The following is a 72,089-nucleotide window of genomic DNA, read 5'->3' on the forward strand; positions in this document are numbered from 1 at the left end:
GATAGGCCGCACAAATTTATGTGGCACAAAGCCGTTTGTTGGGCTAACTGTTGCCTTCATGTTTAGTGGACCAATGGTTAGTAGTGGCATGTACCCAATGCCTGCGGCGCACACCCGTTTGTGATGCCCACAAGCGTTACCACGGATCACGGACTTCAAAGGCTCGACCAAGAACAGATTTGCTGTTAAAAAGTTGCTGCCAAATACAGGTATTCTCCAGCTCTTCATTTCAAGCTCATGAAGGGTTTCTTTAGCCTCCATAAATTAAACCCTTAATAGGTATCCCTATGTAACCAAATCAAGTCAGCTTCTTTACAAAGCCTAGCTCCTTGTAACAGCGAATCTGCTTAGGCCGGACGTAAAAACTAGAGAGACGTAACCAGTAATTGAGGAAAGCTTTAATAAATCGTCGAGATTAATCCAGTTCCAAACACCGTGGCCGCAGATTTCAGGTTCGCTGAAGCATCTTTACGCAGTGCTTCAGCGGTGCGTAGAACGACAGAATACTAGGGAACGGGAAAGGCAACGGCGGTTGCGAGAAGACCCCGAATCAATGGAAGCCCTGCGCGAATATCGTGGGTACAGCACAACATCAGAAGGAAAAGAAAACGACACACAGAAAAGAGCGCTGTCTTTCAACTAGACTTTATTGAAGGTGCTCCGGCCGCTTTTATACATGGTGCAGGTTCCGTGCGCATGCGCGATAACACGTGTGATACTATGTATGACTACGCTAACTAAGAAAAGAATATTCTATATCGGATAAGTGAAGAGAAGGTGTACTAATGCACTGATCCGAGGCCTTCCTGATAAAAAACGCTTCTATAATTTCTCTTTCATGCTTCATTTTTGCTTTTTTCAGAAACCTTGTCTTATGGAATACAGGACTGCACTTGCATTCCTTGCAATGTATGGCCATATGGCTACCATACCCATTCTTGACGTTGTACGCATGCTGCCTAGCTCGATCATTAAAACATTGCCCTGTTTGACCTATATATAATTGTCCACAGGTTAACGGTATCTCATAGACAACATTTGATTGGCATTCTGTGAAGCTGTGCTCATGACGTATACTACATGGCCGATCATTCTTCTTGCAATTCAGGACACACACTTTTGAAAGCTTGCACGGGGCGGAAAACAACAAATTAATATCATATCTGGTTGCTATTTTCTTTAAGCTGTGAGACACCTTATGTACATAGGGTATGACATGCAATGATCTTTGATCCATAAGACAAGGGTTCTGAAAAAAGCAAAAACGAAGCATGAAAGAGAAATTATAGAAGCGTTTTTTATCAGGAAGGCCTCGGATCAGTGCATTAGTACACCTTCTCTTCACTTATCCGATATAGAATATTCTTTTCTTAGTTAGCGTAATCATACATACTATCACACGTGTTATAGAGCATGCGCACGGTACCTGCACCATGTATAAAAGCGGCCGGAGCACCTTCAATAAAGTCTAGTTGAAAGTCAGCGCTCTTTCCTGTGTGTCGTTTTCTTTTCCTTCTGATGTTGCGCTGTACCCACGATATTCAGCATGAACGAACTCGCCCAAATCAAGCTCTTGTCCCTGCGCGAACGACGACGTGTCTCTAGAATTATGATAAGTTCGACCGCTCCGTTTCAGCGCGACTTTCTGCCTCTGGAGTTTGGACATCCGTGTGGTGTCGGTGACTGCCTGTGGTTTAACTCGAACATCTCTGCGCTGAGAAGCAACCTAGAAACAACCTCGCATCACTTAGCTAAAGCCCAGCAACAACCTAGAAGCAACCAGATTAGACTTCAATATCGTCCAGCTTCGCTTATTGAAGCATTGCGCGACTTAGTGCATGCTTCGCCATTTTTTATTCATGTACTCTTCATGTTCAGTAAAAAAACTTGGAGGTCGCTTGAACTTCTCCTTCAAGAGTACACTCTAAGAAAAAAGACAGTCAAAAGAGGGTCATGGCACCGTGACTCTCTTCGGGTGTCCATCTGACCCCTTTTGGAAGGTACAGGCAGAGAAAAAGAGTTCGCATTTGGGAAGGAGTCACTGGACCCTCCTGAAGCGCGTTTCGATTGGCTTTGGTATACGGACGAGCCGCCGTATACACCATACATATCGCACGCTTGCACTTTGGCGCCGTTGTGGCGCCTTGCTCGCTAACGCAGACGGGGTTGGCGCCGGGGTGGCGCGCCGCTCTCCTCTCTCAGTCGTCTCAGTGTCTCAGTCATCTCAGTCTCTCAGTCTCTCACACTGACCTCGGTGGTGTTGACGCCGGCTCCGTGCACGAAGTGACGCTTGGAGGGCGGAATATTCATGGAGCTGCGGACACCGACAACGGGCGCCAGTGAACGGTGAGTGTACTGCTTTCGTAGGTACTAATTATACAGCTTTAGCTGGGCGTCTGCAGCAGCTCTGCGGAATCTGCCAGCCATTTCCAACAGTAGCCTGTATCCGCGGGGCTGTTGCGGATGCCCAACTAAAGCTGTCAGTTAACGAGTTGCCACCGTTATGCGCGTTGCTGTACAAGCTCCCATAAAGTGAGCGATGCAAACAATAATCGAGGGTCATTTCTTGCTAATCGCACGTCGTGTCTGCACTACTGAAGGTGCAAGATGTCGTTTTGAGATGCACTTTAGTCTATTTCATAATAACATTTTCATCGACCTTGAGTGTGCAGCATGCTTCCACGCGTGGGAACGTGAAAAAAAAAGAAAGCCTGTGTACAGAACGCTCAGACGCACTATATGTAGTGGATTTTGTTGGCTTAAAGACGGTAGTCTGAGGTGCAGATATAGTACGGTGGCTTCCAGAATGTACGCGGTAGTCATTCAAGTTGGACACGCCTCGCCGGTAAAGTGAAAAAGCTCTAGACTTTCGACGGCGCGCGTTGTTGCGGCCGCCGGTGTGCACTCTTTTCACTCGTTTCTGTTCGCTGTTTTCGTGGTTTGCATACACTGCGATGACGTTGGGCGCTATAACAGAATCGAGTGAGTGCACGTGATTATGGGAGTTATGTGCGCTAATTCTAGCATATGACATGTCTGATCTCGACGTAGACGGCGTACGCACGCGCTGGGTGTCGTTCGGGCCCTAGTACTCGCATCTGTTTATCTGAGTATTTAAGGATGGGTTACGTTTGTAAAACATACGGTCAATAACCGCTCACGGCATGCCCCTGGCTGCCGGAGGATGTGCTTTGTTGTTTTGTTGTTAGCCTTTATTATGTCTGTGTGAACCACATATTGTGTAGGATTTGCAAACCTTTACAGCAATTTCATTTTCTCATCATAATATCACGTTCTGCTTTTCAGATACCGTTTTTCATGGTGCTCACGCTGGACAGGAGCGACAACCTAGGAAGCCACAAGTCTGATTCCTCAAGCCGTCACCACTTTTTGATTTATTCTTAATCACAAGGAATAAATATGGAAACATGATGCCTATTTCTGCTGTTTATTCAGCACCATATGACACTGTGCCCATCACAGTCACACATTTTAGTTGGCTATACTCATAGAAGCATGTAAATGAGGAATACCCAAGCTTCTTAATTGGGAATCACAGACTATCTTTTCGCGCTTTCTATATAACTTTGCTGGAAAATATGTGTTGTTTTGACGAGTTTTATTAAAATAATGCTAAAACTGAACTATTCTTTTTTTACAGTCGCTGGGCAGAAGGGCAAGTATTATTGGACTTGCTTAAAATGAATACTCCACTATTTTCAACAGTAGTCGCGCAAAAGTAGAGCAAGGATAAAATGAGTAGCTTAAAATACTTGTGGAGTCGCTTGATGCTTCGGTGTGGGTCCCTTGACCCCTCTAGGAGCGTTACCGGCAAGAGTCGTCTGACTCCCTACAAGTGGTAACGTGATCCTCCCGATGAGAGTCTTTGCAATCTTCCTAGAGGGGACTCTCCTAGAGCGAGGCGACCCTGACCCACCAAGAGAGTCACCGTGACTATTTAAAGAGAGTCCTATACGTGGCAAGTCAGAACTCTCCGAAAAGAGTCACGCATACTCTTTTTTTTCTTAGAGTGTAGAGCGCGATAGCGTAATCGGGCCGCGTGCTCATCGCATTCTCAATTGCTATGCTGGCTTCGATTCTCGGTCGGTGCCTCAAACGCGCAGGAAATGGACGACTGTGCGCGTAGCACTGGCCATTTCAAACAATTCTAGATTGCTTACTGCAAGTTCATTTGTTAAGTGCCCGCTTTGCCATAATTCTTCCATTTGTTAATCCGCGAAGGGTCCACTACGCGTCCGTAAGGCAGCACCCGAATCTACGAATCTGCTCATTTTTTTATGCTTTTGTACCTGATGATGATTAAATATCTCTGAGCGCTTTGTAATGACTTGGCTTTGAAAGCACCAAGTCGTTGCGCAATTGACATGTTTGACGCCCGGCGCGAATGTACGCTTCTGCCACGCAATATTACATGCATTAAGGAGACTCCTTCCACTAGAGGATATTCATATACTTTTTTTTTCGAAGGAGCTCCAAGCATTAGCGTAGCTCTATGGTTCTCGCTCAAACCGAATATTTTTTAATATTTATTTTATTTGCATCTCTCTCGATTTTTCGGTCACGGACAAGGTGGTAATTTTTCGCACACAGTGAACGACAGCGACACCGGAATTCGCGTTAAAACACACTTCGTTGCTTTCCTCACTTGAATGATACCTACTAAAGAAACTTATGCGCTCCTTTCTATTGTTATCGTGAGTATTCCTCGATGGGCAAATTCTACGAAGTAGAGAAAGACAAAGAAGAGGAGCGGGCCTCAGATGAAATCATCATCAACATGCACGGCTCGCGCACTACCCTCGAAACAGCAGCGTTCTAGAAGAAAGGGTGCGCAGGCCATCCAGAACGTCTCTTCCAAGGTGTCGTTCGCGGATGTTTCCATGGAGGATGCGCACATGGGGCCTAAGGAACGTGTTTATCGGCTCCCGTACTTCGATCGTGGAAGCTCTATTACCTTCCACCGTCGACAGCCTGCCGACTGCAAAGTGGGACGGCTACATCAGCTTCAGCACGCGCACGGAGCAAGAGTTGGAACACAGCGTGGGCGCCTTGTGTCATCTGAGGTTCGTTCCTGCATCGAATGCCACGAAACGGACCGCCTTTGCAGCGCTGCACAGGCACTTGGCTACCTGGCCTTTGTCGCTGTCCATCACGGTCACAGCCACTTCGCCCGGCACGATGCAGCGCGCAAGACGCCGATCGGATTCCAAGGGGAGACCTGCTGACCATTGCCGAAGCACTGAGGTTAGTTAGTGCAGTGCTAAATAGGCGCAGCCTACCCGGCACATGGCAGAGTGCGTGTACAGGTTGTTTAACACATAAGGGAAAACTCGGAGCACGTTGCAATGCTCTTCAAGTTTTCTCCTAAGTGTGAAACAGCCTGTACGTGAGAGTGCAGTAGATAGTCACACTTGTGATTAGTGTCTCTGCCTTTACACCTGCGCTCTACATCGCTTTTCGGTCTTTATAGTTTAATATTACCCGCTCTAATGACATGCTACGCAAGAGTCTTCAGGAGCTATATAACTGCAGTGACTTTGAATGTACCAAATCCTGTAGTATAAGCTGCCACTCCTTCCTGAATTTCCATTGTCATTCTTAATATCTTTAGCTAGCAAATTACCTACGAATTAAAGTCACGAAAGGCTCCCAAAGTTTAGAAACTGTTGTGACTGTGCCTTCATAATGGCTGTGATAAGATGCATCTTGAAGCTGAAGCTTTGCCCGCCGGGCGGTGTTGGGGTTGCGGTGCTCGGCTGCTGGCCTCAAAGTCCAGGGTAAGATTCCGGCCGCGGCACACGCATTCCGATGGAGGAGAAATGCTAGTGGGCTGTGTACAGTGCGATGGACGTGCACGTTAAAAACGCCAGATCGTCGAAATTTAGGCATATCCCCACTACAACGTGCCTCATAATGATACCGTTGATGTACGTAATATGCAATATATTATTATTATTATTCTTAAAGGTGAATATGTATTTGCCTGTTCTCTCCACTTTGCCCTTTGTGCCTGTCATTGTCTTCCACGGCCACCTTTAGACCACTCTGCCGGTGCATCTGAACGCGAGTAACGTGCATGCTGCTAGTCGGCGCAGCTTGTTCTGAAGGAAGGGTGAGTGGGGAGACGATGCCAATGTCCAGCAGTAGACGACCACAGAATGAAACGAAACACGCTCATTAGCGTATTATCGCAATACAGAATTCCTGGGCATACACCAAGTAGCAAACCCTGCTTCTGTGACGTAAGGCGGTTTCGGTTTCTTCGCACTCCCGGTGGTCAGCCTACAAAAAGTATTAAGTCACGCTGCCACCCAAAATTAAAACTCTCCATTATGCGCCCAACAAATCCTTAACGCGTGGGGGAGGCCCAGATGATAAAGAAACGATGAGTGGATCTGGCGGACCTTGGTTGGGCTACAGCGACCTAAATTATATTAGTATTTCTGGCTCACTATTGTGATTTGACATGCACTGCGAAAACGAGCTTTGAGTCGAATGGTGAGGCCCTATGTGCGTGTTACAGGAAATTAGGGTTTCCGTCGCGTCTATGTGGGCGCCGCATACACATACAAGGGTATTATTTGCGCATACATTTGTGCGATAATCTGCGTAAGCTTCGATAAACACTAATCGCTACAGGTCAGATGATTTTGTTTTATCAGGGGTTTAACGTCCCAAAACGTCGTGGGGCTTATCTTCCAAAAAAGTCAGTGGTATGCGTTGCCACTTCTTAATGTGAAATATTTCTTGACGAATAAGAACCTGCTACGGGGCTCTAGTGGTTATGGTGGTCGACTGCTGTCTCGAAGGTCGTGGGATCGAATCCCGGCTGCACTTTCGTCGGAGGCGAAAATGCTTGGGGCCCATGTACTTAGACTTAAGTGCACGTTAAAGAACCTCAGGTGGTCGAAATTTCCGGAGCCCTCCGCTACGGCGTCCCTCATAATCATATAGTGGTTTTGGGACGTTAAATCTAAAAAATTATTATTATTCTTGACGAATAAGGGCACCTCGACCGTATCTCTCGGTTCATCTAGCCCACTAGGTTTTGGTGTTCTCGTGGTCATTTCGTTAATGGTGCAGTCATCGAAAATTCCAGGGCATGCTATGTGTGAATGAAGAAAATGAATGACCAGACATAACACAAATTCCAGAGATTATGTGGGTGAGACGTAAATGACCAAATGGCGTCGCGATTCCGTGGTTATCGCTCCGTCTCGTTGCTCTATATCCAAATGCGCATCGCATGACGCAAATATATCCGAACATAAGCGGCAGGTCTTTACATGAAACCCGCCACGGATTTCTAGTGGTTATGGGGCTGGACTGCTGACCCGAAAGTCGCGCGATCGAATCCCGGCCGCGGCGACAGATTTGTGATGGAAGCCTTTGCGGCAGGTCAAAGAACCTCAAGTGGACTACATTTCCGGAGCCCTCCACTACGGCGTCCCTCATAATATCGTGGTTACGGAACGTTAAACCCAGAGAATTACTCTTATTATCAGGTCCTGATATGAACGGCATAGCAAATACGTGATATGAATGGAACAAATAACATGATGTATCGCTGATAACCAGTCGTGTTCGTTTTCGTTTTGTTAGCGTAGTGTCACCGGAATATTCATGTATGCAAGCGTGAGAATCATGCGGTAATGAGTAACGTGTTACGTGAATGAGATTCCATTACATGAACGATGATGATATGAATGGTGTGGCATTAGAGACATGCGATAATATGTGCCCCAACTTGGCTGCATAAAACCAACGCTCCCTGGCCAACTGTGGTCGATTGTTGGACAATATCGCAATCTGGAGCGCTTAGCGCCGAGTGTGAAGAAGGCAAAAATGCAAGAACGGTCTCTTTTCTTTTCAGTAAAGACACACAAGGTTGGCATGCCACTTAAAGCAATTGAGAAATTTGGAGCGTTTGAAAATTGTGGATCCGCTAAGAATTTCTGACTCGGAATCTGTCATCATATCAATAACAGAACAACCATGTTTCTACCGCTATGCGCTAAGGGTAGACGTAAAAGATTTGTATTATTCAGAACCCCAACGTGAAGTGTTAAAGTGCATCAAGCTTTGCATAACAGATGACAACGACGAGTTGCTGCTTCAGAGCCAGTGCGGCATCTCCGTTGAGTCGTTTCTAGAGCTTGTGCAGGCGTACCTGAATTCAACCGTTGTGTCTTGGGAGGGAAATACTTCTTGTTCGAAAATCTGGCATCTGCATTGAGTAATGTGTGGCTCCTGTAATCAGCGATATGTTTCTCGCTTTTGTAGACAGGCAGTTGCATAAGGCTTTGGATGGGTTAGCGTCACGTGTTGTTCGATATGTTAATGATTTCTTGGTTCTACTGGATACTAACCTTTGCATGTTGTTAATGTGATGAAGCTTTTCAAGGAAGATGGAATGGGTCGAAATTTTACTTTGGAGCTGATCAAAAACGATGAGCTGCAGTTTCTTGATCTAAGTCTAGCCTTCGTCAAGGATCATGTTTGTTGGCAATACCAAAAAAGGTTCATCGAGCCAATCCTAAACTATAATTCAAGCCACTCAAATATTGTAAAGAGAGGCATCGCGTCTACTGTGCTGGCCTCCGGTCTACACGAGCCATGCAAGCATTTTATGGCGCGTGCTTTTGGTACACAAATTGCTCGTCTTGTAAATGCTGGCTCTCCGAGTCACCTGATTTGCTCCGTTCTGGAAAAACTGATGACTAAAGTTGATAATACGGATGCGCGAATAGTGAAATTTAGAACCGAATCGAATACAAATCAAATAGTGATTATACCGAATTGAATACGAATACGTATCGAATAGTATTCGAATAGTTTTCGAATATTAAGGTAACCATTTCGAAGACAGGCCTAGCATTCTAAAACCTTTTATTTCAAACAAATAATCACAAACTTTAACAAAAGGAGATCACTGTTATATTGAACCGACAAAATATACCACATGCATGTAAACTGAGGTAAGCCCGTACACAGTAGCGACCGACCCGAGTCTTCGAGACATTTTTTTACTGTAGGAAGTGTACAGCAGTTACTTCAGTATTTTAGGTGGTACTTTCCCACCAGCTTTTAAATTACACCACCACCCAAAATTTTAATATTATTTCATGAATGAACATCATGAATCTCATGATAATGATAATGAATTGAGGACACATTCGCTTCGGCAACACTGGAGTTCAAAGGAAAAAGTCCTTCATGCGGTGACGAGTAAAGCTTCTATAGTCCCGAAAAGACTGAACTGCATGCATCTTCGTTATTGACTAACTAAAACAGGAAAAATCATCCTTTGCTCTTCTAACGTGTTGTTCCTTTGGAATTTTCCAGTCAGTGCTGATTATTCGAAAAGTATTCGAAAAATATTCGGTAGTTCGAATATGCTGATTCGATTCGAGTACCGAATCGAGTGGGCGCTATTCGCTTCATTCGAAGTTTTCGAATATTCGCACACCCTAGTTAAGAACCGAAGTCGCCGTGATCCCGGAAAATAGCAGAAAAAAAAGGGCATGCAGTCATTCCATACCTACACCGAACTGCGCATGGTTTGAAAAACGTCGTTCACGGTATGGCGTAAACGGGTTCTTTTCAGTGCATAATAAAGTGGGCAAGGTGTACCCTTTGGTTGATAGAGCGTTCTGTCGGAAGCCAGGAAATGGCATCAAGTGTGCATCCAGTCATTTGTGCAAACATGTGCCTTGCACTACTGGTGTGGTTTACGCCTTTCTTTCATGCGGCAGCGAATACATAGGCCAGGCGGGACGTTGCCTAATCGTACGCTTGCGTGCGCATGAGTTGGCTGTTTCGGGTCCTGATGTCACGTCTCATTTGGCAGCCCATTGGAGATCATGTGGTTGCCTGCCCTATTTCAAGAAAACCATTATAAAATACATACATGCTGAGCAGCGCACCCGTGAAATAGCCGAAGTCTTTTTTTATAAGATTCAGCGAACGCTGTATCTATCAACCATCAATTACTCTTCTAGATGAATAGTACGATTATCTGTCAGAGAAGGCATGATTTATGTTGTTTTGCAACACATGTGCCGAGTTTCGAAGACTCGTTGTTGGCTATATATGCTCACTGTTTTTCAAATTAAATTTATTTTTGACTTCAGCGCTGAGTCCTTTTCTTCTTTCTGTCCGAATTCTAACCCTGTTGCGCTGTTATTTTGCTTAGCTATATCATGCCGACTGGTCCCTGCTAACGTTGGCTATTGCCGTGTAAGGGAAATGGTGGCTCACTGCTTTATACTGCTGGCTGGTACGCTCCTAATTTTTTATATTTGTGCCTAAGGCTATGCAGTACTGGATAGCATGTGCTAACTGCTAGTTATTGTTTGTGCTAAGTGCTAGATGTTTGTTTCTGTTGGCTACTATCAGGCAGGGCTGCTTATCGGCTCGTACAACATTGCAATATATATATATATATATATATATATATATATATATATATGCCCTGCTGCGCGTGTGCTTCCTTAGCTGAGCGTAACTACTAGCCCCAGGATGGCGCCAAACGAACTCCGATGATTAAAAACGCGTTGTCGTGCGCTTCATTACGTTTGTACACGATAAAAGGGATGTCCATGCCTTAACGCAACCGCCGAAGTTACGTATGGCCGTAACCTACCCATCAGGCCTCACAGTATATATCCGCGTGCCAGGTGAGATCTGATCTCACAAACTACTCGTTGTACACGAAAACGTCGATGCGCCGCGTAACACGTGGCTAAAATTAAGCAGGCAGCTGCTTGTTGACTGCTTCGGAGGACATCGGTTGCCACAGGGCGTGGGATCTGGCGAGGGTTGTTTGAATGATGCGAGCCCAGAGTGGCACTCTTGTTTCTCTTGCTAGCATATCGTCTTGAGCTGTTACTTCTGGGTTTCTTAATATGCATAAAAGCTCTTTCTAAAAACAGAAATCGATAGTTCTGGTCCAAGATATATATTAGACAGATATGAGATGAAAGGATCGGTTGTCTCAAAGGGACCGACAACTGCCCAGAACATGAAATGAGATTACTCCACTGATGGAAAGATTGCCCGCCGCATTGACTCAAACCAACCCTGTATTTTTCGGGAGAGATGGATTTATATCTTTACTTCTTAATTGAAAATCGCGAAAAATGACCTGTGGCGTTTCTGGCGGCAAAAACATGAACGATCCAATGAACCCGGCCACGTGAACGTTGATTGCTGTACGCGGTCGACGTTTTTTTTGTTAGTATTGAAATCTTGTTCGTTTCTTTATATTAATAAGTATTACTCCATAAAAATGTACATATAGGCCTGCTTTAGTAGTATGAGCTAAAGTGGCGCTAACTTCGCGTGACGTAATGATTCCATGCTCGTCAGCGCGTACTGACCAACATTCAGTGTGCTCATGCAACCGTGCACGCAGTTTCCAGGTCGCTATGATTTTGGAGCTACATAGCTTTGCTGCCTACACTTCGTCTCAAAAATGACGCTCGCTGCTACTCGGCGTGGCCGCGCATATGCGCAGTGACGTTTTCGATGACTTGGCTTGGCTCGTGCATCGAGAGAGTAACGACGCCGGGACAAGCCACCCGTGACAGAGGCGCAGGCAACCTTGGACGCATGCCCACAAAACGCGGTGCAGATACAGGGAAGGTGTATAACGCCACATCATCTCATTGTAACAGCTTCTTATCTTCAAAAAGAGTTGAAAAGCTATAAATAAAGGTGGTTAAGCATAGTTACAGGAACTCCTGCGAAAGCCGAACAACAAATTGTGAGAAGGGCTGGCGGCATCGCTATCAATTCTCAGCGTTGCTGGAGGAAAGGTGCGTCTGTGTTTAGAGCCTTTCAGGTCTAAAGTACTGCTTGTAAAATAACTACGTGCTTTTCGGATTAACTACCGCAGCTACAAACACTGCGAAGGGAGAGCTTTCTGTCGCGCCGCAAAAAAAAATGGTAGAGAAAAATCAGTTGTCGGTCCCTTTAAGGGCAAGTTAACTGTCAGAATAATTGAAGAAAATAATTCAGTCAGTTCAGTAAAACATCAGCAGCCCGGATCCTTGCGGCACCTGGCGGTACAGATCTTTTTTCTACGTAGTCACGAAACACGCTTCGGAAAACTGGCGAGGAATCGATGTACATTTGTAGCACAAGTCACCAGTGGTATTTGACAGATAAGATATCTTTACTTAACATAAGGACAAATTAACTGTCAGGATAAAGAATGAAAATGAATACATTGAGTTCACTGAAAGATGCCAGCCCAGGAATAGAGCAGGAGCCACGATCGCCGACGTGCGAGGGCCACTACCAGAGACGTAGCTAGTTTTAGAATTTTGGGCACCTCCAGTTTTATAACCTCGACTACTTTGAGTATAAACTTTTTGGTAACACTCTCCCGATCTGCTCCTACGAACCGCAAGTGGTTTAAGCGTGCCATCAGCGCAACTGCATTTTGTTACACGGCGGAATGCCGTGTGCTTTGTCTCAATCAGGACAATAGCAGCCGGAAAGGCGTCCTCACCGCGACCACGCCTACGCCACTTCGTCGAAACGGGAGTGAAAGTTCGACTGCAGCTGCACCCAAGGGCAGGGCCACGTGTGCTTCCGCCGCGGAGAGAAGCTCGGAGGAAGTCTGCACCACTTCCGAGGAACTCGACGCGACACCCTACAAGGTACCGACACTTGCGCAGATAGTCATTTTGTTGCACGATGGTGCGCAATGTGAGAGAGACAGCGTAAATCAAAATGGGTGAAAACCGCGTGGGCTCGTGCGAAACAACAGCTAACGAGACGCAGATAGCAGGAAAAACAGCTGAACAGGTTGGTAAGGTTCAACTGAAAACACTAGGCTCGGAGTGAACTCGTGAGTGGTTTTTGGCTATTTCGATTTACTCTTGCGAGGCACCTCTCAAGATAATCGAAGCCTGCCACGGGAATGTGTGCGCAATGCATCAACCGAAGCCTTCTTTGTCAATATAAGAAAACCAATCCCATTATTTGGTCAGCGCGTGCACGATTCCCACTCGACAATACAATGAGTTGCTCTCGTTGCTCTTTTGCTTACTTGATTACGTATGCCTTCGATATTTTTTAAGAAAACGAGCAGGTAGTGAAGCCAGTGTAGGGGACGTTAATTGTACTTTTTGTAGTAATTGTGATGAAGATGTATAGGAAGTCAAGTGGACAAAGAGACAACTTCCCGACGGCAGACAGCGAACCCGCAACCTTCGGATTACGCGCCCGATGCTCTTACCAATAGAGCTACGGCGGCGGTCGTCCTCTCGTCGACATAACCGGGTCGTCCCTTTGTCCACAGTATGCGAGGGCTTATTGGTCAGCAGTCCGCTCCTTAAAGGTTCGTGTGCTGCGTGACGCCCATCTGGCAAAAAGAAAGAGTTTTCCGCACTCGCCGTTATGGATACGAGCAGCCCTTTCTTCACATCAATTTCAAAATTACTACAATAAACTTAGAACAGTACAATTAACGGATCCTATACCTTCGTTAGCTTCGTTTTCTGCTGGTTTATTGAGGTTTTGTCGAACAAAGAAACGAGCCCTGAAAATTCCCTTTCTTCGTTCATTTCATATTTTTAAAATGTTATTGTTTTTGCGTGAAATATTCGTACCTATTCCGTAAGAAAACAGACTCGGAAACACGCACACACATTCAAGAACTTATCCGGTTCAGAATCATCACGCCTTTTGTATGACTGTCGTGGTCTCATTTTTCCTTTGCATCTGAATTTCCTGCGGCTCTACAGCCACTTCCTACTGACTAAATCGACCACACATCCCTTAGTGGCAAGCCATAGCTTTAGGAATATATCTAGTGGCAATTAAGGAAAACTTGCATGGTAATCCTATAATTACCCAAAATAATTACAAAAGAAGCCATTTGATGGAATACATCGCATTATTTTGCTTTTTTTAAAAACGTCAATATTCATGGAGCAATACTTTTGCCATAGCGCTCTTTATAGTGCTATGTAAAATGATAAATTATTGATTTTAAGCATTAGCTTTCACAGTTTCTTGATTGCACTTACGAGATGAAAAATTTTTAACAGAGGTAGTCGTTGGAACCAGCCTTTCCACAAGCGCTCTCGTCCAAACGTCGGCTCCAGCGACAACCCCTACTCAAGGATTTCTGATCGCTTCAAGCCCGCATCTTTTTCTGAACTTCTGTCATGCATTGATTGCATTTAGAAATTTACACTCTACTTTATTAAGTAATCAAATATAGCAGTTCAGTTTAATAAAATATATATTTCTTGATGATGTGCATCGGTGTAGCATGACTGTACGTATACGGCAATACATCCCAACTTTATTAAGCCCAGTGGGATATATTACATAGCTCATTTAGAAAGGGCAGATATTTCTTTGCGAACTGCTTTACGATTTGAAGCTTCGTGTCGTCCTCGCTATTTGTGCGAGTACAAGCCGCTTTTAGGAAGAATTTGACGTGACGAATCGTTCGTACCTAGACGAACAGATGATGTTGTCATCATACTTATTTTAATGACTGAGGAAGTAGTCAGGAAAAGAGCGATTTAGTCTCTTATTGACCTTACATCCGCAATCAGTGCAACAGCGGATCACGGGGCGGATGTTTGCTGACAAGCTTTCTTTCGGCGAAAACGTTATTTGGCCCTTTTTGCAACCGCGCTGCCATAGGTAAATCATGGCACAAAAACGGCACATCAATTAAATCATCTTGCAGATTGTGCAAGTGGTTGTTTCGAAACCAAGCGCTAGCTTTTCCTACGTTCAGAATCCGAACGTTGACGGGAAAATGAAGCAATATCGCCTAAATGACTGGATACGCGAAAAACAGACTGGCGGCGGAACGTGCACTGGGAGCTCCAGCGAGGCATCGTTCTGGCCGAGGCGAGTAAGTCATATAGTCACACAGCTGACGCCACCCGAATGTGATGAAGAACGTGCAAGACACATCGCACTGAACAATATATGCACCACCGATCCACAAGGCTCTGTAGATCATCATTTAGGACCTCAGCAATATTTCGCCGCGATACCATGTTGAACGATAAGACTCGGTTCAACAGGAAGTAATGCTCTCGCGTTTCGATATGAGAAGTTTCTTAGGTGCCCTGTTGGTTTATGCACTAGCTAACAAAACATGGGCTTTAAATAGATTCAAGCATACGTGTGCCAATAAAGGGACTCCAGCATCTCTATTTAGCATTCAATTTCTGTGCTAATAATGCAGAAGGCCGCCGGAGCTCTTATATCTTACTTCCGACATGTGCATTGCAGTCTGAACGTTAGAAAGACATATGGCTCTATTTTCTTAAAAAGCCAAGTTCACTTCAACTGAGAATAACGCACGTCTTTGCTACAGGCAATATGGTCGCGCCTGCTCCAACAATGTTTTGCCAGGGTTCTCATCTCGCCAAAATACCGTAAATGTATGTTGCGGCTGAAATTTTGCTCCTGAATACCGACGATAGTGGGCTGCGGCCCATTATCGTCGGTATTCAGGAGAAAAATTTGCATTTGGCTCTTATGGATTAGAACATTTCATTTGGGATTGAATTAGCTCATACAAGAAGTCTAAATCGCAGTGAATAAACGATATTGGAATATTTTGCGACAACATTAACGCCATCCTTGTGCTTCCGTCGATGCCGTCCTTTGTTGCATGGGCGTTATGGTGATGACAGGACTTGTAGAGCGAGTGGTCCTTTCAGAGGACAGGCACACCATTCTGGACTATCGGTAGCGTTTGCTTGTTCTTGGCATCTATTGAAGGCCTTCAAAACAGCTGTAGCTCTTCTTCTTCTTAACTCTTTTTATGTCGGGCCGTTTGGGATCCTTTCGTCAAGGAATAGGTCGGATCTCAATATCTTTATTGCAGTTGTGTTCTATTTCAAATATACCGTCTTGGAGCGAAAAAAGAACATGATAGTGCGGCGCAAGACTCGAAAAGAAACACTAAGAGGCAAAAAGAAGTAGGAAAGTCGGCATCTTACTCTTTATACTCGAAGTTTGCCCTACAACATCATGCCCTTCCGTATGTACTGTTGTAACCGGCAATACAAGGGACCGCCCTGCAAGGGACGTTCATCAGCGTACCTGCCATACGCTGTCCCCGTTCCACAGGAACGCGGGAAATCACCTGGTGCGCTACGAGGAACGCGCATCGGCAGGCCTGTTATACGCAGTCGGCGTCTACCGCGTGCTCGGACCGAGATAAAAGGAGCGCGTCGGGTGTGCGCTGGGGACTCACTGGCCTTCGCTCGCCCTCTTGCCTCTCTCTGGGCCCTTGTGATGTAAAGCATCGCAGCAGTTCTTCGCCGGAACCTCGGTGGCAGCCTCAACCCCTCCTCGGTCATATCAGTACCAACTCGCCCAAGGAAAAAGTAATTGAGAAACGAAAGCACGATAGGAAACCAATTAGGACACAAATGAAACAGATTGGATGCGGCCATGCTGGTTGTTTTGGTCACGATCATTGACGAAGCGCTGGTTTTAAAAAAATGGCTCAGTTTGATCCAAACAGATGCAGGATTTGGCTCATTTTACATTTAAAACAGCTTTTTTTTAGTTCGCGTTACAATAAGGAATTGCCCCATTTTGATTACAATTGCTTTAACTGTAAAATATACTTAGGCGCGCTTCACGCTCCCGTGAAATTTAGCCACAATTCGGTTTCAGGATTTCGCTCTTTTAGAAAAAAAGAAAAATGCCACATGTCCAGAAACTACAACATAATGGATCCGGAAGAGTTGTAAATTTATCGTGAACAAACGCGTGTCGTCTCCTGCAAGTTATTAAGAAGTGTTCTTATTAATGAAATAAGGAAATCAACCACACATCATAGCATGATACTGCTGATAAAGCTTTGAAGATTTCCTCTGCTTATGTGAATCCTTTGTATTTGTTGTTAGACCCATCAGAAAAAAAACGAATGCCTGTTTCACAGAAAGTGTTTTACTGGACAAGCAGCGTTCTTTCTTACTTAAGTCCTTTTTACACGCAGCCTCCTAATAAGTAGCATTGCTTGTGGCAATTTCAGACAAGAGGAAGCCATTGGGAGACGCTGTCCTGCCACCCACCGCCCAAGATGTGCAGAGGAGAATCAGGACAAAGGTATTTGCCTCCTAGCTTGTTTAGTCTTGTGTCTTGTGAATATATTAACTCGAAGATCGTGAATAGAGCAGTTCATTCGTGCACATTTAACAGGACAATGTTTAATTGAGGAAGGTGATTTCACATTTCCGGTAGATAAGAATGGCAAGATGCGTGGTAATATTTACTCCAGTAACATTTATTGCCGGGACACGCGTTCTCATTTTTGTGTAGGTGGTCCGCACATTTACACTGCGAAGCTGTACAACCGCTTAGTTGCACTGCTTATGGCAGTCCGGCAAAGTACCATTTCCGGAATATCTTTGTTTACTGCTCTCTATCACTTTCACCAAATGTGTATACGGACGGCTTTAGTTTTGCCTATGTACCACACTCGAGGTCAGGTAGGTATGAATAGTTAAGCATTACGCCGTAAATTGCACCCAGCTGTCAGCAATTTCCGGCAAATTCCTGAACTATATGAAGAAAGCGTGCCATACTGTACAAAGACGCATTTCCCACTACAACTTTATTGCTCAGGAAAAAGCAGCAAAAAACTTGCTTTCAAGAATAGCTTTGTCTCTCATATCTGAGGTCAAACGGAATTCGTGATCACGCTTATCTCGTACGTTTTCCGTTCGTTATATTTATTGTAAGTGTCACACATTTCGGCTGTCACAGCTGTGTCGACTATTCTGGTCCAATTTTTCCGAGCATGCCCATTGCCGTGATCTCCTTTGAAAAAAACGAAGCTGCCATCTTGAACGACCACCGATGTACGAAGATTCATCCATAGCCGATGGCGTTGCTTGATGGAAGGATACCGTGCTTTCAGCGTAGTCTGCATGCGGGAGATTCGTTCTTTTAGTGATTTTTTGAAGTTTGCCCCGTAATACGGTTTACCGAAGTTGCTTGAGCAAAGCAGCTGTTAATATTACTGAAAAATATTGGACAGGTTTTATTTGTTGTTTGATGTAGAAGAGCTAGGGCAGCGGCTTCAACTGCATTTCGGCTCCTACTCGAATTTGTACCATAGCAGCCTAGTTTAACCACAAGAAATTTATTTATTTATATGAAAAGATAGCGTCGCTCGCCGATGAGTGTTAACTAAGCGCAATACGCTAATCACTTTATGATATTTGTAATTATCAGCCGTACTTCGGCTTTCGGCCTCATTACTTTGTTCAACAATTTGACGTGCATTCCGGCCATATACATCAGGTACAAAATCATCAATCTTGCGCGAATGGTTTTCTTCTCCCGGCCATTGCTACATCGGCGAATGACTCGTATAACGGCGTGCTTCACGTAGCATAAATCAAATATTGTTAAAAGTGGCAACACAATGAAGCCGAGAACATGTGGTTTGCTGTCAAGGGTCGATATGTAGTGTATATGTATATCGAAACTAATTAGTTAATTAACTAAGTTTCACTTCATAGCTAATTTCATTTCGTTACATTCTAGAGAGCATTCCAAAATGGCCGATAAAATTTGTCGGATCGGTTCTTTGTGGAATAAAACCAAGTGACGGCGCTCGTAGACTACCGTACTGCAGCGCTCTCAAACGTGTTTTTAGCGAGCAACCGGCGCGCGGACCCTTGCGAAATTAGCGAGCGCGGCTCTAGGCATCGGCTTCCCAGTGCGTCAACATTTCTGACGGCTGCACACGGCAGGGAAACTCCGTCGTGCCTGATAAGCGATAGGTTGACGGTCCGCGCACCAATGGATTCGCTCGAAGCACGGTTTAGAGCGCTGCAGTACGGTAGCGTATGAGCGCAGTCGCCTGATTTTACTTCATACTTTACAGGCGTTGTTTAAACCCTGGAAGAAATCACCCCGAAGAATATTTCGTTCCAGTTACGTGAAACAACCTTACAATCTACCATGTACCTGATCAGAAAGTTACTTGTAGCTTATAGTCACAACTCTGTTTACACGACCCCCAAACCACCGCCGACATTCTTATGAACATTTCAGTGCAGCGAACGGAGAGTAGAGAAGGAAATAGTGAAAAGAGCGATGACCGCATTTCGATCATCAAACACGTGTAATTCCGCTATTACGGCACCTTTTCAAAAAATTCACATGGCTACATGTTCGTCACACAGTCGTTCGTGCACAACTGCAACAAAATAATTATATTTCAACCTGTGGGCGGTATACGACCACTTTAAAATATATGTACACAGGTGGCGAAGGCAGGCAGAATGACGGCTGCCTAGCAATCCCAACAATGGCGTCTTCCTGCTCCTCGTGACTGCAGCCACGCTCTGGCGGCTGTCGCCTGTCGCTATTGAATGAGGTCGTATATATTATTGCTTTACCCAGTGAAATCGACACTACGAAACTGATCTTTGCCGTGGCCCATTGTTCGAAATCTGCCGCCTTGCGGGATCTTTTCCTCAATCCCTGTATGTAACGAGTCGTTCATTTAAATTCGGACGTTTTTTTATGTGAATGGCTTCTGTTCATTGTTTCTAGGGCTATGTTCAAGTGATCCAGCCTAGTCTAGGCGCAAGCCATGCTGACCGCTGATCACTGCGAAGGAGAATGTCGGTCGCTGTTGTCTAAAATTTAAGAGCCTTCTTACTCAGGTGTGCCGTAGTCCGATCGACATTGTGGTAGAGTGTGCATTCAGATGACCCATGTGTTTGGCAATGGAAATGACTCAATGTAGGTGAGGCTGGATAGGCATGACCTTCGTTCTTGCGCCCCTTGTTCGCAGCCTGTGCCGTTGTGTCGCTGTCCATCTGGGCGAACGGCAGCGGGCAACAGCGCTGGTTGTCCTGCCACTTCAGCGTGACCCGGAGCGGCGGAAGCACGCGGCCGCTGAAACCGGCGCCGGTCGCTCTGGAGCAGCGCATTCCGGAACGCGGCAACCGTTCCCGGAACTGTGCCGTCTGCGCGTGCAGCGTCCTGTAACGCAAGCAGCGAAGTCCGCATGAGCGGGCGTAAAGACTGTGCCTCGATCACCAGCCGGTGATTGAGGCACAGTTTGCGGTCGCAGACTGGGGGGGAAATACGGCAACCATTATTCCCAGGCATAACAATATGTTTCATTTTATTTATTTCATGTGTGCGTATTGTATAAAATGGTTTGATTTGCGAAACCTGTCTCCCTGTCTGGTTCCCATGGTGTCACTCAGGGGAGTAGCCAAGGGGGGCGTTGGGGTTTGAACCCCCCCCCCCCTCCGCCCGAAATTTTTCAGTTTTGCTTGCGTATATATACACGCACACATACAAACGCACGCACGAACATACATAAAGTATGGTTGAACACCCCCCCCCCCAAAAAAAAAAAAAAAAATTTCTGGCTACGCCCCTGGTGTCACTATTTGCTCAGAGTAGACGAAAAATCCTTCAAAGGGGCAACGCTGGAGCCAACGTTTCGACAAGTGGTCTCGTCTTCTTCCAGGCACCAACTGCTTACCTTAGCGCGTGTATGGGTATATGCTTGGTATACTCTCCCCAGTCCGAAGCGTGGAGGAGGATAGGCCAATTGCGGAAACAGGGAGGGTGATGATAAGATGGGGGAGAAGAAAACATAGGAGGAGGTATTGAGATAAGCGTCCAATTGGGTGTGTAAAGGGAAAACATTGAAATAAAAGAGCGAAAAATGGAGTAGGGACTGGAATGCATTCTCCGTGTCGTGCCTTTGTTCGCGTCGAAAGGGTAGAAGATCGGTGGTTTTCCGCTGCATCGTGACCGTCACAAGTAAGTAACAGCTGACAATGATAATTTCGTGGTGATGAAAAACCGTTAGAAATTCTTGCATAAAAGTCTTGAGTGTCACTGTTCTTTGTTGCGTAGGTACACTGTAAAAAAGATCGTTATTTTTACGACCAATATCGCGTAAAAAATGCGGTGTCGCAATCGTAAGCGTAAACTACAGCATTCTCGCCGTATACCATACCCCGCGCATGCGCATTGGCTTGTGGGAGTGAAGAAAGGAAAGTGTAAAGAAGAGTGGCGTCATGTCCGCGCCTTCAATTTCCCGCCACTCATGCACGCGCGTGGACGCTGCGACGAATGCTTGGCGCGCCGGCGCACCTTGTGTTACGGTACGCGCGAGAAACTGGGCATGCGCAGAGCGGCGCAGTTACGGCAAGGACAGCCGGCTCGGCGCCCGGTGCGTCACCGGTCTCGCCATTTTTGAAAGCTCTGCAATCGGTGCTGATTGGGAAGCCGTTCGGCCACGTTTGTACACCCGATGCAAGTACGTCGCATTTTTTTCTGAAAACTTGATCGCGCAGGGACGTGTGTGAATGATATGTGTGCTCTGGAAGTATCAGAAAGCCATTTCGTTTTAGTGGCTGGATTTTGTGCACTTGCTGGCATGACTTTCTCGAATAGACGTCTTGCTTTGTGTTTGCACCGGATGCACTGCGTGTACTTCGCCCTGGATGGGTACGAGCCGACTAAGTGCGCGATTATTTTTGTTGTATGTGATAATGCGAAACAGCATGAATGTGAACCTTCGAGAGTTACAGTTATAAGCTGGCGTTTGACCAGAAGCGGTACCACTTGTACCGGTCACACACAGCACGCCGTCAATATTCACTACATTCAACAGGTATGTAGTTATTTTCAACGGCGTGTTGCGTGCCAGCAGTGTAAGGTGGTTTGAAGTTTCCACATGTGCGCACTTGGTGCGGTGCAGTTTCGAGTTCGCGCTGTTTCTGTCACGAAAAGCAGCCTGAAACGGTACGGAAGCATAGTTGCGGAAGCATTTTTTTCTTGGTTGTAGTGCTGTAATATTTGTTGCTTCATGCTGTGTAGTTAGGTTAATAGCTTTTTCTGTATCAGCAACTTAAAGAGGATTGAGTTTCTACGTGTGCGCGCTTTTGCTGCGCTACGGTTTCGAGTTCTAAACTGCTTTGGTATGCGTTGACTTTCCGAGGCTGCAGCGAAAGAGAGATCGAACGGTCTCTTTCACTTAGTACATATTCTGTTAGCTGCGTCGTTAGCAACGTTTTTTTTACATGTATTGCAGGTTGCACGTACGCTTTTTAAAGTGTTATAGCTGGCAGGGTGACTTTTCCGAACTGCATTCCGAACTGCATGTATGCCTAACTGTTGGATGCGTGTTGATTGGATTAGATGTTTGTTGAAGTTATGCAGAGCAAGTTAGAAGGTTGCAACTGTAAGTTGTTACTTGAATAATTCATTGGCTTTGTATTTAACCTAGATTATCAAAATACATTTGTATTTCAGCTCTGGATGGTTGTATATTTGCAAAATGTGCACCTGCTCTGTGCGCACACTGAGCACAGGAATATACTTTGCGTTTCGTCGAAGCTGCAAAATGTGAGGAATATTCTTGAAATGAAAACTTATCATACTTAAGGACACTTAGCATGATTTTGTTGCAGGTGCATCAGCATATCATACAGGAGCTGTGTCATTACGCACAATTCATTAGCACTAGTTTAATTTGTTCTGGCATTTAGTTGCACACTACATGCTGGAATGAAAAATGGAACTGCTTGAACTATTAAGAATGTCATTTCATTGTCAGTGCTCTTAACCCTAGATGGTGACCTGTGGAACCCAGAGGAGTACTTCTTGATTGCCACGTGTTGGAGCGGCTGGAGAACTTCACTACAGTATTGTGCATAATATTCACCAGTTATTTTTTTTTCCTTTCATGCCCGTTATGCTGAAAGATTGTAGTCTACCCTGGAATTTGTTCAAAGGTGTGTATTTGAACAATTCTGGTGAGCGTTTTGTTCTCCCTTTTGTAAAAAAAAGCTGCTCACATAAGCATTGTTTTTTTAATGTTGGTGTCAAGGCATCTGCAAAAATGGTGTCTTGTCCTTGCTGTGGCATCTGCAAGTATGCTACAGATTTTCTCTTGAAAACGCCTCCGAATAGTAGCCTGCTGTACCTATAGTCCAGGCACTTTACAGCAGCTCTAAGGACACATGGTTATTGTCAGTGAAAGTCATCTGTGTCTCTTTCTGACCATGAGGACGTTTGCCTGAAAACAAAATACACGTTTACTGTGAGAATTGTTCGAAAACGTTTTCCTCCTATTTGATTCCAGCTCTCTGATTTGATTCAAACTCATTACTTCTATGAGGGGAAAGTTCCCGTGACCTTAGTATTCAAATAACTGGCGGTAAAGGCCTGGCCGCTGTCTGTGGTCCACACCCAAAATTATTGCAGTGCACCTGTGAGATGGCCGGTAATCTCGGCGCTTGAACTACACGTTTATATTTTCTAGCTTACAAAAACTCTATATTTAGTAACAAAACTCTCTCAGGGCGCATTCATTTGCCATTGAACGCCAACTTTTTGCCCTGAATGCCTTTTTTGAAGCTCCCAGTTATAATCAGTGTTCCATAGTTAAAGCTCCCAACTTCTGTACTTGCTCGTTCATGCTCAATGCTCATTTTCAGCTTGGACTGAAACAAAAGTCAGGTCTTTACAAATATTGCACAATCCACATACGTACCCAGAGGTGCATCAGTGCATAAATATGTACATCATGCCCTGAATGGTATCTCGTAGGCTGTTGCAGTAAAGAGACGTCTTTTTTTTTTTTTACTAATAATGATCATGCCTTTATTGAGGGGTGTCGGGGGTTCAACGTCCCAATGTGACGTTAAAAGTGACGCCCGACATTTAACGCTCCACTCTGACGTCCCACCATCCTGTAGCACTCCTTAAGGTCTTTTCATCTTCGGAATTCAAGTTGGCAGATGGTGCCAGTGAGCGCGCGTTCAACTAGTCAGCAGTGTCGTGACATGAGTTTAATGTTGCTTCTGATGACGAAGAATTTTTTGGTGCAAATACAACTTTGGCTAAAGAGGACCATGGCTCATGATATGTTTGTGAACACAAGGTGACATATAAGACCTATTTTCCAAGTGTTCCCAGATATACCGCAGATATTCCGAGCAGCAGGCCAAGGGAAGCTTGTACCTGTTGCATCACTGGCGGGCGCCTAGAAGCAGCGGGGATCGAACCTCGCACCATCCGCATATGAGGCAGATGCTTAAATCACTAAGTGGCAGCATAAGAATCAATACTAGTGCAGTGAAACTTTGCTGCAGAGTAGTGGTTAGCATTTATACAAGATTGGGTGATTTCTTAGAAGGAGCAATATCTGTATAAACAACATTTATAATAGCCTTGAGACACCAAATTTTAACCTTTAGAACGTGCATAACTTCTTGAATGCATTTTTGAAATTACTACGAATCTAGGTACAAGCTCATGAGTAGCTTCATTACTGCAATATTCAGCATCGTTTTTTCCTGATTTTGGTACAGGGCACTTTTTGGTATTAACCCAGACCATGGAAGCAAGGCTAACAAAAAAAAGAAGGAAATAGAATTCAAAAGTCTTCAGTTTTACAAAAAAATCATGGATTCTGAATGGAATGTTTAGGTGAGTAGCACAATTCCTGACTGCATTTTCTTGAGGTAGAGGTATTGAATCCAACTGACCATAGCAGCTGTCCATCCTACTACTACAGCAAGTGAACTTCACATGTTAAAACTTCTGACTAAAGTCTAGCTTTATAAGTGCAAAAAAGTAAAGGCAACAATCTAAACGCATTTTTTTGGGCAGCTTGGTTCGCTCCATGCCCCAGTAGCTTCTGCTGGAGATGCCACTTGTGCATTTTCCAGGAGTTCTGTATGGATGCAAAATGTTGCAAATACAACCTGGCCTAAAATTATTTTGCTGGTCAATGTTGCTATGAAGACAACTCCAGTTAAAAAGAGAGAAATGTTGGCTTAGAGGAACATAGAAACCGTGAGGAATAAACTAAGTAAGCCTCTGCCATTTTGTCCTCAGACATTCTACTTGTGGCTTTTATACTGTTAGAATACCGATGGGCGCATTGATTACGATGTCATTTGGATAGCTTTCCTAGCTTCAATAGTTTTTCACCTCTTATTGTTAAATTTAATTTCACACAGTCTTGTTAGCGTCAGTCTACCTACTTCTATTTCATTACACGCATCAGAAGTTGACAGTAGTTGATGTGCAGTGACCTGAGAGCAGCTGCCTTACCTGTTTGGAAAGAGAAGTGTTTTGTGGACTTCACGCAATGTAAATAGGGGGTCATCGTTTTGCAACTAGTTTGCAGATGAGGCATATGTCAAATATATATTCTGACCAAGCTAAGTACCGCTTGGAAAAGTGGTAAAATTGCAATTAGCAAAAGTGGCAGGTATAGAGCAACTACCTATGCAATGGTATTTAATGTATCCTTACCAGGTGCGTAGCCAGAAATTTTTTTCGGGGGGGGGGGGGGGGGTTCCACCATCCTTTATGTATGTTCGTGCGTGCGTTTGTATGTGAGCGTATATATATACGCCAGCAAAACTGAAAACTTTCGGGGGGTTTCAACCCCCCAATTCCCCTTGTACGCCCCTGATGCTTACAGGAGACATAAGCGAAATGGAATTGCAGAGTTTTTAAGTAAAAATTTATAGTGAATTTTTCAGCGCTTTGAAGTTGTGTGATCATAACGTTTTATTATTTGAATCACGGGAAAACTTCAGAGGACAGTGGAGAAACAAAAAAAAATGAAGCACTAGGGTGGGCCTAAAAAGGAGTTTGAAGAAAACCAATGTTCAACTGGTAAGGAACAGAACATCAGTTAACCATAAGACGTGAAAGAAAAGAACTGATAAATAAATACATTTGCTTTGACCATGCAGTTACCATTAACCATTACCATTAAGAGAGAAGTAATTAAGAAGCTAAGATTCGGGTGAAATACGCTTCGCCGGTACTCAGAGTCGCGGCTTTCCAGTATGTGTCAGGACGAAAGCTTGCAAAAGCTATATCTTACCACTACTCACCTATATAGGACAGGATAATGGTTGGGGTTGAGATTAAATGAAAGATTACCATGAAAGGGCCAGAAGAGAACCGAATAACCTATGAAATAAATGCTAGTAATGATATAGTTGCTGAAACCATGAAAAATATAGGAATGGGCAGTGCATTAAGTGTAAACAAGATAAACAGATCGTCACTTTGGATGACGGTGTGGATTTGAAGCAATAGCAAGTGTTGTAGTGGTGACAAAAAGGACATGGGAAGCTGAAATTATTAAATCTAGGGCGCTGAGGCTGGTGCAGCTGCTTGGCCACGGTTAATAGAAGGAAAGTTGGAGATGCCTTGTTTCAGACTGGACGTGTTTAGGCTGATGATAGAAGTAAAGCACAGACAGAAGTACTCAGACAACTGTCTCTTTATAAACGATTTCTTCTTTCATATAAAGGGGCTGTGAGAAGACCAATGTCTGAAATCACACTATTCTCTCGGTGCTGTATTGTGCTGTGGCCTCTCATTATATGTTAACAGCCTGAGTACTGTAATTTAAACCTCCATAGCTTAAAACTCGCATCGTAGGTAGTGTTACATTGTCTCTCCACGAGTAGCACAAATATTATACTGTCTTACGCTCTTTTGTTTCTTTTTAGGGGCGAAGCTCCTTAAGGCGGCACCCGTTCGTCCCTCGTAGTCGTAGTCGTAGTGCGTAACCAGTCTTACGCTTTGACCTCCAAGGTGGTGCCGGTGGGAGATTTTTCCTGTGCGTTGTTGAACAATAAAAAATTCGCAGCGTGCGCGTTAACTAAAAGCCGAATTCTTCTGTCTCTCATTCCCCATTAGCAGCCATTGGCATGTTCCAGTAGGAAACGTTAGTAGAAGTAGAAGTGTAAGTGTTAGCTAAAAGCCGACTTCTGTCTCTCATTCCCATTAGCAGCCATTGTTTACCTCCAAGGTAGTGCCTGGTGAGATTTCTCCTGTGCGTGATTAAACAATAAAAATTTTGTTGAAAACGCCGTTGATTGATGAAATAAACCAACGAAAGACGCCAGATGTTTTGTAAAAGCAAAATGAAAGAACGCCAGATGTTTCTAAAGCAAAACGAAAAGACGCCAGCTGCTTAACGAAAGACGCCAGATGTTTTCTAAAGCAATGGTTTTCTAAACAATGAAAATTCACAGTGTACATGTAAAATTAAAGTGAGCTGCAAGTCGTCATAACTCATCGAACCTTTAGTATAAACGCGCCCGATCTCACGTCGGTGATGATGTACTGGGCAGAATTCACGGACGATTCACGGTTTACCGATGAACCTCCGCAGCTTCGCCCACTCATCATCATTCACTCCGTGGATATGCTGTGATTTTTTGCAGATTTTTGAAGACTTAAAAAAGTACATGGTGGATCAAACTGTTACAAAAAGATCATGATAAAGTTATTTCTTTTGCCTGGAATGGACATATGCCAAATGCAGAATCCAGGTGTTTGGAGAATTTTAATAAATAGCAGTATCGCCCATTTCCACTGCATTGCCTTCCTGCACAGCATATTTACACTTCACATTTTTACAGCAGTGTCCCAAACCAAGCATGCAATTTTTAGGCTTTGTCTGAGTGCCATCGGTACCGGTATAGTAGAAATACAGCAGCACTGCAACTGTGTAAATCAGGTCGAATGAATTTACCACTGTGAAACAGCGTGGCCATTGAAGATCAAGAATATCTTTTGTGTACACTACAAATCATCTGCGTTGACACATCTGCATGACTTCCTATCCAGCAGTATGGGTAGCCAGTGACCTATACGTAAAAGGGCTGTTAGTCTTCATTTTGCACTGCAAAAGCTAGAAAACCAGCAAAATGCCGTTGTGCTCATTTCACAGGCCACGTCATATAACGGCCTCAATTTTTTGAAAGTCAGAAAATCTTGGTGCGCATGTTTCACAGTAAACTCGATGTTTTACAGCGGGCTACAACACGAGAAAACGATACTGCTGAGGTTTTACACATCAACGTGTAACGATGAATATACCGTGTAACCACCGTATATTTAACGGCTGAAATACTAGAAAACACAAAATTTGTGCAACGTAGATTTGACGGGCTGTCGTTTATTTTTACGAGAAAAATACTCTGGAGTGAAAAAACAGTGGCAAGATTTTTTCTGTGCGATATCATTATATAGACAGCATGCATGCCGTAAACTTCAAATGCGGGTCACATTTTTTTACGGTAAAAGTTTGGCAGCATCAGCTGCCTGTGCTTTCACCGTGAAAACTACGGTGAATATTTTACAGTGATACCGTGTAGGATGGATCCAAGAGCTCCGTTTGGAACGTTTAGGCCTATACCTATTGGCTGGAGTGGATTAAACTTGACAATGGAATTCTATAGATGGACGTGATGCTCCTCTGCTTTTAACTACAACGACCATTTAAAGGTGTTTGCAAGACTTAGATTTAAGGCAAGAAAGGAATTATATTGGCGGAGGAATTAGAAGTTTCTATTACGTCAGTAGGTGACCCTTGGTTCTTCGGGAAACTATTTTCTAAAGCATTTTTTGCTTGCAAAATATTCGATAATATTTAGAGGGCACTTGGACATTTCGTTATAAATGCTAGCGGCTGGTTGGGCTGCACTTTTCGATCTGTTATAGCTAGGAATAGTAACGCGTTTGGTTTACAAGCTTCATTATAAGCCTCGTTTAGCGCTTCGTGCGGCTAATTTCTTTCAACTAATGTTACCTTTGGAATGCTCAAAGTGGTGAGCGTAGTCATTGTCGTCGCTACAGATCCTGCTTTTAGGCCTAAAGTAATCCAGCTATTGTTGGCTGCTCGCGAAATGTGGTCGCAATAGTAGAGAAAGCAGCAGAATTCGAGAGGCGCCTCACAGATTCAGTGTAGCACTCACGATATTCTAATATGGAAATCCAGGGTGTTGTGAAGAAAGTGAGGGCCTTGCTACTATTAAATGCAAGCATTTCGTCAGGAGCAACGCTACTTAGTTTGCTGTTATGTTCGCGCAATCTATCATTTATGCATCTGCCGGTCTGTCCGATGTAGGACGGTTTCCTTTACCTGCATTGTCACACATGTAAGTGCAGACCTAGGTTTAAAGAAACGGCCATCATGAGTAGGAGTAGGTGCGAGATGACGCGATTAATAATGGAGGCCAGCAGGATTTCAGCGTTTGGTGACGCTTGTGTGAGCAGTCCGTCAATGGCGTTGTCAAATAAGGAACTGGATTACATGTATTCGCGATAAACTGTTTTGCGGATAAGCACTACAAGAAAAATGCGTTTGATACAGTGTTGTCATGTTTGTGATGTACACGTGTAGGTTACAATTTTATGGGTGTCAGAGCTATGCACACGTGACGTATGACCGTGAGAGAGTACATATACTAGCGTGATCAGCTGGTAATAAAATAGTTGTTGAAAGTTAGCGCTGTGGTGTCTCATGCGTCTTCTTTTGTCCGTGTCTTTGGCCTGCGCTACCATCAATTATCATGCAACCATACCAACAAGCCCAAATCGCCACCCTTATCAATATGGTACTGCCTGCGAAGATACCTACAGCGTCTCAAGGGCGGCTTTGGCCTCAGAGCCAATATTTCTAATGCCTCGACTCGGAAGACGAAGACCATGGATGTTTACAGTCATTATGGTGGCCTCGTCATCGACGAGATCAAGCTTTCCGAGCATCTAAATGAATAATCAGCTGGTGAGGAGAGCTTTGCATTCCATATTATTGGAAAGTTCTGTGTGCATAGAGGAATAATCACCACGATTTTGCTCAAGAGAAATGTATTACGAAATATGCATGCGCGCATAAGGTGCATGCTCTGAAAAGTGCTTCTTTTTTTGCGGTAAATCAAGCGAATATTCGCCGTCGCCGACATCTATGTTCTGCATAAATTCAAGTCAAAGCGCTATAAAATCCTATATAACACCAAACGTGCTGTATGCAGTGCATGCGAAGGGGAACCGAAATTGATAATTGTTTTATGCGCGCCGTCTTCGCGTGCTCAATGTCGCTTCATCGGATGTCCGCTACGCAGGACTTTTCAAGAAACTTCTCCAAAAATTCTCACATAAATAGAACTGCGATGTTTGCTCGCTTCCTTCGCGATTATTTTTGCTGTGGTGGCTTGTCTCCTATCTGCTTAACTTCGGCATTAATATCAGCCGAACGTCGACTCGCGTTTATACTCACGTCTAATCACGCATAATTAAAGGCACTAGCGTTCATATGCGAGCTCAGTATTTATTGATCAGATGCGTGAGTTACGGACGGCGAAAAGTACGGAAAGTACTTGATAAAAACCTATTGTGTGTGTCATCTATCAAAATAAAAAGTCCTTACTGGATACCAACCACTAATAAGTCGCATTTGAATGTCGACATGAAAAGGTGCCAAGTGGAGCAGCGAAAATGCGAGATATTGGTGTTAAAGAGCAGTGGCACCATGATAAAAAAAAAGCTAATCATACGCTTACGGACTCATGAGTCGACTCACTCAGACTCAGATCGAGCCGTGAGTCTGAGTCTGAGTTAGTGCGAATGAGTAATATATTGGTGACTTTCAGTCCGAGTGAGTCCGGTCGAGAAAAAACTTGGTGAGTGTGAGTCCGAGTGAGCCCGGTGGAGGAACATTTTGGTGAGTATGAGCCCGAGTGAGCCCAAAGGGCAAATATATTTCATGAGTGAGTCTGAGTGAGCTTCACATTTTTGACCGACCTATGGTTGGCTGTGGCTCGGCGTAGCGTCTTTTAATTCAGCTATCGGATGCGTATGACAGATTGATCAACGTGCAATAACTTTAAACGTGCAGAGACTATCGATCATAGATCACTGCATTGGCCGGATTTTACGGCCCGGGCCCGGCCCGGGCCCGCTTTATGAAGCCCGAGCCCAGCCCGGGCCCGTGGTTCCAAGCGCGGGCCCGGCCCGGGCCCGGGCATACATGACCGAACCCAGCCCGAGCCCGGCCCGGGCCACTCGTTCGAAGCCCGGGCCCGGCCCGGACCCGGGCGTTCATTACTAAACTAATCCAGGGCGCGCTTGTTCATGACCAGGCCAGACCCGGGTCCACTAGAGGATATTAGTTGTTGATGATGATTATTAATGATGCCGAGCGCGTTGTAGCGGGCGATCGGACGGAAAATCCGGTGTGTACATGCATCGAAATGTTGCTTTGGCCGCGGTGGTAGCTCAGCGGTTAAGGTGTCTTGCTGTTAAGTCCTAGGACGCGGGTGCGATTCCCGCGGCCACGGCGGCCGCAATTTGATGGGCGTGAAATGCAAGAACACCCGTGTATATACTTATATTTAGGTGCACCTTAGAGAACTCGAGGTGGTCGAAATTGATCCGGTGCCACTACGGCGTGCCTCGTAATCATATCGTGGTTTTGGCACGTAATACCAAGGAATATAAATGAAATGTACCGTATGTGTCAATACCCCGAATACAAGACCAAAATCGTTATTCCTCCCATGGAAACAACCGTGATCTGGCCCATTGTTAGTGCTGTTAATATATATATATATATATATATATATATATATATATATATATATATATATATATATATATATATATATATATATATATATATATATATATATATACGTGATCTGGCGCGTTTATAAGGAAACCCACCACGATGTACTTGTTACTTTGACAAGGTCTGGTCCAGCAGACGAAGCGTTAGTGAAAATATACAGTGCCAATCTATATATATACTGGTGAAAACAAATAGCACTTCATCTGTTTTTCTATTTTTATTGCTAAGCTTTACTAAGAGCCAGCTCTTTGCACGTGTCACTTCAGCTTGGCACAGTATACCTTAGACCATGCAATGCATAACGTTCGCGTGTGCTCGAAGGCCCGACTTACGCCTTTTAATGAGCGGGTCTGAGTCCGGCCCGGCCCGCAGCCTCAAGCCCGGGCCCGGCCCCGGCCCGCGGCTTCAAGCCCGGGCCCGGCACGGGCCCGCACTTTCAAGCCTGAGCCCAGCCCGGGCCCGACGGAAAACGCTTCGGACGGCCGGGGACCGCGCAGTGCTCTAATCGATCATCTCTTGTGCCGGTGTACCCAATTTCAACACCACCGCAGGACTCTCCAGAGTGCCTCCAGGAGACCCAATTGATGGTCCGCCTTCTACTGCAGGAAATATTTTTGGAGTCTGGCTTCACAGCATATCAGCCCAGAAAGCCAGACGAGCCCTCCTACAGTACTTCAAGGCAACAGAATTGAGCGACCGCCTGTCATACAATCATCTGTGTTTTTGTGTGTGTATTGTGAAATGTGCCTCTTTCTTTCTATTTTTTACTGCCTAATTCCCCGCCCCATGAGTAGGGTAGCAACATGGAATGTAGCTAACCTCCCTCTCCATTCTCTATTCGTTCTCTCCTTCTCCTTTGTGCAAAACAGCAGTTCAGCAGAAGATGAAGCGTTGAGGAAACGTTTCAACATGGAGGCTCGTCTTCGTCAGAGCCCTGACGGAGCCTAGAGTCGCCTTGTCGAATTGTTGCGTTGAGCGACATTCCCTTTTCGACAATTACTCTTCACTTCATACTTGTGTTTCATTCTGTAGAGCTACTTGAGACGGCGCTTACATATTGCACAATGGCTGTGCCAGACACTCAGTTTTGTCATATTGCATTGTTAGTTGTTTGACAACAATTTCGCGAATGATGACTCGTGCAACAAAAAACTGAGTTTTAGAAGGTTGAATATTGTATAGCTGCATTTTAGCTACCGCGATATTTTGTCTTCTTTTGCCGCTTCAGTATAATGTTGCCTAGTCGCATGCCATATATCATTTTGTGGTTTGTACGTTTTTATGCTGTACAGGAATCGTTGCTGTTTTGCATAATCAATTACAACATCACCACTTTTATCTGCTAATCTATTCAGCTCTCACTGTGTAATAGTACTTACAGAATAAAGTAACTGTACTCACTATAACGGACGGCTTCCTTTAAACGTGCACTGATTGCATGCACAGAAACAAAACAGCAGAAAAAAGGGATACTGTATGACGTCTTAAAAACGTTTAAAAACGTCTTTTCAAAGACAGTGCAACGGGATATTTTAGGTATCCGGCAATCTGCTTTATAAAATGGGTTGTTTTGCGACGTTTTTAAAACGTTGTCTAGGTGGTCTCAAGAACGGATTCTAGCCAGACATTAAACAAGATATACGATGTCTTCTAGACGTTTTAATTGTCTCGGATAAACGTTTATACAACGTCAATTATCCGTCTTGTGTTACCTGGGAAACGATGTTTATGAAGGCTTTAAAATTTCACCGTCCCACTTTTCACCGTCGGAGTATGCGCAAGTGGACCTCAACGTGCCTTTGATCACAACGAATGTGAGCTCCCAAGATGCTTCGTCGACTGGACTACAGCGCCTTCCGCTCCGACTTCGGACACTGCACCTAAAGAAGAGCATCACCCGAGCATCCTTTTAGAGGGCGCGTCGGCTGGCCGCCCGTGAACAGGATGTCAAACCCGTTCTCTTATTTCACGCAGGTGAGCAACAAGTACTCATCAGTTAAATCTAGTGACCGATGTTTAATTCAGCTCACGTGCCCACGTCGCTTGTGTGCTTTGTTTCACTACGCGAAAAACATCGTGTATTCTTCTCTGATGCTTTGTGGTAATGTAGAGCCCAATCCAGGGCCTGAAACGGAAAAGATGCTGCGTGAACTTCTTGAAAGTCAATAAACAATGCATAAGAAACCAGAGAAGGTGGAAAACAAGCTTAAGAATGTCGAATACTCAGTGGCAATGGTTAAAGAACTCGATGCTAAAATTGCGCACTTGGAACAAACAGTGACACAGTTAGATACAAAGTTGACTGAGCTCGAGGACAGGAGCAGGCGAAGCAGTCTTCTTGTCTTCGGCGTTTCAGAGCCGACTGGGGAAACGCCACAATCACTAGCGCAGAAAGTGATTGATGACATATTTCGACATACATTTGAAGTGAACACCCCCTGTGCTTTCCTTGGCGTTATTGTCTGTTAGTTCTCATTAATATTGTGTCTAACATTTGAAGTGAAGGTATCCTCTGTAGAGTGAATTCATAGAATTGGCCGTCAGCGTACTAACAAGCCATGCCCTGTGATTTTAAAGTTGCTTGAACATCGCGGAAAAGTTTCCATTCTGAGCAACTGCTTTAAATTTACTTGAGAAGGTGACGAAGCACGCCCTAGAGGTCCACATATACTTTCTTGCATTGAAGTTTAAGTACTTTGACGCCCATACATGGAGGCGTCGAAGTTGCGCGGCTGCGGGTCTTGTGCAGCCGTCTGTCTATCCTTCACATATAGCGCTTTTTAGCGAGCGCAAAAAACACCACAAGGCTGTGGCGTAGCCAGGGGGGGGGGGCACATCGTGCCCGTGCACCCCCCCCCCCCCATTTTTTTTCTCCCATGGGATAGAGAGCACAAAATGACACTAGTCCACACTTCGCTACCCGGACCCCATTCAGACAAAGGAATTGCCCCCCCCCCAACCCGGAAAAAAATTCTGCCTACGCCCCTGCCACAAGGCAGACGACAAAAGAAAGCGCTTTGACCTGTCTTGTGGTGACTTTTTTTTTGCGCTAGAAAAGCACTATAGATTCACCCCAGCTAGCCCGTAAACGCATCCTTCTCACATTTCAGCGCCTGGCAGGCTGACTCACGCACCTTTACTGCGCGCAGATATGCTTTATTGCCTCAAAGCGTTGACTCTTGGGCCAGATTGTGCATCATGTATCGTTGAGAGGAAAACAAGGCGGGAAGAAAGGTTGTGGGCAGGACACATGCTCATTTACAACTGGAGTTTAATTAAAGTTTTCCAAGGAAGCAGAAGCGGCGTAAATAACTACTTTATAAACAAAGCTCATACGTAGAAGCAGGCAAACGTTTTTTAGATACTAATGCCTAGTAAGACAGATACGTTTTTTATCTGTCAGCGCAACTGACGAAACACTAACACATATATCTGATAGTACGTGTGTTCGGCCAGCCCCAGCTATTTGTCTCGCCAGTCTGTCAGTTATCTTATTTATAATTGTCGCATTGTTAAGGAGTGGTGAGCAACCGCAATGTTTGATGTGTGCTAGCAGGAACAATTATTCACTATAGCCTTTAATTAAAGACGACGACTGTGGACAACCGGCTGCCTGAGCCGGTAATTGCCAGGCAACTACTTCGGGATCCGATGACATAAGCTTCTCGGCTCTTCTGCACCGTTGAGCAGCATTTGCGCTCTCCTTCTCCATGGCGTTACCCACCTGCAAACGCCAGTCAGAGGCGCTATCAAGAGGCTCCAGCGCAGGGTCAGACGGCGACTGCACAGCGAAGGCGAATAGCTGCGCGCCCGCCGAGGCCAGTGTGTCTGCCATGGCTACGACGTCACTCTTCTCGAATGCGCAGACCAGCAGTGGCGAGTCGCGCGCGCCGGCGATAGTGTGTCTACCGCGGCTACGACGCCACTCCTCCCGAACGCGCAGACCAGAGCGGCGAGCCGCGCGCGGTGGCGGCGGAGAGCGCGTGAGATGCCATATCCAGTGAGCCAGCTGTGTGACATCACTGATCCTCGCGCATGCGCAGCACGGCTCGTGAGGATCCACGCGAAATCGGCTCCGGCTAGGCAAGTGTAGCTAACGCTACAAAATTCTGAAGCACCCGACAGAGGAAGCGAACTAGCGACCCCTCGCCCCCCAGCATGCTGCGTTAGACAATTCAACCACATTCCATGTATGCGCCGGCGAAAGAACGGTGAGCTATTGACGTTTACCTTTTACCGCTGGTGGTATGGAGATCTCGGAGGAGCTTGGGCGTGTTTTCTATCCCGCAACGCTCCTACCATTCAATTTGAAAACTGCCTTTGGACGCGCACGACAAAATGGCTCCTTCTGTACCCACTCGTAATGTGGAACGAAAGAAAAGAACACTGGGCACACTTTGCGCCTGACGGTCCCGTGTGGCAGGAGACGCAGATGGTTCACTCCACGCGCCGCAGTTTTAAAGAAAAAGAATTATCTAAGAGCGTCTCATTCTATGTTGTCCACAAGCAGTCTTGGCCAATCCCCCAGAGTGGGTATGTGCCATAGTTTGCATACAAACATTGTCGACACTTGCAGCGCGTTGCTCAAGCACAAAGACGTAACAACTGCGACAGTTCAGTTCACGCTTGTCCAGTGTATACCTGTGTGTTAATTTCGGGTGTCCTTCATTGTGCTTCAGCGGCGCGCTGCAAGTATCGAGCTGCTTGTCGTTTTTCGTATGACATTCCAATTTCTTGTTATCGCATTCATTCCTTCGCCCTTGCGGTGAAACTGTGACTTTTTTTTACAGCGAAAGGTGTTATGAGATCACAACAAGGGCCGTTTTTGGCACCGTAGTTGTCCGCCGCCGCCGCCGCCGCTGCCGACGCCGCCGGTGTCCGTATCCACTATCTCGCGAAACAAGAAAAGACGAAATAAGAAAAAAATATCCAGGATCGAACGAGAATTGAACCTAGGCCCTGTGCGTGACAGCCCTGTATTCTACCTCAGAGCTACGCCGCTGCTTGAATCTGATTTGCAAAAAGACCCTACACAGGCTTCATGTCAGGAATAAACCATAATAACCTGTGTAATGTAGTGTGGTAGATGAGTAAAATAACAACCAGGCGTCACACAACGCGAATTCTGTAACCAGGCGTCACACAATGCGAATTGCGCTACGAGTGCGTTGTTGCATGCTTCCAACGCATTACAAAGAGCTCTAGCTGCCATCATTCTTCATCTTCATGAGCCACAGCATCAACAAAGGGCACATAATGCCTTACATGTGTTTAGCGGGTACCACGATTGACGAAAAATTGCATAGTGGCTGCTTCCCTACTTTACAAAAATTATGATGATTTATAGCGTAGTGGGTTCCTCGCAAGTGCACATCTATTGGTTGCCAAGGAAGCCCATAAAGCTCTCATGATCAATTTCCTCAGGGTCTCAATAAAGTTAGTCCCCTCTCTCTCTTTCTCAAGTTAACGTATGTTATAAAGCGTGGTGGGAGAGTGAAATAACGACCGGGCGTCACACAATGCGAATTACGTAACTAGTGGGTCGTTTAAGGTTCCAACGAATTACAAAAGGCTCAGCCATAATTCTTCTACGTCATGAACCGCTGCATCAACGAAGTGCACATAATGCCTGACAGATGGTACCTCGCTTCTCCGCAGAGTTACGAATAATGTCGTGGTGGGTGCTTCACAACTTCACAAAAATTATGACTTGTGGCGTAGTGGGTCGTTGTTAGTGTACTTGTATTAGTAGCCGCAAGAGAGTTTGTAACGGCACTAGAAATGCCGCTTTTCCAGCTTTCGCTGTGACTGTGCTGCGCTTTCTACGCAGGCCTGGCCCTTTTTTTTCTTTTTTTGCTTCCGGTTATCCCCAGTGGTTGGTGCAGGTGCCTTTTTGAGCTTTTTCAAAAAGCGGACTTCCCGCGGCTGATAACAGACTGGAAGGAAACCATGAGTTTTCAAGCCGTGACACCTGCATACACAAACATGCTCGAAAATCTGCAAAGAGAACTTTCTCATTGCCGAACCCATGCGTGGTTTTGGCATGTAAACCGCGAAAAATTGTAACATAATTTAAAATGTAGTATAGCGTAATTATACTGGGAGTGCTAATTTGCGACACACTGTGATTGAACTTGTAATTCCGTATGGGATCTATTTTCCGAAAATGACGCGGTTCTGTCTTCCTATTTTGTAGTCTCAGCATAGGGCATTCTTGCTGTAGAAAGCTTTCTGCTGACTAGTTGTGAACCTCCCATTGGTGGTAGATGTGGGCACAGACCGTCTTCAGGATATCCTACTAGGATGTCGGGAACCACAAGACCAGGTGAACTGGAATTTTCCCTTCGCACATATGCAACGCGTACCACTACACCTGGTCATGTTTCATGGCCAATAGCCGTTAATTATTAAGAAATTCATTTTAGACTTCTTTTTGTACGAGGTTCACACGCTTCACGTAATTTCTCCAAGCACTTGATAGCGCATCTTTTTGTTGCAGCACATGCCTCCAGGCACTTGAGTTCTAGCGTCCTAGTGAGTTAGTAGCGCTGCTGACATTCATGCTTTTTTAGTACACAGACACTTCTTTTCACGTCTTCGTTCTCACTGCACAGCTCATTAGTCATTATCGTAATGACAGAACGTTGGTATGCGTTGAACAATATTTTCAGGAGCGTATTTTTTTCTCGATGTGCTCAGGCTCATCCTAAAAACTGTTATGAGCGGTGAATTCGAAAGCTTGCAATAACAATATTGTGCTCGACTTCGTTGACTCTACTAATGTAAATAGCCTTATTTATCGGAGATTTGTTTTCCCACGATATACAAAACCACTTGTATAACTCAATCTTTGTAAGTTTTTTTTTCCTCTAGATTAAAGATATGCTGCTTTGAAGGCAGCATATAGGATAACTGCTTTTGAGGGTGGCCCAGCTAACTCTAGCCAGGATTTAGAAATATGCCGATTCACCTTATGACGACGCGACCTGATGCCTATCATTCACTCTTGCATGGAGTAAGTCTCACCATTTTTGGTGTTCCGCTTAATTGCTTCATTGGGCAAGAACCAACTTTTGAAGCAACGAAGCTGGGCTAAAAATTCCAATGAGAGTGTTGTAGATCAGTTTGCAAAACGTCTGATTAGGCAGTTTCTAATTCGCTACGGATTTAGTATTAGTGTTTTTGTGCTAACTACAGACACAAAGATATATCGCCTGACATGCCCGCCTATTTCCAGTGCTACCTAACGTTCCGCGCACAAACCATATGTTTCTCTCGTGGAAAGTGACGCAGCAGTTATTTCATGTGCCACCGCAACCAACACGTGCGTCCTCGCACAGCCCCTGGCATTGTCGCTGCCCTGTTAAGCGGCAGCACTACTGGCCAAATGTTCACTCGTAATGTTAGGGAGCACTGAAACCGCGGCGTACATAGGCGCGCGAGAGGGCATGCGGTGTGCTATTTTTTTTTATTTCGTGGGCATCTGTAGTAAGTATTTTTGTCAAGAGATAGAAAGTCCGAAGCTATCTAATTGGACCTTTTGCAAAACAATATACAACATTGTAATTGGAATTTTTCGCCCAGCTTCATTGCTCCAAATGTTAGATAATTAATCTTGCGCAATTAAGCTATTAAAGGGACACTCTAACACTTTTCGAGACCGCATTGCTTTACATTTTTTTACTTTCGGGTTGCGTAGACTGAAGGCTGAAGAGATTAGTGCAGCAAGAATGTTAGTGATAGGGGCACGCAGTCCGAAGTTCTTCAGCCTAGAACACTCAAAATACAATAAAATGGAGACCTACCCTCAACTCGATTTTCGCGGGGTCACCAGACCACGTTTCACTCGCGCTGTGACGTTTGATGGCGCCCCAATGTAATTAACCGAAAGATACTACGTACCGGAAGCTTTTGTCTGTTCTTTCCAGCGTAATGATGGCGCCGTTGCGATAGTAATACACAATGTGGTTTATTAAGAGTGAACTGCACGTGCGAAACGACGCAGATCGCGAACGCCTCTATCGTGTTTTGTAGTTTTAGTCATCTTTCTTGTAGCGACGGCGTCTATATCAACGCTCTTACATTTTTTCCCCTTTATTTTTTTCAAACAACGGCGCCTGGAGCGTCCCCAGCGCGTTTCCTCCAGCGCCGTGGCGTTCGGCGCATTCCTTGCCGGGCGCTGCAGTTTTAAAGCTGAAAAAGTGTTAGATCGTTCGTCTAGTTGGTGTTCAGTGAATAAAGCATGCTAAACAACTAAACCCAATAATAGCCCCTTTTGTGATTCAACGCCGTTATTACTTCTAACATTACATTTATCCAATCATAAGCCAGCGCTCATCTTCGTCATTTCAGCCCGTAATAGTTCTGGCGAGCGCCACTACACGTTGATGCGGTCGGCAGCGATGTAGGCGCTTCAAAAAAAAAAAAGTGTTGGAGGGCCCCTTTAAAGAGAATACACAGAAGGCGTGACTTACTCCATGCGATAGACGTCATGAAAAATTGCTGCCATCTGTCGGAGGTTTGGCGAAGCTACCGATTCGGCGCCGTGTTTGAGGCTTGTGTCCTAATCGTGTGGCTGTCGCTGCTCTAGCTTCTTGCTTGTATCTGCTTTGATATAGTAAGCAATCGGGGCATAAAAACGTCAGACGAGTGTGTAAGGGCTTGTACACGTTACCGGCATTTCCTAGTTATTTCGTGACAGTTATTACGTGTAAAGAACTGCCTCACAGCGAGAAGAAGGTACAAGTTTGTCACTGAAGGAAAAAAGATGGCTTTTTAAGGGCTCGTTTGTCTTTGTTAGACACAATAATAATGAGAACTCGCAGACAATAATGTCAAGGAAAGTATAGGAGATGTCATTTGTAATAATTGGGATATAATTGTGAAGAAAGTAAAGTGGACGAAAAGATAACTTGCCGCCGGCAGGGACCGAACCTGCGACCTTCGAATAACGCGTCCTATGCTCTACCACTGAGTTACGGCGGCTGTCATCCCCCCGTCCACTCTATAGGGTATATGTGTGCGTTTACACGCACACATATACCCTATAGAGTGGATGGGGGCTGTCACATACCGCATCTATTAAGAACGTAAACGCGTTGTTAGTCGTAAGCAGTAGCCGGAGAAACGGAACGATCTGCCTCTCGTCGTCGGCCGCGAGGAAATATAATAACATGGAGGTTAGTTTCCGGGAAACCTTTTTTCAGCACCCCGATTTCCTTAATACGAGCAACACTGCACACGAAAATATGTCGGCATTGTCGTTCCTATCAGCCGCCACACGCCGATACGTACGCTCCGTCTGTGCTCATGCCGAGCGAGCTTGGCCCCCAATATGGCGGAATTGCGCACGGCGGCCGCTGGACAGCAGCACATTTTGCATAAGGCCTATAGTCAGCAACATGCATTTGGAGGCGTCGGAATGGAGATCGTCGGCATATTTTTAAACTGTGGCTAGAGTTACCTGGGGCACCCGGCATATGAAGGGAAGTTTGCTTGGACATATTCGTCTAAAAAGACAATACTTTTCTCATTACGCCTGCGAGGCTTTCGTGTCCACCGGGACCAAGTTCTAGAGTATGGTGAAGTAACCAGAAGTTTAATTAGCGACAGACAGATGATCTAAAATGTTGTCTACATAGGTTTGTTGCAACAACCTTCACAAATGCAACCTGGTCATTCCCGCTCGGACAGGTGTCTCCCGCAGCTGTTTTCTCAATTCCACGCGTTAACTGAGTAAGCTGGTCATTGCTGCTGTAGAAGTAAATACTGCTGCACAAAAGGCGCAAGGTCTCTTTACGTATAGCCCGGGCTCTACGCAGCGCTTTAACAAGTATTCGTAATCGCTTCTTGTAAGTGGGAGGCTATGAACAGCTTTATTTCGAACTACGAAGCCAAACATTTCACCACCTAAATGTTGAATATTCGTTTATTCATTGTACCTCGGGATACTGGATGAAAGTACCCAGGAAGATAACTAAATTTACCACTTTAGTAGAAGAGCCAGAGGCAGCTATACCGGGTGTTTCAAGATGTGTGCCCAAAATCCTCAAAAATCAGGAAAATGCGATATTTGCTCGCTGCCTTTAGAATTGCTTTTTCTGTAGCAGCACAAGTCTTAAGATCATTGAATACATCATTTGGTACAGTAATTAAGAAAGTTAAATTAACTTTTAATTATTTGCGGTAGGCGGTCATGTCATATGGGAGAATCGAAGTTCATCATGCGAAGACCCATCGCAGCTTTGAGATATAGAAAAAGCGACCTCTAGTAAATATTGTGGCGTAATGAAATTCAACCAAATTCAACGACGAAACCGAAGCACCGATAAGCGCAACAAGCCGACGACCAGAATGACATCACTCTACAAGACAACGATTACAAGGTGTAGTTCTTCCGCTTTCGTTAACGTGTGTGCGCCAGGCGTGCTCTAATGGCAAGCACAACCCGCACACCCACAAAATGAAGTCGGTTGGCAATTAGTATGACGACGCTCACTCATTCTGAACGTCATAGACGAATATGGCAGTTGCGCTCTTCCGCGTTTCGGTTTCGGTTTCGCCGCGTAATTTGGTTGAATTTTATTACCTGGCCATTATTACTAGAGGCCACTGTTTCGAAACCTAAACCCTGCAATGGGTTCTTCGCATGAAGGACTTGAATTCTCCCATTTGACATAACCGCCTAACTCTACTAATTAAATGTCTTTAGCCATATTGAAATGCCTGCGGCTGCAGAAGAAGTAATTGTGAAGGCATCGAACAACTATCGCATTTCGCTTATTTTTGAGGATTCTGGACACATTTCATGAAACACCCTGTATAGAATACATCTGAGCCTTAAAAGGACACTAAAGGCAAATAACAATTTATGTCAGAATGAAAGCTCAGTGTATGACAACGTCTAAAACGGCAGTATCATCAACAGCAGTGCCCTACTTACCGAGAAATTAAGCTAAATGTATCACACGATGAGCGCCACGAGTAGGACATTTTGGAAGTGATACCGATGACGTGGGAGAGTCTGAATACAATTAATCACTAGTAATCAAACTAGCTGCAATAAAACAAGAACCTTCCGTCCATCATGGGACGTAATAAAATGCTGCTTGCTCGTTTCTGTTTGATTCATGGAAAAAATAACCTCTTTGGCGTTGCCATGGGGAATGGCGCGCGTGGTGGTTGTGAACTAGTCAAGCTGTCTAACACAGCCTTTTTTCACAGTCCTTTCTTTCTGTGCGACAGAATGGAAAATAAACTTTGACTTTGACTTTGGTTCAAAAGTTCCGTTTTCGCCGAACTGCGCTTCGCCCGGCGCCCTGCTTCACACACGCGGTCACGTCTCAGTGGTAGTTTAGGTATCGCGTACTGCCACGTGTGTTTTGCACGCTCGTGAAAGTCGCTCTAACAGAAAGTTCGACAAAATACGGCATGCATGTGATGTTGCCAGATGCCCGAATGGTGCACGCCGCCAGTGCACGCAGCCGCGCAGTAAAGGTGCGCAACATTGGGCACGGCAACAGTGACGTGCGAGATACCGCTTTCAAGCGGGTGATTTGAAGTGCGCTAACGCGATACCGACCACTAAAACGTGATTTTATTTCAAAATAAGCACTTACGTGGCATAAAGGTAGCACTACGAGGTTTCTGTACTGCTATTTCAACAATCAACGTCAACTTAATATTTGCCTTTAGTGTCCCTTTATTGCCATAAGGTTGCAATGCCCGGTTGTCCTCTGAGAGCATGATACCAACCTCTCTAGATGGTAACAGGGGTGACAATGATGACAGTGTCACAAATGGCGAGTATATAAAATGTACAACCCATGGTCGATCAACTGACATTTTGAATTGATAATTTCTGTAGTATACGGCTTCCGTTCCTCGCGTACTGAATACGATGACCCCACAGGGACGTCTGCTTCTGCAGGCGTTTTGTAAGTAGCGCCCGCAGAGACCCGAGCTGCCCACGGCTAGCCATGCGTGACTGAGCCGTGTACGGGGAAAGGAAACGAGGCTGTTGGGGTGGAGCAGAGGCAAAACGCTCGTTTGACCCGTGCTTCACGCAGACTCTGAGCTGACTCACCCAGGGTTATTCAGCAGTCGCATTTTCCTGCCCCAATTTTTCTGCTTTTTTTTCTACAGCTTTCGTAGTGCTGTTGTCGTCCTATAAATTTTGTTTACTTCCGTTTTTCCTGGCAGGCAGGGTTAACCCTCTCGAAATGACCTCTCTTGGGCAGGACTACAGGTTTATAGTGACAACGTATGTAGGCCGTTGCTAACGTCTTATACGTTCCTTGGTTGGACTCCTTGGTGATTGGCCAGCAGCTGTCGAATATTTATTGTTTTTCATAGTACCAAGAACCCCCTTTCCCGAGTTGATCGGACCCATAAATGGAGTTGCACAGAAGAAACAAAAAGGTCTTAACAGCGAAGCTTTTTAAGCTCGGAGACACTCCGTCGGCCACGTACAAAAATTGTCATCATGCGCCGGCACGCGTTGTCCTCGTCCTCTTCTTCGTCTTCTATTCGCTACCAGAACACCTGCACCGATTTGTCCGCCGTGGGATGCAATACCTCTGATGTGCAAGAGAACGAGTACAGATTGGCAGAAAGGAAGAGACAGAAAGAAAGAGAGAAAGAAAAAAAGGAAAGGATAGGAAGACAAAGAAATAAATAGAGAGAAAAAGAGATAGAAACAGACATAAAAAAGAGATAAAAAAAAGACAGAGAGCAAGACAGAAAGAGAAAGAAAGAAATAGAGACAAGAAAGAAGTGGAAGATAAAGAGAAGCATGGAAGGCCGCCAAGCTCCGCTCTTACTTCCGGCTTGGTACCACAATTGCCAAGCTGCCTTAATTTTTTTAAATATTTTTTTGACAATAGAAAGGGCCTACACGGGTTTTTTTTTCTTGTAACGTCTCTGACATAAACCAACACAGATATGTCACCTTTTCCAATAGCAAAATTAAGAAATCCAAGAATATATTGGGAGCAATTACAACGTCCCCCCCCCCTCAGAAAAATAAAGAGAACTCGGGGGATTTTCTAATAGATGTCGAAAGCAAGGAACAAAGCAACGAGATAAGATCGGAGCACGCGAAATTTGCGCAATTGCTCACTGATCTGGCCGCGAGATTTCGTATTAGACAGAGGCATGGCTGGATGTTACTAGGCGAAAGGTCGACGGTTTTATTTGTAGCAGCGGCAACGAGGTTGCGACAGTGATGAAATTAAAATCAGCGTGTGCTTCATGATTTCAATAAGTGTTAAAGAATCGGATGAAAACAAAAAAGGGAAAGCGTGTAAAAGGCCACCACACACCTTATGAGTGCTGCGTAGTTCCCCTTACGTGCTTAGCGTTGAAAAGAGATCTTGAAAAAGTAGCTCGAGTTGATATTTAGGCAATATTAAAGTTATATTGAAGAAAAAGGAAGATTTGCTAAACAACAATTTCTGCTGTAGTTACAACGAATGTCCTGCAATCAGGATGCGTAGAATCCGTTAGTGACGTGCACGCTAGTGCAAAGCGCGCTTTAAGCCTCTTCCATCCAAATTGCGAGATTTTGCACCACTTAAGAAAAATGAGCGACGACCAAGCCACTAGGAAGATTATGAAAGCAGTTTTTATTGCGAGTCTAAGCGATAGCCGTAAAATCATAGTGTCCTATAGGTTTCACGTAAAGAGCCGCAAATTCCGTAAGGGTAGCACGTAGTTGCAGTTCTGAAATCGGGTTTTGTTCGCGTTTTGCGGGAGACGTTTGCTTTTCATACGAAAGCTAAAACACCAAATGGCTTATTGACAGAGAAATCCGGCGTCTATAGCAGCCAAATGGCACCTAAATTACCACTTGGTGTGACGCCACGTTACGTGCGCGCCTCGACGGAGCCGAGCGGACGAAAAGGGAACACTTGCTGCCGTGCTGGCGCGGCACGTGTTGCGTAGGGCACCGCAGCTACCCCGCGTCACATTCGCTCTGACTCGTACGAGCCTGTTTTATCCGCCCGGTTCATTTTCCGACCATGCTGTGGTGCTCTTCTAGCTTCGCCTCGACAACTGCTGTAAAAAAAGTCACAGTTTCGCCGCAAGGGCGAAGCAATGAATGCGATAGCAAGGAACTAATGCTATACGAAGTGAGGCTCGCCAATGGATACTCTCAGTTTGAACAGCGCTTCTGTTGCAAAGGCGGCCGAAGCAGCGAAGGCAACTAGCGTGCTTCAAGTGTGGAGCTGTGACACTTGATAGTTCGCGCTCATCTTCTGTTTGTTCGTTTGGCGGCGTCCCTGAGCTCGAGTGACATTCGTACGCGCTGTAACATGAGCGCGGACATCGCGGTGAAAGCGTGAAACATTCCTCTACCCCTCGCCACGAGAAAACCGCGCGAGCAGACAGCGGAAGGGCAAGCTTCTCCCATGCGCAAATATAAGAAGCGAGCGAGCTCGCCGACGACTTTTAAATGCGCCCGTCGGGCTCCTAGCGCCACCTCGCTGGTAATGAAGAAACGCTTATTATCGCCTCCTGTCTCTGAGTCCGTCCAGCGCTAAGTGGTGTGTATATAACGCTCGCCGTTAGCTACGTGGAGGATCTGCGTTTCGTGGCGTAGTGGATAGCGCCGCTCGCTGCGGAACAAAAGGTCCCTGGTTCGATTCCGCGCTTCGGAATCATTTTTCTGAGTTATTTTTCTTTGGGGCCTTTATATATATATACATACGTATACATATACGGTGCATGACGGCGGCGACGGCGACGGCGACGGCAAAATCCAGCCGAGACTGTCCATATAATTGCTATCGCAATAAAATAACGCGAAGCAAGATCAGTGATAACTCGGCGATACGATCACGGCTCGTACGAATTTCGGGGTGATACGAATTTTTCTATGGTCCCGAGGCCAAGGCCCATTAGCCTGCAATGTATTGGAGTACGGTTGTTGCGAACCGATTTGCACCCCGCGACGTTTGATACGAACGTACGCTAGTTCACAGGTACAAACAGGGGCTGCCCGCGCTGTCGCGGAAGACGCGGCAGTCACGCGCGGGCGCGGGCATGCGCGCTGCGCGACCATCAACGGTGCGTCGTTGCCTCCGAGATAGTGCGCGTGAATCTTGGAGGCCTTTATGCGCCTTCGCGTTAGATTACAGATGACGTTGACGTCGCGCTTTTTTTTCCGTCGCGTTGACGTGCTCCTGTGCTCGAGTCAGCAGCGTCGTTGCACTGTGTTAACACGTGCCTGCCACGACGGTGCAAGCCATGTCCCCGCAATCAGACGTTCTATGAAACAAGACTGAAACTTGGGCTGCGGGTCCGTCATGAAGTCCCATGAAACGTGGACGACGATGCCAAGAGACAAAGCAGACGGTCTTGGCGAAAGAGCTTGGCCTCGATCTATCGTGTACAAAGCGCTTCTTAAGTGACTTTCGCAGCAGTACTCTGGTATCATGCAGAAAAGCGTAGTAAGATTAGGAATGGGCTACTAGCGGTCACGGGGCACAACACATCTGGTTCAGTAATTACACAGGCGCGCATCCACCGTATATTTACGAGTACAAGTATGATCGTTGACGTCTAAAAACTTCACAGGCAATCATTCAGAGCTGTTCGTGACGTCGCTGCGGCCCTGAGAAACACTAAATCAAAACGTATGCCAACTTTCTCTTGTCGCATACTAATTTTCCATGTTTTCTGGTGATACGAATTTCGGATGATTCGAATATTTTTGGTATTCCCGCGATATTCCTATCACCGAGGTTTTACTGTAATTATTTCGAAAGAAAGAACGCCGGCGATAGTGAGTTTGGAACCTACCACTTACCCCACACTGATCAGCCGACTGTACCACCCATTTGGACACACCAGAGCCTTTAGATAGGAGGCCTGTGCGCTTTGGATTCTGCCATCTGGCTAAGCTTGTGACGAAATTTTGGCTGCACCGATTTCGTCACACCGGGCTGACGAAAATATCGGTCCGAGTGGTATGGTGTGATCAAGCGATGTACAGTGGCGTCCACTCTTAGGGTGAACACGGCTCAGCGTGGCCGCGTTCCGCGGAGCGGCAGTGCCATCGGTGCGGCCGCGCATCGAAGCGTAGAGGCGCATGCGCACAGACACATATGGGAGAAGTTACTGTGCGCCGTCTGCTACATTTGTCGAGCGCGCCGTACCGTAGTGGCCAGGCGCCGCTCTGGTCGTGCTGCAAGCGGCGCCTGTGTGCGCTTTCGCCACTTGGATTCCATGCGCGGCCACGCCGGATAATCTGGCGCTCCGCAGAGCGCAGTCACGCTGAGCCGCCGTCACCCTAAGAGTGGACGGCACTGTACACAGGCCTGGAACGATCCGTTTGGTAGAAAATAATGTAACTTACTAGTATCTTGGAAACCGTGGGGAGAACACCATGTCCTATTGTACACGGCCATCTCATGTACAAAAGGTAGAGATGAAAGGGAGTCTAGAAGAATTTTCTTCGACAGTGCAAGCCAACGATAAGGGATACGAACCAGCTTGGCACTATTGAGTGATTCAGTGAAAACATTTATTGAAATGAAAAGAAGCGTGAAATAAAATTACACCATCTCCCGCTAAAGGGGACCAGGAGGCGATGCGAAGCCGGAGCACTTGCACGATCGCGTTCCGTTGGCGTTCGTTGGGCATGCTACCGACCTCGCGTCGTGGAACGCGAAGAGGGACGCTACGCGCGTCGTATCTTCCATCTAGCCTGGCCGTTAATTCTCACAGGGCGAGCGGGGAACGCGGCCTACAGGCGGGCGAGAGGGGGGCAGCGTAGGAGAGGAGAGAGAAGGGGAGGGGACGCGCATGCGCTCGAGCTCATCGCGGCGTTGAGCAGGGGAGAATTTCGGCATGTCTAGCCCGCGTTTCAGAGGAAGAGTGGAAAGGGGGAGGGGAGAAGGGGAGAGGGAAAGTGGAGAGGGGAAGGGGAGAGGGAAAGTGGAGAGGGGAAGGGAGAGGGAAAGTGGAGAGGAGGTGTGGAGAGGGGAGAGGAGGTGTGTGGAGAGGGTATGCGCATGCGCAGTAAGGGTGGTCAGAACGCACACCACCACCACCACCACCACCACCGGATTGAGCTCCGCCTTAAGATACTTCGCATCTAAAAAAGATTGTTCGAAGTGCCCTGGGTCTGAATGGAGTCCTCAGTTCAGGAACCCATGAGCCGCTGCCATCCTGGGCTCTTTCACGAGCAGGTCGAGGTGGTCCCTGATGTTTAGGCTAAAAACAAGGCTTGGCAGTGTTCTACGGTTGGGCGCGGGATTGGTTGGTTGGCGTTCATGAGCTGACACGCCCAAGTGGCGTGGTAGAGCGTAGCCATGGCATTCCAATCTGAGCATTGCTGATGGTAATGGGCGGGGCTTCCACATTAACGTCGAGCGGCGCCACTGCTCTTATCATAACTGGGAATATCCAGGGCGCGTCTTCTTTCGCCACAACACTGCCGCCCCCGCTTCTGTGCACGCGCAGAGCTTTCGGATTGTATCTGTGGTGCGTCACGATGTAACTACTGCTGACTATCAGTGCTCCGGGCCGAATGAGGAGCGCATGCGCGCACGTATCTTTGCCGCTGCCGCTCGCAAATCCTGCGACGAACCTCCTTCGCCGGCAGCATCTATCCCCAGTAACGCATAGCTCAGCCGCGCGAGCGTCGCGCCCACGGTGTAGAAAGGGGAGGTGACTCTAGGGCTGACGCGCTGGAGTTTTGAGTACTGTGGCGGAGCCTGGTGGCGTGCGCCGAAGTTGCTTGGGTAGTCAAAAATGGACGCCGACCGGCGAGTTACGCAGTTCTCAGTTGCTCTGAGCGTTTTACTTAATTTTGCTCCTAGTGTTCAGGCTCAAAAAGTGCTTAAAACGTGCGCGGGAACTTGTCCGCTATGCCTGCAGAGTCTGACATGCTTGACAAGCGATCCCTGCTTCAACAAACCGTGCCGAAAGCAGGTGGTCCGGGCGACGGCTCTGAGCAGCGTGCGGTCCCGAAGCGCGGTCGCCGCCGTTATTGTTGCGTGGTTAATTGCCTCGAACATGGGGTTAAGGATCCTAATGTGTGGTTTTACTGGTTCCCCTGAAAGCCGTACGAAGTGGAGCGACGGAACCGCTGGATACGTGCCGTCCGACGCGTGAAGTGAGTACGCGAGCAAAACGTGGTCTGCAACGTAACGTGCTGATTACTTTTCGTACGCGCGTGCACGCGTTTATATATGTATATATTCCCTGTGTGCTGTCCAGACAGCACGCCGTGGCTGCCGACGGCGATCACGAGGATATGCAGCCGGCATTTCGTGGGAAACGAGAAAAACGATGCCATGAGTCACCCTAGCTGCGTATGTGCCTACGATTTTTCCGGCAGCTTACAGCCGGCTGCTTCCAGCGGCCGGCTGTAAACATTGCGCGCCGTCGCTTCTCGACCGCCACCGCACGCTGACAGAATTTTACGACTTCCCTAGAAGCAAATGTTGAAAATTACGAACGTGCATGGGGAAAAAAGTGTGTTTGCGACTGAATGCGGCAGAAAATGGCACACGGCGCGAATGCGCTCATTCGGGCCGCCGACGGCTAGCCTTCGTCACTGGACCTTTCTTCATTCCGTTTCGTCGTGTAATGCAAATCATTTCGGCTTTCTTAACAGCAATATTTTCGTTTATGCACTGTCCTTAATCGCGCGAGCATGCCTCGTAAAACTTAACTCGAGTTCAACGTCGTATGAAATTCGCTGCGCTTGCTAGTTGCAGCGCACCGAAATGGTTCCTTCAATCCCCTGCACGTCGTAAACATACTTGACGTTGACGAGCTTCTTGCGTTTACGCAGATTGATTGGCCTGAAGAACTCAGCCATGCCAGAAATTGGCCGAGATCCAAAGCGCAGCACAACCGACAGCGGCGGCTCCATTGCGCATCTGAGCTTAGTGCTGCATGCGGCCGCCAGTCTGACTACTCGAAACCAAAGAACTTATCGTAGGGGGCGCTTTTTAGCACCGTTTTCGCAGCGCCGCCTGGGCAGCTAGTCAGGCCTCTACGCGGTGAGCGCGCGTGCGCGAATTTTGCAAATCGGTTCTGCGGAATTTATTCGGGTTCACGTACTTGCTCGCAGGTGGCGATATGCGAACGGGGGCCGCTGACCACTAAGCGAATGCGCAGAATCCACACCGAAAACCGCGTCACTGAATTCCGGGCTCTTCTTGAAAGGCGCGGCGTTGCCGTACCTCTGAGCTGGCCTCGTTCGATTTTTTTCCAGGTGTGGCTCGAAGTGCCTTTCGCAGAGGTGGTCGGCAGACTGCAACATTTGATCTTTGCGAGGTATGGCATTCTTTCATAACCGAAGGCGCTTTTCTTCATTCAGCCCCGAAAGAGAATGAGAGTTTCTCAGTACACGACTTGTACCCTGTTGTGCAATGTGGGGAGAAACACTTCTTGCCCATCGCTCTCTGTGCCCACACACCTCATATAAGTTCACAGGACGCCAGCAAACTGTCGCGCAGTACGTTTCGACATGAAACGTGGCGTCGCGGACAGAGCGAAGTGAGGTGTCGCCAGGCAGTTTTACACACGTCCTACCCGCCCCCATGCGTCGAGTGCCGTCTGGTGGAAAGAAGGCCAACGTGAACAACTTTTAGACGCGGCTGTTCTGCTGCGCCTCCGAGCCGATGGGTCACTTCTCCTTCCTACACCGTGGTCGCGCCAAAACTTTAGCTTGGGCTCCCTGTACGCATGCATTGATATAGGGTGAGGTACGAAAAGGTGTTGGTTCGAAGGTGCCTCCGTGAAACTGCTTCGGCACGCATGAGAGAGTCGAGTGGCCGGAGATATTTCCTGCACTGCAGTCTGTAATCCTGAGTTACACAGTGAAATTGTTTTTGTATAGATACCGAACTCTCCTCGTCGAGACTGTCTCGCTGTGAGGCTCGGTGAGTATACGCTGAAGCCGAGGCAGGGGCCCTCTGGTTCCCGGTGAGAGAATCGTCACCTGGCTGTTGCCGGTAGGGTAGATGTCTTTAAAATGGAGATCGCCTTTCGCGAAATTCTACCAGTAGCGCATAGGCGTTCCACCAAGGGGGGGGGGGGCTGGTCACATAAAAGTGGGGGCGCAAAGTCTTCCCCATACATTGACTTAGTAAGGGGGGCTCTCCAAAAAACCTTCGTCCCCCCCCCCTGATGGGGAACCCTGCGCACGCCCATGCAGTAGCGTAATTAGCGCATGCCTTTAGGGTCCTTTAGGGTATTGAAGTAAATAATCAACTAACTAAACAAATAAATAAAAAATTGGAGAGAGGCGAAGCATGTAGGGAAGGGTGTTTCAGCTCCACTAACGTGAAACCTGTGGAGCGGCGAAGCATGCAGTGTGCGCCGCCGTTTCCCACAGCAAAACCACTTGTATTGGGCAATGAGATACAGAAGAAAGATTAGACGCAGCGACCCGCAGTCCGCTTTTAGTCAACGTGCACGCTGCGAATCTTTATTTTTCAACTACATACAAGAGAAATATCTCCAACGCACTACATTGCAGATCAAGATCCAGTGCCTATATGTACGGGATGGCCGGTGAACGGTTGTGCAGCACGAGCAGTCGGTTTTTTCAATCAAGAAACTCGCTAGCAGACGCTGCCTGCGTTGGCGTTGTCTCTCGAGGGCGAGTGCGCGCTCGTTGTTTGCGAGCTGATAGTTCAGCGTTCATCGCAGAAAGACCGTTTCCATAGCGAACGCTCGCCGTTCGCTCTCTCTCGCCACACGGCGAGCGCCGAGGCGGTCACACCCTCTCTTGCGCTCAAGCAAATGGACCGTCACGACAGCACACGACGATGCGCGCCGACACGCCGAGACCATAAGATGACCTCGGCGACAAAGAAGACACACCTGTGTCTTCTTTGTTGTCCGTGTTTTTCGTTTGCGCAGTCTTTCTGAAATTGTGAATTACCAACTTTCCTGATTGCTTGTCATCGGCTTGGATAGGAGCAACGAAAGATGCAGATAACGAGAGGCATCCTAAATTCGTGGCGCTGACACGTGCTCCTGCAAGGGCTGCAGAACAGAGCGTCAGCCTCTATCTCCTCGAGAAACACTTCAGGACGGAAGATACGTTGAACCAGAGGAAAGGAGGCCGTGCTGTTCACCTAGACAAAGCACCGACAAATAGGGTGCCAGAAGTCACAGGCTTCCAGAAAATTGTGTTTCGTTTGTTGAATGAAGGGAGCACCCTTTAACTAGTCAAAGGAGCCTATATAGCTTCACGGGTGGTACCAGGGGAGAAGAAGGCGGGGGGTGGGGGTTGAACGTCTTTTAGTGTGGGGGCATGCCCCCACTGGTTTTGAACCTGTGGGGGCGACGGCCCCCACCGCCCCCCCCGGTTACGGAGTCCCTGTAAGTATCGACTAGACCATAAGGAGTATCTAATGAGGAATGCATTGTCTATATTATCAGGACTACCTTTTTTCTTCTGAATGGGGGAGTTTTAAAATGAGACTTAGCACACCCGGGTCTGAAACAACATCTTCAATAGAACTACGAGTATGCCCTATAAAAGGAGAAACAACGGAGTTATCAAGTGTAAAAACAGATTGAAAGTAATCATTAAATGAATTTGCAATCACAACAGTATCACCTGTATCTGTGTAATTTATTTCAAATGTATCAGTGGTAAATTCTATTGGTATGACAGACCTCCAAATGTTACGTGGAATATTTCTCAGCAAACTCGGAAGTGTAACTTGAAAGTAAAAATTACGAGCAGCATTAGTTTTGCGTCGACGTTGCTCCTCTAGAGCAATGAATTGTGCAGCAACAACAGCACCACCAGTGCGTTTAGCACGCCGCAAGCGCCCAAGTCGTCGCGACCAGTGCAAAATTTCCCCTGCGATCCAAGGCAGCTCTGAATTCGTCTTTTTGTTATTAACAGCACAAAACGCATGATGCACGTTGTGACTAGATCACTGAAAAATTCAGTTAAAGTATCAACATCTTCAGAAATACTAATCGCTAACTGGCTGACAGAAGTGCTAAGTGTACCAATAATACCAATATCATCAGCATGGCTCATATTGCGGAAAGTAGAATAAATGTATCAGGCTTTCGGTACAAGACAAGAAATCGATGCCAAAACCGCTTTATGATCCGATATGCCATCTACAACAGTGCACGCATAACCATAACCGCGGACTCTAGGCCTGAAGAAGACAAGATCTAAAATCGCCATGCCTCTTGTGGCGTCACTGACTATTTGCTTTAGGCCGGAAGTTAGTGAAAAGTTCAATGTTTCTCTGTACGGTTGGGAAGCATGACCTAGCAGAGATAATGACGTCCAGTGTATATCGGGGACATTAAAATCACCCATACATATTAGATTTGGCGAATGAAGAGCTATTTCTTGGACGATTGCACTGAAGGAAACGAGAGTCCGCGATCAGGTTAGGTGGACGGTAAAAGACACCAACAACAAAATTCAATGTTTCAAAATAGACTTTACACCAAAGCGATTCAGTTTGAGACGGAGCATCAAGAACACAAAACTTTAAGTTGCAATGTAAATATAAAGCAACGCCTGCGCCTCTACCATCGATTCGATCAGTTATTACGACATTAAAGCCCGGCAGCGAAATCTCGGCATCACAAATTACGTTACGAAGCCACGTTTCCGTGACGCTAATGACATGGGGATGGGGGGGTGGGGGCGTAGTACGTCTATGTGCAACGGTGAGTGCACGACGCTTCGCTAAAATTGTCAAATACAACCTGTAAAGTTGCAACGTCGCAGTAAACCAAGAGATCTAGCGCATCTAGCGCAAGAGATCCGCCTCTTTGAACAAAAAAGGCACCGCTTCAGTGCTTCGCAACACACCCCACTACCCACACCTCGCGAAGAACGAACCTGAAACTGCAGAAAAAGGTCCGTAGACAGTTCGCTAGCTAACATTATCCCCTCCGAAGGCTGCGATTCCCATCATTCCCATGATTCAGTGTTCTATCTAGAAGGCGCACTGGAACGAACGAAGCGGCCGTGCCGCATCACGGGCGATGCTCCGACGGGCGATCGTAGCGGCGGCGCTGTCATTTTGTACTGAAGCTGTCGAGAGCGTCGGCATTTGACGCGCGCGTGTCGTAGCCTACGAAAGCGTGTAATTGCGCATTTTAACGCGATAGCGTTACAGAGCTCATGTCGCCGAAATTACGGTGTCGGCGATGGCGTCGGTGACGGCGTCGTTGGTTGTGAGCGAAAAACTGTCAGTGACCGAAAAATCGAGAAAGATGCAAATAAAATAAACCATAACAATCTTCGTTCCCATTGAGCATCAAACCCGGGCCGTTTGCGCGGCAAGCAGATGTCCTACCACAAAGCCATGACGTGACTTGCAACTGCTTCGAAAAAAAAAAACACTACATAAATGCCCTGTAGTGGAAGGAGTCTCCTTAACGCATTTTGTTCCGCAGGTGTCACGACGAAAAGGAGCCCATTCGGCGATTTGTAGGCGCATTGGCGAGGCCATCAAACTACGCCTCTTGCGCGACGCCATGCTTCGAAAAAAGCCGGGATAGTGCAGCCATCGCCGCTAAAAATACACACGAACTTTCAAACAGCTCCAAAAATGGACAATTATGTCCATCTACCGGAAAACATTTCAAGCCAACGCCTGCTTTCTAGAGGAGGCGTTGATCAAGCAAACAGCAAACGTTGGATAATGTGCTGCCATCTGTGAGGCACTGTGAGAAATATGTGCACTGGGAGAAAACCATTACTATAGATACATCACGCGCGCGCGCGTGTGTGTCTTTGTGCGTGTGTGTGTAACAATACACATTAATAAGTATGGACTTAGTGGTTAAAGTGCAAACTAGGGGCCGGATTTCGCTATCGCGTTTAACTCTTAAAGGGACCGACAACTGACCAGAACGGGTGATTAGATCCTGGTGGAAATGAAAAGGCCGTAAATTATAGTGACAGATTCCAGAATACTTTTCGCGATCTGAGTAGGATTTATATTTTTAAATCGCATTTAAAAGTAACATGGATGGATGGATGCTATGAGCGTCCCCTTTATAACGGGGCGGTGGCATGTCTGCCACCATGCTCGAAGAAAAAAGAAAAACTTCCTTGTTTCATGCTGGCCTAATACCTTGTCTACATTGATTAAATCTATCTTATTATACCAAAATATTTATAAATTCACGGTCTATCTCTCTGCCTCTTAAGGCAGAATGACCTTATTCCCCCCCCCCCTTCCATTATTTATTTTTGTACTTTATCTCTACTCTTCTGCCACCAATACTCTAACCGTCTCTTACTTATTTCTATCGCGGACGTGTTCAGCTTTCCATTGTTGTCCCTAAAACCCAAGGCTTCCTGTAGACTCGTGCCCACAAGTATACCTGGTTGAATATCGCCACATTCAATCAGTACATGTTCCATCGTTTCCTTAGTTCCCCCGCAGCATGTACAGTGTTCGTCTTCGTTACTGAATCTCGCTTATAACTTCGCGTTCTAAGGCAGCCCGACCTTGCTTCAAACAGTAAAGCGCTTCCCCTTGAATTATCATAAAACCTTTCCCTCCTTATTTCGTTTTTTCCCTTTCGGTAGTTACTCAGAGCCGGCTTCTTTTCCATCGCTGTCATCCAATAAGTCCTCTCCGCCTCCCTGACCTTCCGCTTAATGCTCCCTGTTGCAATATCGCCCGCACTGCTAGCCGTATATTTACTGGTGAGCCTCCTAGTTCTTTTTCTCCACTGCGTGTCAACGCTTTTTCTATACAAATACCTGAAAACCTTCTCTGCCCATCTACTGTTCTTCATTTTCCTCAGCCTCTCTTCGAATCTCATTTTGCTCTGAGCTTCCCTCACTTCAAAGCCTGTCCATCCCATATCACCCTTTACAGCCTCAATTGTCGTCTTCCCGTGAGCGCCCAACGCGAGGCGGCCCACCGTCCTTTGATTTACATCCAATCCTGATTGTACCTCTGACTTCATGCAAACCACTGAGTTCCCAAATGTAAGCCCCGGGACCATCACACCCTTCCACAGCCCTCGAAGCACCTCGTACTTATTGTATCCCCATAAAGCTCTGTGCTTCATAATTGCAGCATTCCTCTTTCCCTTTGCTACCGCTGCTTTCTCTTGTACCTCCATATATCTATCCCCCTCATTTACCCATACTCCGAGGTACTTGTACTCGCTTACCCTCGGTATTTTTTGGCCCTGTATGAAGACCGCATGGTCTTCGTGATCATTGAATACCATCAATCCACATTTTGTTGCACTAAATCCTAGTCCTAGAGCCTCACATTCCCTTCCGCATATATCTGCCAGTCGCTGTATATCATCTTGACTGTCCGCAAATAAGACAATATCATCAGCATAAAATAGACCTGGAAGCTTCTGCTCAACCATCGTGCCGACCTGTTTGTGTGACAAATTAAATCCAATGTTGCTACCTTCTAGCGCTTTTTCCATCCTCACCATGTACAGCATGAATAACAGCGGGCACAAAGGACATCCCTGTCTCAGCCCCTTGCTAAAAACCAGTATGTCGCGCCGCCTAGCGCGAGCGCCATGAACTAGACGTATGCAGTCTTAAGCACTTTGGTGTACGTAGTCCAATGCTTTTACACGCACCAGAACGAGGGCTGAAATTTTGAATATGTATGTTATTGTCGAATCCCGTTTGTTTCTAAGGTAAAAGACGTAAAGCATGAGATGCGGCGCTGCTTTCGTGGATTCCAGTGAAACAGAGGGTGCGGCGCATGCGCGCGGCGTCCGGCGGCGTTTCCCGCGTAGCTCGACTCTCGTCTGCTCTCGTCGTATCGGACTTTTGAAGAGTAGCACGCGAATTTGCGCTGCTTTTCGCAAAATGCCATCGACATACTGTTCTGTGGAGGATTGCTACCACTTCATGAACAACACTGCTGGTGTATCCTACAACTTGTTTCGTTTTCGAAGGCTTAGCTTGGCTTGGCTTGACTAAAATGTGATAAAGCGACCTGTGTACGGCCAAAGTACTTCTACAAGAAGCCCCAGAAAAACGCTATAACTATTGTAAAATAATTTAATAGGCTAGAAAGCAGTAGTCGAGGCACCGCAGGCTTTGCAAACGTAACATTGCCTTTTTATACTTAGGGCATAACTTGTCGCCACTGCTGGCGTATAATCGCTATCGCGCTCACCTCTCACTGTTTGCAGTATGTGATATTAAGACTGCATAATCGCTGCAGATCGAAAAACTCTGATTACAAATGTTTTACGGCGTTCTCCGCGTTACCACCCCGTGATTAGAAGCTCTGACAGGTAAGCTTCCCGTTGCACTCAAGAAAACGGGTACCGCAAAAGTTGGTTGTCGGTCCCTTTAAAGGCGAAGCTTAATGGTCCTCCAATTTTTGAGCGCGTTTCATTAATTAGTGAATTAGTCTCAACGCCTGCTACGCGCCACGCTGCACGAGTGAATAGTGAATATGCAGGCGTGCAAAAATTGCGCCAAGACTTTCCAATCTGTTTGTGGAGCCTACCGACCCCTAAAGAAGACGACAATCTGAATAAGCAAAGATACACCTAGCTGCTCACTGATTGCTGTGCTCTTTGCAAGCAACACTTCGAGCCGCGCTACACCATAAGTAGGGATCCGTGTTTTCGGTGTTTATTTTTCTTGAAAATCGGCGGGTGTTTATCGGAGTTTATATCTCGTAAATCCTCAATTCTCCTAACTGCGGAGTTTTTCATTATTCTCAAAACCCCCAAAATCTTAGATCAATTCATATCTGAATACTAAAACATCAATGCACACGAAATACATTTTTTTGTAGAAAGTTTGAATGCATAATAACATGTACGCACAAACGAAATACTCGAACACAAAACACCTGTATTTGCACCAGGGCCGCACCCAGAAATTTCTTTCGGGGGGTGTTTGTGTGTAGAACGGCTAACTTTGGCAACTGCTGATGAACTGGTGAGCTTAAGGCGATGAAATAAAAATCTTGAGCTTCTCGTACTTCGTTCCCTTGGCTTCGTCGCTTGTCAAGAGACAAAATGGCGCGCCAGTAGTCCAAAATATCTTCTAGAGCTTCATAAAAAGACAACCACCTCGACGGACATACGGTTTCTAGAGACTTGACGGACATGCCCATGGCCAAGCACATAAGACCAAACTTACGGCGCAGCTCCCGTGACGACTTCAACAGGGCAGCAAAGTGCACAACAAAATCGTGAACAACGTTAAACGAGCTCTTCCTGATTCATCCTCCAGAGCGTTGTTGAGCAGGTGGCGTGGATCTTTGAAGTGAAACGCCTTGAATTCGGGGCTGGAGAGTTGCGAGTCCTTATGAAGCTTCTGCAAGTGGTAGGCTGAGTCGGAGCACAATACAGCTACATCGCCTAAAACAGCTACGTGAGGTAAACGTTAAATCGATCAGACCATAAGGTGTATCAATGAGCGCATAGAACTTGCCCTTTCGATAAAGAACGGAACCAGGTCATATTGGCCCTTGAAATCGGAGTTTATCGGATCAATCCGAATTGTTAAAAATTTTAACGGCGGGTGTTTATCGGATTTTTTCGGATAAAACCGAAAACACGGAGCCCTAACCATAATTGACTACGAACGCAGTGACTACAAAGAAGTAACAAACCAGCGACGAAAGCCTACAATCCTTCTGTCGGCAGTCCCTACGATATCCAGAGAAGTGACACTTATATGAGCTCTAATGCGCTCGACTGTTTCATGAATCATCATCATCATCAGCCTGTCTACGCCCACTGCAGGGCAAAGGCCTCGCCCATGTTCCGCCAATCAACCCGGTCCTGTGCTTTCTGCTGCCACGTTATACCTACAAACGTCTTAATCTCATCTACCCATGTAATTTTCTGTCTCCCCCTCACGCGTTTGCCATCTCTTGGAATGCAGTCAGTTACCCATATCGATTTCTTATTCTTGATTTCAACTATGATATCCGTAACCCCCGTTTGATCCCTGACCCACTCTGCTCTCTTCCTGTCTCTTAAGGTTACACATATCATTTTCCTTTCCATCGCTCGCTGCGTCGTCCTCAATTTAAGTTGAACCCTCTTTGTAAGTCTCCAGATTTCTGCTCCGTAGGTAAGTACTGGTAAGATGCAGCTATTATATACCTTCCTCTTGAGGGATAGTGGTAAACTACCATTCGTGATTTGATAATGCTTGCCGAATGATCCCCATTTCATCCTTATTCTTCTAGTTATTTCACTCTCATGGTTCGGCTCCGCGGTTACTACCTGTCCTAAGTAGACGTACTCCTTTACAACTTCCAGTGTCTCGCTACCTATCGCAAAACGCTGTTCTCTGCCAAGATTGTTCCACATTACTTTAGTTCTATGCATATTAATTTTCAGACCTACTCTTCTACTTTCCGTATCCAGTCCAGTAATCATAAGCTGTAATTCTTCTCCCGCGTTACTCATCAATTCAATGTAATCAGCGAATCGCAGGTTACTGAGATACTCTTCATTAACTCTTATCCCAAATTCTTCGCAATCTAGGGTCCTGAAAACCTCCTCTAAATACGCGGTGAATAGCATTGGAGAGATCGTGTCTCCCTGCCGTGCGCCCTTCTTTATTGGGATTCTGTCGTTTTCTTTATAGAGGACTATAGTGGCTGTGGGTCCGCTGTAGATTTCTTCCATTATGCTTATATAGGCTCTGTCGATGCCCTGATTCCGCCGTGCCTGCATGACTGCTGATGTACCTGAGTACAAATAACTATCACAATATTTATATTAGTGACGGCTGAGCTCTATTGTGCCAGCTTTGCGCTGCTTCGTTAATGCCGAAAGGCTATCTTGTTTCAACAGCGTGCTTCCGCAGTTACTGGGCGTCGGTTATGCGACCCCTGAGGGCTTAAAATACCAGGAAGCCGAGCCAGGGAGCCGAGCTGAAAGCGCGCGTTCACCTCCGAGGCACGAACTTCATGCATCAGGGCTTATCTAAAGCATATTAAAATGCGCATATGTATATATAGTCTGTCGGTTATCCTGCCTAAATTCACTGTAACCAGTTCTCCTTTTCAATGGACAGCTTATATTGCACTATTTTCCAGATTTTCTACATTCCAAAAACTTGTTGATGAGAATGTTTTGTATTATAATTTCTCTGCTTTATCTCGAAGCTGTCAGAAGTGAAGTCAGGAGAGGCGGTGATGCTACGCTTTGCGGTATTAGGTTTTTATATGTGCATACACGCACAAATGCGGGCAGTAAAGTCACACCCCCCTACCCGGCCTCACTAACAATATTCGTGCAACGCCCCAGAGGACTACCGTTATTTGTACCGCTCGAGTTACCTTTGACTTCCAATACCTTTCAGCCCTCGTAATGTCGGAAAAGTCACATTTACACAGCGCATTTGTAAAGAGACGCACCGTACACACAGCTTCGCCAACGCGCGCTTTATGTTCGGCGTGCTTTCGGCAGGTTATCAGCACACAGCTTTCTGAGCACAGCTGTTGCGCAACTGTTGCGCCGCGTTGCGCAACAGTTGTGCAACGCGCGTTGCAAGGAGCAACGCGCAACTGTTCTTATGCTACGAAAGGCTTTCGCCTTAATAGTGCCGGGTTAGCCGGGTGCCGCCGACGCGCCCAGCAGTTCTTGCGCGCGACGCAGTGCGCCTTCAGTACTGAGCGACTGCAGCGCCGCCGCTACGGTCGACGCGGAAGGCATTAGGTGGCGAGGCGCGTTCACGCCACTCGACTTAGATTTAGGTGCATGTTAAAAAACCCCAGGTGGTCGAAATTTCCGGAGCTCTCCACTACGGCGTCTCTCATAATCATATCATGGTTTTGGGACGTCAAACCCCAGATATTATTATTATTAACTGTTGAGCTGTGACAGTTGTTAGTTCGCGCTCATCCTGTGTATGTTCTTTTCACGCGTCCTTTCTGCTTGAGCAGAGCATTGCAAGTTTCGAGGTGGTTGACGTTTTTCTTGTGAAATTACAATTTGTTGCTATAGCATTCATTCCTTCGCCCTTGTGACGAAACAATGCACAAGAAACGCTCAGCTGCGTCTGCGAAGACACGTTTCAGTTTCGTGTTATACTGATTTCTATGACAGAGGGATCGGCCATGTTTTTTCTTCCATCGACGGATCAAGCTTCTACGAGCTTCCCACAGGTGGAGAAAAGGGGGAGGGGAGGGTCCGGTGCTGGTTTTTCAGCAGTCAGCTGAATTTCCTTCTTGTACTTGTGTGCTTTTTCTCTCGTTAGTTTTGTCGACTCCTCAACGTCTTCAATACTTTGTGTGAACACTTCTTTTCGGAAAGCCGTCCAGTCCGTGATTTTTGCCTTACGAATCTTAAGCAGTGCGCTTTTATAGGTTATTTCAGTCTGCACCAAGTGGTGGTCGCTTCACACTTGTTTCTTCAAGTCTCGTCCATTCTACTTGGGATATTCCCGCAGTGAAGGTGAGATCCGGGTTGGTGTCCCTTCATACACTGTTTCCGATTCTTGTAGGGGTGTGCGGATCCGTGAACAAAATCAACTGATGGTGCTGTGCTGTGTCGTCGACATTGGTTCCTTTCTTGCCTGTTTTGCGATAGCCCCAAGCCGTGTGCTACGCGTTGAAATCCCCCACCTGCCAGAGTTCGTGACTTTTGCATACTTCTTTACTTCTCTCAGAAGTGCATCGAAGCTTCTGAGAAATTCCCTCGGGGGACTATAGCTGTTAGGTATGAAAAGGCTATGATCCGCTTTCTTGCCACGAAGAATCTCCACAAAGGTTTGTTCGTTGCGATTGTCAATGTGATGTTGTTGTGTACAAGCAGTTTCTGTATTTGGATAGCCGTGGGTATTCTTCTATCCGTTATGTAAGTTTTGTATCCACTTATAATGATTGAAGTCTGCATTCTCTTGAGTAGTTAGTTGTAATAAGCTCTGCCATTTGGATTTGATAGATCTACCATACCACTGCCGTATCTTGAGTCTTGTTGGCTTGTCTTGTGTGTTATCCTTGGGAGTACTATCCATCTTGACCTCCCATGGTGTCGGTTATGCGTTCTTCTCTGACTGGGTACATTGACTTCTTTCTGTTTTCTTTAGACGCTTTCTCCACAATTGCTGTTCGTACTCCGATTTCTGCAAAGGTTTTGTCCACATGGGCGATAAACCCGTCAAGTGTTGCTTTAAGTTGGTTTACTCTAGTCGTGAGTGTCTGAATGGCTTGTTGTTGGTGTTGCTGCTTCTGAAGAATAGGTGTCAGGGCTGGTTGGTGCTTGGCGTTCTGTTTTTCTTCTAGTTTGAAGGCGGAAAATAAATAGAAACAAGGAAGGCCGCCCAGCTCCGCAGTTGGTTCCAGCCTCGCGCCACTAGTGCAAGCTGCGCAAATTTTTTTTTGGCTTCCACGTTCTTTTTGAAAGGGCACCTGGCGCGATAGTGCAGTGGTTATAGTACTCCACCGCTGACCAGAAGGTTGTGCGATCAAATACAGCGGCCGCATTTTGATAAAGCAAAATGATACAGGCCCGTGTACTTATCTTGAGGTGCAGAATCCCAGGTGGTCGAAATTTCCGGAGCCCTCCGCTACCGCGATTCTCCTAATCATATTATTTTGGGACCTAAACAACCAACAATTATAATTTTATATTTAATTTCATTTGGCCTCAGGGGAATATTGCATTATATAGGAGAGTGGTTACAAAGTAAAAGACAAGAAAAATTATGATGATGGTATATGTGGTTTTATGGTATAAGGGACATTAATGGCGAAGGAGCTCCATTACTGATAATGGAATGCTTACGGTGATGAGTGCTGAGTGCTTTGCAATGTTAGGATGCAAGACGGCTGTAAAGTGGTCTTCACAACACGTGACATATATATATATATATTGCGTGTTGTGATAAAATCATTACGATGACGCATGGGGTGGTCTATGGATGTTCAATGGGTGATGACTGATCATTATTGCAAAATAGTGATCACTCATCATCTGTAAATAGCACGTATGTCTACGTAAGACCTCTGGACCCAGAGGCCTTGAGGCAAGTGATTAAGTTTGAAATTACTACCGCAGCAGTGGCTTCTGTTGAGCGGCCGTGCTACAGTTGCGTGGGATTATAACAAGAAAACTATGTATATCTTTGATAAAACGGAAGAGTGAGTCATGTTTAAAAACGGGTTCCCTGCCTATGTACACTGAAGGATGGATTGCGAGGTGTTGGCGGCATGACGGAAAATGCTTTTCCCTAATGACGCCTAGATGGTGCATTGAAGCAGGATTGAAGCAGGATGAAGAGGTGCATTGAAGGAGGATGCGAAGCACAGTAAGTGGCGCGCCGCATTTCTCACACATGGGTAGGTCACTACTGCCCAAAAGGTGTGCGTGTGTACTGTGTGTGTGTCCTATTCTAACTATGCAGTGTAACTTCTGTATCGCGTGACATCATACTGGTTACCAAATGCCAAGACGCGGCTTGATGACGTGCAATTTAATTTTTGGTTTCTCCAGCCCACAAGAGCTGCCCGTGTGCCCTACCTAAGGGTAGTATAAAGAAGCTTTTTTAGAGATGAAGGTGCAGTTGAAAAGTTACGGCGTAAATAGCCTAGGGTTCGGTTAGCATTCCGAATTACGTAGTCGATATGGGTGTTCCAAGATAACTTAGTAGTTATATGTACACCTAGATATTTATAAGAGTCAACAAATTCAAGGGGAACGTTATGAAGGTAATAAGTGTGCATGCTGTTAATTGAACGGGCCACACGCATGACTTTACATTTAGTGACGTTTAGTTCCATTAACCAATGTTCAGACCAGTTAGTTACGGCAGTTAAATCAGACTGAAGATGGTTATTATCGTCAATACTGGTTATTTCACGAAATATGACACAGTCGTCAGCAAATAAATGAATGTTAGATGATAGCGAGGCAGATAGGTCGTTAATATAAATAAGGAACAAAAGAGGTCCGAGGACGGAACCTTGGGGCACACCGGAAGTTACATTTCGAAGTGTTGAACTGTGGCCGTTGGCGGTTACAAATTGAGTATGGTTAGATAGGAAGCATTCAATCCATCTAAGAATGTTAGCATCCAGGTTTAGCAGACTTAATTTGTAGATTAAATGTTTATGAGAGACCTTATCAAATGCTTTGGCGAAGTCTCAAAAATGCAATCGGCAAATGATGAACGATGAAGAATGCGATGCAGTTTATGAGTGAAGAGAGCGATCTGAGATTCACATGAGAAAGTTTTTCTAAATCCATGCTGGGCTGGAGTGAAAAATGCATTGGAGTCGAGAAAGTTAACAAGATGTTTGAAAATGAGAAGTTCGAGAAGTTTGAAATCGGTAAAATCAAGAAGAAATGGATATGGGCCGGGCACGTAGCACGTCGGCAGGATAACCGGTGGTCATTAAGGGTAACTGAATGGATTCCAAGAGATGGCAAACACGTGAGGGGGAGACAGAAAATTAGGTGGGTAGATGAGATTAAGAAGTTTGTAGGTATAACGTGGCAGCAGAAAGCACAGGACCGGGTTGATTGGCGGAACATGGGAGAGGCCTTTGCCCTGCAGCGGGCGCAGACAGGCTGATGATGATGATGATGATGACCTTGTACGTACAGTCTGCACGCTGCTTGGCAGTCGGAGGTTACCAGTGCCGACTGGCCAGCGCTGTCGCAATGATTCATTGCCATCGCGATTGCAGTGGCTGTGCATTTTGTGCGTACTGAGGCCGTTATGTCACTTTTATCATGTTGCATGTTGCGAACCGCTACTATGACGTGTCCTCAGACGGTCCGAGCGGCGTCCATGTACAGCACAGCTTGATTGCTTCCGAAGCTTTTGATGAGTTGCTTGGCTCGGGCTTGCCTTCTGCCTTTGTGGTAATTGGCATTCTTCTTTGGTATTCGTGTCGCTTGTATTTGCGTCCTGATGTGGTTTGGAATTTGATGAATTTTCTCACTGCAGTGTTGCGGTCTGACCGGGTATCTTAGTTCAAATAATAGTTGCTGTCCGGCTTGTGTGAGACATAGTCGTTCCGTCTGAGTTATCAGAACCGCAGCCTTCAGCTCTTCAAATGTGGTGTATATGCCTGTGTCATTGAGTCTTTCATTCGTGGTGTTCACCGGCAATCCTAGTGCCGCTTTATAGGCGCCCCGTATGATTTGATCCACCATCTTGATTTTTGAACAACTTAAGTTTTGAGAGGGTAGAGCGTATGTTATTCTGCTGATGATAAACGCTTGAACAAGTCCTATTGTTTCGCTTTCGTGGAGGCCTCGCCCTTTCGTTGTGATTCTTCCATAATTGGAAGAATCACAAAGAAAGGGCTATTCGCTTCATTGTCGTTTTCAGGGTTGCGATAGTGTAATCCGCTCGCCTGTTACTTTGGATCCAGAGGCCTAATACACGCATCTTGGTCCATTCTGGAAGCGTGCTGTTTTCTAATTGGAAATGCAGGTTTGGCCTGTTGCGGTAGCTTCTTCCGTGAACTGTGATCCATTCAGACTTCTCTGATACACAGGCCATGCCGTGTTCTGCCCCAAAATGTTCAAAGGTGTTGATGGATTCTTGAAGGCACTTTCTTTGTGGCCTAACGAGCCATTGTGCATCCATAAAGTGATATCATTCGCATAGATTGCAAATTTGAGGTCTTGTATTTGATTTAATCTTTTTGCTAAATTGTGCGTGCCAATGTTGAACAATGACGCCGAGAGTATAGCTCCCTGTGGAGTTCCTTTGTTAGCGAGGTTTATCTTCATCGATATGCGTCATCTAATGCTATCGTGGCACTCCTGCCAGTTAGGAAAGATTTCACATAGTCAAAAATTTCCTTTCCACAGCCCATTTGTTGTAGTTTCTCTATGATAAGGTTATCGAACATAGTGTCGAATGCGCTCTTTAGGTCCAACGCCACAACAGTGTTCTCCTCTCCAGTCGGCACGTTCTTAATTACTTTGTTTCTGAGTCTGAGGAAAACACCCTGTGTCGTCAGATGTTTACGGAAGCCATAAATGTAAACTGATAGAAGGTTGTGCCTTTCGATGTGATCAGTTAACCTGACCAGTATCACTTTTTCAAACAGCTTCCCGACACATGACGTAAGTGAAATTGGCCTCAGGCTTTGAAGTGTTTTCTGTTTTCCTGGTTTGGGAATTAGATCATGGTGGCCTCCTTCTATTGTTGCGGAATTGTACCAGCTTCCCTTATGTCCTTGTTGAAGTAGTCTACCAGTTGTCCCAGTTGTTCATTGCTGAGGTTGCGCAGCATGGCGTTGGTGATGCTATCCTCTCCGGGTGCTGTATTTTGTCTGATGTCATGTGCCGCTGCGTATAGTTACGCTAGTGTGATGGGCTCATCTAGAGAGTCGTTTGTTGGTCCTTTGTAGCTGAGCGCTACGACGCTATCGCCCCCTGTTTTCAGCTATGTGTCTCTGAGAGCTTCAATCAGTGCTTGGCTGTCACCTTTGTATTCACCCACGAGGGTGCCTATCGTTCTCGCTGTTGTCGTCTTTGTAGAGTCGGGGTCTATCATGCTGCGTGATAGCACATGTTTTAGCAGTGCACAGCGTCCCCCTCAGCGAATCGCAAAATTGCAGCCAGTTCTCCGCTTGCAGCTGCCTGGAATACTCATTAGCTTGTTCCGTTACAGTTGATATTCTTGCCTTTAGTTTTCTGTTGAGCCTCTGGGTTTTCCAACACTTCGTTAAACTGCGCCGTGCCTCCCATAGGTGCAATAGGTGTGGGTCAACTGCAGGTGTTTTCGCGGTAATAGATATGTTTTTTGTTCTGGCTGCGTGAGCGTACTTGAGTGCCTTCGGCTGTGTTGGGAGGCGTTGAGGACATTGGATATTTTCTGTACTCTGTCCAGTTTGTGATTTTTGCCTGGTTTGGAAAGCGTTTGAGCCGGCCTGTGCTGTCTATAGACTGTCTAAAAATGGGCTTAGACAGTCTATAGACTGTAAGGGGTGGTGGCTGTGGCGTCCACGTACCCGGTCCCCCACTCGTAACACCCTGCAGATCAATATCTGGATCGGGTGTATGCCTCTTTTCCTAGAGAAAATGACATATGTGCTTTTTTTTTGCACTGAGGCTGAACCTGTTCTCGTCTGCGCATTGGCCACCTTGTTCAAGCGAAGCTGTACCCGCTGCTCATGCATTGCGAGATTGCAGGACTTAAACGTATCTACACATCATCCACATGCGTGCAATAAAGCATGTTACGTGGGATGAAAACGCAAAGCATTCATTTTTAAAATAAAAAGGGTGCAGCTGAGCTCCCCACCCTGTGGCACTCCAGTTTGTTGAACAAATAGACGTGATATGACATTTCCCACCGAGACACGTAATCTGAGGTTTGACAGATAGCTCTCTATATTATTCAACATTCTACCACGTATGACTAAATGTGAGAGTATTCTAAAATGCCGTCTTTTATCGCAGAAAGAACTGTTTGTGGAGGAATGCATCGCGAATTGCTGCCTCCCTGCGTATTAAATGGTCAGTTCTGGATTGTCCCTCTCGAAATTCACACTCGTATGGATGAAGAAGATTGCTCGATTCTGGGATCTACCATCCGCCTTTTATCATCTTTTCAAATACTTTACAGAGACAACTTGTTAGGGCCATAGGTCCGTAACTCGGAACGAGAGATGGGTCCGTGCCCTGTTTCAGGAATGGAATGACAAGAGCCTCTTTCGAAGCACAGGGCCTCTCGCTGGAAGACCATACGGTGTTGTAGAGGCTAAGAAGAGCTTTCTGTGTTTCATGGGGCAAGTGTTTTTAACATCTCATACATTACATTGTCAGAACCAGGCGTAGAATTGTTGCAGCAGTTCAGCGACACCTGTAGCTCCTTTGTACCTTTGTACCTCTTAGACGTTTCTGAATAGTGGGACGAACTGGAAGCTTGTGCAAAGCGCATGACGAGGGAGCTCGCTTGGTCTTCCAAGGTTTCGCACTGTTAGTTTACTAAACGAAGTGAAAATGTCTGTTGCCTTCTTTTTCTATTAACCCGGTTCCAGGCTTTAGCTCCCTCGGTTAGGAGTTTACTGCTGACAGAAACTTCTGCCACCTCTCTCACCTAGCCTGCCGGCGTATTCTGCTATTTTGGGATTTTGCTTGCTTCAAATCATTACAAGATTTTCTGCTGTTGGAGAATCACACAACAGCCCCCACACGCTATTTTGTTTCGTCCGAGCTTTGTGGCACGCGTTGTCCCACCAGGGGACGCGACGTTTGCTTGTCGCCCTAGCTATTTGTGGTATAGATTCAGAAGCAGCGTTAATTATAAAAGTGGTAAAATACTCAACAGCAGCGTCAATACTTAAGGAAGACATGTCCACCCACGAGATATTAGTAAGGTTGTGGAACTCGTCCCAGTTGGCTCTGTCATGCATCCACGGAGAAGCCTGGGGTGGAAACGCATTTTCTATTTGTGTGTGTGAGGAGTATTGGGACGTGGCCACTCCCATAAGGATTTTAACCAATTCCCAGTTATCAATAAAAAACGGCAGGAAGGAAAAGATGGAAGCTTGCGATGAAAAAATCCGTAAACAAGGAGTGGGTGCTCGAACCGACGTTTCGACGAGTGGACTTGTCTTCTTCAAGGCGGGAACACATGATGCTAAGGTCGATGGATGAATACGTTTTGTTTGCGAAGCTAGAAAACGTGGGTTCTTTCTTGTTTAGTAGAGATGCGTCTGTGGAAAAAAGAAAACGCTCAATAAGGTGGCATCGCGCATTGGTGGGAGAGTCGCCGCACAGGCTACTGTAAGCATTGAAATCGCTGAGGTCAAGGTAGGGGTTGTGGGAATCGAGCGTGCCCTCCCCTTTGGCGCCTCGTTCCCCAGTTAGCGCGTGTGCTGGCCCCGCGCGGCTCGAGCGCCGGGAACCTCCGTTAATCGGCGACATGGTTACCGTGGCTACGCCGCCAGGCCTTTGTGTCTGGTGCGAGCTATGCGTCGATCTTCCCCGCACGGCACCACGTGTCCGGGCATATCTGAACACTCTCGCGGCTTACTGCGCTAACCTGCGTCACTGCGCTGCGCCTGTCCTCATTGGCCGCCAATGACAACCCCCTTCCCCCATGAGCTCGCTTCGGTCTGGCGCGGGCTTGCCCGCGGGAGATGCTCTCAGGCCTGCACGAGAGGTTGACGCGCTGCTCTAGCAGGCGGCTTCTCGTTCGTGTGCTCGACTGCTGCCCGTTGTGTGATAGTCGTAGCGCCGCTGGCAAGCGCACTCGATCGGTCTTGCGGAGTTCCCCTTACGGCCTACAAGCCCGTGACTGTCGTACTGTGCTACGACAGTCACGCACAGTACGACACAGTAGGAGAGGGAGGGAGAGGAGAGGCCTGCTGCCGGCACGAGATGAGCCGAGCATGCAAGGGAGGGAGAGGAGAGGCTTGCTGCCCGCACGAGAAGAGCCGAACATGCGCAGTGGGGGTGTGGACGGCGCCGCCGACGCCGCAGGTGCGACTAAGAAATGCTCCGCATTTTAAAAACGCACAGGTATACGCAGGAGGAGCGCGGACAAAGAACTGTCCCAGTTACCCATTCGTGTTTGAGCGGCACGCTACAACCCAACGCTCTTAGATATTTTCATGTTTTTGAAAGCTGCGGCGCGTGGAGTGGCCCCTCCACGTCTCCTGCCGCGCGGTGGTGTTCGACGCGTTGTTTAGCCGGCGTTCCACATCACGTGTGGGTGGAGAAATGGGCCACATTTTAGTGCACGTCTTAAGGGGAGTTTTCAAATAGAAGCAAAATCTAGGAGAATTACCTTCAATTGCGCCCTGCGGTTAATCTCGTGATTGATATTGGACACTCGAAGCACCTCCGAGATATGCATACCACCAGCGTTCAATGGTGTCTCTGAATAGCTCGCCGTCAGTATTATGCACAACCGCCGGCGCGTGGGCGAGTTCTTTAAAGCGGCGCGCTGAAGAGCGCAGGTTAGAATCCCGGTGGTCGCATTTCGAAATTTTTTTCTTCTGATTTATTTTTTTGTTGGTCTTATTTATATATACATACATACTGTGAGACAACGTTCAGGCCGCAGGACTCTTGTTTATTGTACTCGAGCCTGAGCCCCACGGCTCAGACCCAAGCGGTGATGATGAGCATTTACAGATGAGAAGATGACGAATATGAACGATGCTCACACTAATTTCCCCGTGCGCCGAAGCGGCCAGCCTGGCCGCGACTTAGCCTGAGTACAGACGTCGAACGAAGAGCTTCAGACGGGAAACGTGTACTATCTCTGAACCACGGCAGCGACGGTCGGAAGAAACCTCAACTGGGGTGTCACGATAGTTTACAGGGGATGTTCGTTCATTAATTATGTAGGGTCCAATGAATCGCGACTGTGACTTTTCACACAATCCGGGAACACGAGTAGGCGTCCAAAGGAGCACTTCGTCGCCAGGACGAAAAGATATGGGTGGACTTTTTGTACGGCCCAAATCCATATCCGGGGCATGACGGTGATGGCAAAAATCAGCCGAGTGTCCATATAATTGCTATCGCAATAAAACAGCATACTCACGGAGGAAGTTTGTGTGTTTGGGGTTTAGGTGCGTTTCCTGTGCACACATCAGCTTTGGACACAATTTACAAATGAATTCGCTTATATCGTCTAGGTTGTGTAAGGGTCCCCTAGTGTTCCATTGTAATACTGTGTCCATGTTAAAAGTGTGTGTCGCAACAGAGGAAACTGGCTTATTTCAGAGAGCCTTTGTCAGGCTCTGTGATTGGGTTTCTGTCGAATGATTATCGCCGGTCCTTAGGCGCACCCAGCGCCGGTGGACAAGAAGTGTCCATTGCCTCCAGCGAGGCGTTAGACAGTTGCTCTCACGAGCCGTGAATGCGTCAAATAGCCTTCGTCACGGTGAACGAAGCCTTCGACTTCGCCAGGCCAGAGGTCGAGGGGAGCTCTTCAGCTTGTGGTTTGCCCTGGCTGCTGCTGGAGCTTACAAAGGCCGCTGGTGTGGCCAGGTGGACGGGAGGCAGGACAGCTTCGCCTGCTTCCACCTTGGGGGCGAGTGGCAGGCGCCTGAGCACGCTGCGCGGGGCATGGGTGACCGCCTGGGGCCGTTGTAGTGCTGCCCCCTGTTGTATTACATCGGCAAAGGATGATTTGTTTACGAAAGATCGTGAGACTTGTTGTCGGGCTTGGAAACTAATGTCCTGCGTAACTTTGATTGTGAGGACTTCTTTTTTCGAGGCTGGACACGATCTTCAATATGCGGTGTGGGTGCCATCGCACTTTGCGCAATGGCCTTAGCCTGAGCATCACAGTCATCGACGGAGTATCCCGTAGTAGCGCGATTTTCACAGGTAAGCTGCCCGCGCCAGCTTCGAGACAGCTTTAATAATAACAATATTATATAACATAATATAATTGCATATGATAGAGCTGGCATTAATGTATGTCGGAAAATAAAAATTATTAATACATTATTATAATAAATAAATAATTATTAAAATTAGCAGCAATTGCACAGCTGGAATCGCTGCGGCACCTACAAAAGCAGATCTAAGCCACATACAACGTTAACCTTAGGAATTACACCAGCGCGCATAAACGGCAAAAACGTATATAAAAGGGATGGAATGGGTTAAGCTAAGGGCTGTATAAGCTACCGTGGACATGAGGTATATCGTAAAATACACTAAAGGACCTTAA

General features: G+C 46.4%; 1 long non-coding RNA gene across 1 annotated transcript; it reads left to right on the plus strand.

Moving 5' to 3' along the window:
* The first annotated feature begins 23,858 nt into the window (after positions 1–23,858).
* On the plus strand, positions 23,859–27,423 carry LOC125757887 (uncharacterized). The gene is made up of 3 exons (XR_007415555.1): positions 23,859–23,962; positions 24,393–24,510; positions 27,285–27,423. It is a non-coding gene; the product is annotated as an uncharacterized LOC125757887 (long non-coding RNA).
* The last annotated feature ends 44,666 nt before the right edge of the window (positions 27,424–72,089 follow it).

Source organism: Rhipicephalus sanguineus, chromosome 1, assembly GCF_013339695.2.
Source record: "Rhipicephalus sanguineus isolate Rsan-2018 chromosome 1, BIME_Rsan_1.4, whole genome shotgun sequence".
Classification (NCBI taxonomy): domain Eukaryota; kingdom Metazoa; phylum Arthropoda; class Arachnida; order Ixodida; family Ixodidae; genus Rhipicephalus; species Rhipicephalus sanguineus.